We start from the raw sequence: 67386 nt of genomic DNA on the forward strand, positions 1-67386 counted from the left end.
TGCTATCAACTTTAAATGAGTTCCCTCCTGTCAATTGTACCCAGAGACTCCTTTGGGGCCTTTTTCTTATACTAAGCATATTGATATTCAATGGAGGAGGCCCTTTCCACCCTTTTCTTTAGGTTTCCTTCAAGATCCTTTTGCAGAGGTTGCCTGCAAAACACAGGTTGGCCTTAGTTTCTGTTTTTTTTTTTCTTTTCTGAGGGATTGTCCCAGGAGCCGCCGAAGCTCCTTGAACTTCTGGGAATTCCATTCCGGCCTTCTCTCCCTAGACAGTACAGGTTGCTCCATCAGGGTCCATGTGAGAAAAAGGAAACAACTCAGGAAAATCGAGACGACTTTGGCCATTCGGTAAGTCCCCCAGTGTGCATACACCTGGTTTCTCTTGGTGGGAACATCTGGTCCCTCTTTCTGGGGACATCTGTGGCGCCACTGGTGTATCAGATACAAACGAAACAGACAAGCAGAGGGAATTCCCAGGTCCAAGGTCAACAAACAGATAAGAACCTAGAACAGATCAGAAGGGAGTACATATCCCTAGGTTCTCAAGTCCTGCTTAACTGTGACTCCTACACCAGTGGAGCCACGGGAGAGATGGCGGGAGTTCCCTGAAGCAAAAGGAGCTTTCCCAGCCAGCTGCTGGGATGGTCCCTCAGTCCCTCCCTTTACTCACAGGGACAGCTCCTCTGGTTCAACCCAAGGCAACTCACCCAGTCTCCTAACTCTTCTGCAGTTGGCTCTCAACAACTTCACCAGGACCATGAATCCTCAGCATGGAAGTGGGATTCCTTGGAGAACCAGGCCTGCCCAAGAAAACTGGAGCAAGGGCTGTTCTTGGGTCCCATCTGGTCATCAAATTTGTTGCCAAAAGCTTGGTTCTTGTTGATGCCAATCCAATAATGAGAAAAAGGAAAAAGGTTTATTGCTTTGCTAGCAAAGGAGAAACACAGGAGACTACTGTCCCAAAGGCAGTGATTCTGCTCTTCAGCAGGAACGGCGGTAGGGTGGGTTAAAGAGGTGACTCAGAAAATGAGATTAGGGAGGAGAGAACAGAAAGGAAAAGATCAGTGAAAAGAAGATCAGGGAGGAAAAGGTTAAGGAAAAGAAGTTTGGAAAAAAAGAAAAAAATGTAAGTTTCAAAGCAACAGGGGATATAGTTAAAGCATCAAGTGAGCCCCCTGTTAGAGGGAACACACTTAGAATGTTACATGCAGTGATCGAGGTATATCATGATGATGTGCAGGGGTATAAATGGAAAGACAAAGAGTTCAGATGCTTAGACACCTTTCACGAGAAACACCAAGAAGATGGCTTCCTGCTCTCTTCAAATCAGGGATCTGGGTGGAAATAAGAGCTGGCTACGGGTGACTTCAATGAGTCCTTCAAGACCAGGAAAGTGGAATGCCAACCATTGAGAGCTGTTGGGTTTGCCATGCAACCTGCTTGAGAATGGGAGATAACTACCTGCACTTGGGATATTATGTGCTTGAGGGGACAGAAGGAGGTCAGGCCAAGGAGCTCCTTTTAGCATTGTGCCAAGGACTGCTCTAAGGAAAATGTAAACCCCCTAAGTTTTAGCAGCAAAGAGTTCTGGAAAGAGGTTCTCCAGCTGGGGAAAAAGAAAAGCTCCAAGAGTTTTCCCATCCTGCATCCAGCTCAGTGTGGCTGCTCCTGAAAATTCAACCTCAAAAGAGATCACAGACCCTTCCTAGCCTCAGTTGAGGCCAATGTACACTCCTTTTCTTTAACATGCCCCCAAAGTAAAATATACCCACTGGCGGCGGGGGTGGGGGGTTTTATTTTTAAAGGAAACTTATTATTCATAAGGTTACTACCTATTTCATGTTCTTATTTTGGCATGTTTCTCCCTCCCTTCCTGAAGGGTGGGCAGAAGTGGGGACTGAACCCAGGGGCACTCTACCACTGAGCTACCCTCACCAGTCCTTTTTCATTTTTTAAATTTTTGTTTTGAGACAGGATCTGGCTAAATTGCCTCCAGTTTGCCATCCTCCTGCCTCAGCCTCCAAGTGGCTGAGCTTACAGACTGCAGACACCTAGCCAGTTGACTAGTCATTTTCAATACCTCCCGTTGGGAAGGAGTCCAGCTTCTGTCCTGCTGTTTTCCCTTAACATGTAAGTACATCTCTGTGTCTTGAAATACTACTCAAAGCGTAATTCAAAGACTTGCTAGATATTTCACCACTTATTTTTATATTGGCCCAATTTCAAAAAAGCTCGACACAAAGGAAATTTTAAAAGTCAGGAAGTCCAAAAGTAAAGGTCTATATTGCCCAATACTACCTTGACGACCTGCTGGGCTGGACACTGATGACCTTTTTATTTATTTGTTTGTTTTTTCACTGTTCTGGCCTCACGTTTGGTAGGTAAGCACCCTACCACCGAGCCACATCCCCAGGGCGACCTTCTTTAATTCTTGGTCTGCCTCCACCCATCTCCTCCTTTGACCCTCTGCCCTGGGCTTCCGCGCTGCGCTGGATTTAGGGTCGGTCTTGGGAGAAGGCAGTGGCTCAAAGCTTTTCCAGCAGGCATGGCACTGGCAACAGAGCAGGCTCAGACTCCAGCTTGGAGACAGGCCTGGCCCTGGCCAGCCCTAGGGGTTACTTCCTCACACACCACATTCTGACACAGGGCCAAACCACAGACTTAAGAAATGTGGGAAGTTCCCGTTGCTCTTTGCCTTTTATTCGCCAAGCCCCGCTCCTTCCGTTAAACAGGGCCCTAACTACTATATCCTAAGTCCCTAAAACCCTTTTCAACAAAAGCGTTAAAAGCTGAGATAACAAAGTTCAAACTAAAGGGGCGAATCCTCAAAATCGTGCCCCAGGCACTCGAGTAGCGGGAGACGAAAGGGAATGCGAGGCCCATCCCGGCGCTGGGTTTCGCGGGGTGTTCCCAAAAGGACCGCGACCCGCCGAAGGTGGGCGCCGGCGGGGCTCCCCTCTCCGCCCTGCTCTGCGCCAGGCCGCAGCGGCGGCTCCGCGTTGGGACGCGGCCTCGGTCCCGGCCGCTCGGCCGCAGAGACCACACTCTGGGCTGCGCGGGGCGCTGCCCGCGTGGACAGCGCCTGGCCAGCCGCCGCGACTTTCCCGGGAACGCGGGGGAAAGTCCCGCGCGGGGCGGGGCGCGGGCCGGGGCGGGGCGGGGCCGGGCTCCCCAGCTCGGGGACGCTCGGGAAGAGGCGGGCCGGTGCCCTGCGCCCTGCGCTCGCCATGGCCGCCGCGGCGGCGCCCTGAGCGGCTCGGCGGACCCCAACAGGGGCCGGGCCGCAGGGGCCGACTGCTGCTGCCCCAGCGCCCCGGGCCATGCGGCCGCAGCCCTGGCTGTGGCTGCCGCTGCCGCTGCCGCTGCTGCTGCTCTGCTGCCCGCGCGCCGCGGCGCCCCCGCCAGGTAAGCCCGGCTAGGGCCCTGGAGGCCTGAGCGGGCGCGGCTGCGGGTCGGGTGTGCGGGGCTCCTGGCCGGCGTGGAGGGCCGCCCGGTGCCCGCAGCTCCTGCGACCCGCAGCCTGCGGCGATCGGCTGGGCTCCGCCGACTGCCCGGATTGGGTGGGGTTCCACGGGCTTCCCGGAGCGCTGGGGTCCGCGGGCCGCCGCGATTGGGAGGGGTCCTCTTGGAGCCTCGATGGGGAGGGTGCCTGCAGCTAGCGGAGTGGCCCGGAGGGGCCCACCAGGAGCCCGCAGTGAGTGTGGGGTGGAGGCGGGGAACTCCAGGCAGTGACCGTGCAAGGATTTGGAGCACCTCGAGAGAGCCGCTGGACAGCTGTCACCCCTCCCGGACCCCGGGACATCCTTCCCAGTCACGGGGACATCCTTCACAGACAAGGGAAACTCCCCTTGCTTCTTCAGGAGGCTGAACGCCCTGCCCCTCCCTCTCCCCCACCCCAGAACAACCGAGCCTGGAACTGACTGCCACCCAAATCTCCAGATTTTCAAATGAACAAAGGGGAAATCAAATCAGGGATCTGGGAAAGGGCTGCCTCTGCTGACCGCAGATTCTTAACCCTGGCTACAGTGCGCTCACTCCCTTCCTGGAGGGCCCTCTCCAGTGGCCTGACTTGGAAGCTGCACTCAGACCTTCCTCGAAACAGCAAGGATTGGTGCTGTGGGGGGCAGTTGAGGGGCAGGGACTTAATTTATACCTATAAATTTAATTATAAGTCTTATAAATTTATAGGAGCAGAAATATCCAGTTCCCCTCATTTGCGGGGAGGTTGGGGATGTCAGCAGAACCAGGCTTCTAATCCCAGCCCTGCTCCGCCAGACAGTAAGGCATCTTTCTTACCTCTGACCCTAACTAATCATACCAATGAGCCAAACAGAAAAACCAAAGGAAGAGAAAAAGACCTCAGTGCCAAAGAACACTGTGTACATGTATTTTGCTGGGTTCTTTCCTATAGGGGTGATATGGAAGATTGAATGACACTTGATTAGTCTCAAGAATTTAGAGGTTTCCTCCCACTTGAAGGTGGTGTTCTGGATTTGGTTGTACCAGCATTTCTTGCAAAGGCCCTTAATTAAGTTTAGCTTCTCCTAAAAGTGGGAGGGGGAATGTAAAGGAAGATGTGCCCTGGTTAAATGCTTGACTTTTCCTGTGGGAGTCAGACCTTTCCATAGGAATTAGTTTGAATCTTAATTCTGCTGCTCCCCAGCTTCAAGTCTTGAGGAACCTGTTTGTCCCCTGCCTAGGTTTCCTCAGATTAGATTTGGTAATTGCCCAACTTGGTGATGGGCAAGTGGTGGTACTTTGTATCAGGGTCACTGAGGGTGTGGAACTGACTACTGGTGGTCTGTATTCCACAAAAGTTTTGGTCTGTAGCTCTCTGACAATAAACTGGACCCAGGGATCCTTTGGAAAGTACTAGCACTTTACCCAAATCTCTTCAGAATAAGCAATTTGAAAATTTTCATGCCGAATAATTTTTACAAAAATCTAACTGGGATATTTTTAAAAGAAATCCTCTTTTAGTCAAAACACAAAGTGCAAATATGAACAATGATTGTGTGGCAAGCAGGACTATTCCATACTTTACAAGTGCCCTTTAATAATGATAAGATTGCCTTTATGGCCAGTGCAGGCAGGGAAGAGTATTGGAATAATTTTTTGAAAGGAAAATTTATAAAATCTACCCCTTAGAGTTGTTATCAGGGTAGCATATGTAAAATATTGAACCCAACAATTTGTAACCAGGCTTTGTTAAGTGACCATTTGCTCCAGAGAAAAAAATGTAACCAACAGTGTGAAAATGTAGTAAGTCAATTTAATTACCTGAGTGTTGAAGAATTAAGGCTTCTATTTGTAATTGTAGGGGCTGCTTAATTTCCCAGTGGGTTGGATGTGGACCTGTGCTGCGATATTCTATTGCCATTATTTGCTAACTTGAACTTCTAAACCTTCTAATGTGCTTAGAGATCTTTGACAAAGACCATCTATCCCCAACAACACAAAACCACTGCAAATGGATGCTCCTTAGGTCTCCTGTTTGTCTACATTCTCGGTGATCAAAACTCTCACATAGCTGGGATGTTTTTGGCTGACATTATAAATGATAATCCTAGCTACCATTTATTGAACCACCTTTTAAGTCGAGGTGCCAAGCACATATATGTGTGTGTGTGTGTGTGTGTGTGTGTGTGTACACATATCTCTCTTAAATTTCTCAACCATTCTTTCAAAGTAGGTAATCTTCCCATTTTATTCCCAAGAAAGCAAAGCCATCCTTTAGACAAATAAGCCAGGTAAATAACTTGATGTCCAGTATTTACTGAAGTGAGGAATGGCTGAAGAGTGAGGAATGGTTTTTTACTTCTCATTTTTAAGGCGTTGAAGGCAAGATTATTGATATCATGTAATTCATGTTCATCATAATGCCCTCCACCATGCAGAAAGATCCGGAGGAGCTGATCCTAGGTTGTCAAGATCAAATGATAAGTTCAATGTTAATTGTATTTTATTATCTGTATGTGAAGTGTTACACTATACTGTACAGATCAGGATAGGCCATTTTTATATGTGTATAAAGTCCCAAATGCCTGGATCCGGGATAGATTGGGGTGATGGGTTGGGGAAGGGGGGCAGGAAGATAGGTTAGCCGGAGCTGCGGCTATAAGGACACAATTCATACAGGTTACACTTGGCTTATCTCCTCTTCCCATTAAAAGTTGATGAATCATCTCCTCCGAGACCATGGAGAAGGAAGGTATTGGAGAGCTCTGTAAATTTAAGGACTGTAAATATTTATCTGGTAGGAGCTGGGTGTCTATGACGCCCAGGTGGGACTTTCTAGTTTCCTGTTGTTGCTATAATAATCACCCACTTAGTGGCTCAGAACAACACAGACTGGGGGTCAGAAGTCTGATCTGAGTTTTTCAGGGCAAAAGTCAAGGTTCTGAGGCCCCAGATAGAGGAATCACCTCCTTGCTTTTGCCAGCTTCTAGAGAAACCCCTGTGATTACATTGGGCCCACAGATATTCCAGAATAATCTCTCTATTTGAAGGTCATCGGAATAGGAATCTAAGTTTTATTTGCAACCTTGTTTCCCCTTTGCCATGTAACCTGACGTATTCACAAGGCACAGACACTGTGCCTATGGTAGGGCAGAACCATGGAATACTTCGCCCAGGACTGGGCCTCTGCATAGGGTGGCCACTTTGTCTCAGGAACTGGTTGCGGTTCACCACCTGCAGAAGCAGCCATTCATTCATGAGGAATCAGGAAACCCTGAAATAGACACATCTTTAAAGTGACACTGACAGCAGTGTGTGGTTTGTCTTTCATTACTCTTGAGGAAATTGAGGCTCAGTAGCTGTAGACTTTGGGTCAGGACTCCACCTGAGACCCTGAATTCTTGTTCTTTTCCCACGGAGCCTCTGTCAGCATCATTGAAGGCCCTAAATATATGGTGGCCCTAAATATATTGACTCTTTAGAGCCATCCAGGTAAACCTATGGTCCACAGTTGTCCAGCCCCTGAGACCCAAGAGAAGGGGGGACTCTAGCATAACTCAAGGAAGGGAGAGAGAGCCTGGCTTTGCGTGGGTTGCACGGGTTTGAGTGCAAAGAACAGGCCATTCCTTCACTAAATCTTGAGTGCCTGCTGCTCCAGGCCCTGGGCATAAAAGACTCCAAGCCCAGCAACATCCTGCCTTTCTGGAACGCCCACTCCATAGGCTGTCAGAGAGCTGCCAGCAGCGAGAAGATGCGATGATCACAGAGCGCTGGCCTCGTGCCAGCACCATGTTTAAAATTAACTCCTCGTTTCCTCAGAACAGCCCTGGGGAGCACGCTGCTGCCAGTCCCAGCCTGAGGCACAGACATCTCGCCAGAGGCGAGGGAGGAGCCCAAGTGATCTACTTGTGGGATCTTGTTCTAGAATCAGTGTTCCTCAACACCCTGGTGAAAATGAAGAACTCAGGTGTGAACAGTGCCTTGGAGAAAGGTTACAGCAGGGGACAGAGTCCAGAGGGCGGTTTGTCATTTGACTCCAAGGCTCTGATCAGGCAGCACCTGAGCAGCCAGATAAGAGGGCTCTCAGGAAAGGGACTGTGAGGGCGGGGTCCCAAGGAGGAGTGTGCCTGGTGCTTCCCCAGGCCAGCAAGGGGCCACGGGACCTGGAAGGAAAGGGTGAGGTTCAAAGAGTGAGGGTCTTCGGAGACGTGAGGAGGGCATTTCTGTAAGGTGCTTTTCCATGACTGGGCAATCTTTGGCACTTTCCAGTGGAGTCCACAGTTCTGAGACTCAAAATGCCTTCCCCCGAAGACAGAGCTGTGTTATGTCCTCTTAGGCTCAGGGAAATGCAAGCCGAGGACAGTGGAAGCTGGTCTAGTTTGGACAGGGATGCCGTTTGGTGTTTTTCAGTGCTGGTGATGCAGGGACACGGAGCCTCCCAGTCGCCATTGCGCGCTGCCCCAGCCCTGCAGGGACACATTTGGCCACCCCACGTGGGTGAGAGAGGGAGCGCCTCCTGGTCAGCTCCTGGTGTGGGGCTTCCTCTCAGCTGAATGTTCAGACTGTGGAGATGGGGTGCCAGGAGATGGAGGACACGAGACATGGAATATTTCTGCTGTCTCCTCCCCAGGGATAGGGATGTGGAATGGGGCAGTACGGTAGGCAGAATAACGGTCTCCAAAGATGTCCACAGTGGAATCCCTGCAACTGTGAATATGTGACCACTCTGCAGGTGTGATTGCGTTTAAGATCCTGAGACGGGGAGATGGTCCAGGATTGTCAGACCATGTGGGCCCAGTGTCCTCACAAAGGACCCTGGAATATGGAAGAAGGAGGCAGAAGAGGTGCTAGCTCAACAAGGACTCAGCCCAGCACTGGAGGCCAAGAGCCAAAAATGCGAGCAGCCTTCAGAGGTGGGAAAGGCAAGGAGGTGGATTCTGCCCTGGAGCCCCCAGGTGCCCTGGTGCCCTGCTGACTCCTTGGCTTCAGCCTGTGGGTCCTATTTCAAACTTGATTTCCAGAACTGTAAGATTATATATTAATCTAGGCTGCTACAAGCCACTGGGTTTGTGATCAGCAGCAATAGGAGCCTAATACAGGCCGTACAAGGAGGTTTCTGAGATTCTTTGATGGGTGCCCAGCCTTAGCCAAGCTCTCACCCCAGGGGACACTGCACAGCCCTCCCTGGAAGCAGGTCCTCAGTCCTCAGCTCAGCTGAGCATCTGTGCCTTCATGGCTGCCTCAGCATTCTGCCTCACACCCAGTGTTGCTGCTCTGCCTTTGGCCCAGGAGCTTGTGAGGCCTTCTGAATCAGGAGAAGTGTTGCCTAGCTGTTGACAAGGAGCTAGAATGAAGGTCTGCCGGGCTTATCCACATGGAAGCGATGGACATTCTCTGAGTAAACAGGTGGCCACAGACTCTTGGCCATGTGTCATTCAGAAGAAGAGTGGCAGGCCAGGCTGTAGGCTGATTGGCACCTGTTCTTCAGGTTTAGATGTATTTACTGAAAATGTGTGGTTTGAATTTCCTGCTTTGAATTCAGGAACAGCATGTTTTTCAACTTTTCTTTTTACCTTCTGAGCATTTCTCATTAACCTTTCAATCACAGAAAGTGTTATCATGGTTTTTGTCTAGAGAAAAGGCTCACGTGCGGTCAACTAGACGGGTCCTGTGAAGCATCTGCTTGACAGGGCCTTGAGGTGGCTTCTTCCAGGCCACCCCAAAGAAGGGGCTTCTGATACATGTAGAGAGTATGGGATTTTGTTGTTCATGTCTCTCAAACTTTCCTGTACCTAAGAATGAGCTGGGAAGCTTAAGGAAAATGCAGATTTCCCTGATCTGCAGTGAGCCTAGGGAATCTGCAGTGTATCTGATATCTCAGAAGTGATCGTTATACTCAGGGTCCTTGAGAAACAGAGAATCTCTGATGAAGTCCGGCAGACAGCCCTTGCCCTCCCTTGCCCCTTTGGGCTTTGCCTACCTGATTTGGGGTATTTGTGTGCCAGCTCACAGACGTTTACCCAAAACTTCCTTGGTAACCAGTCAAGGGCTAATGCTCATCACGTGGTCACCAATGTAATCTCACCCTAAGGCTATGGGGTGTACTATTTGTGATCCCTTATTGCTGAAGCAGAAACTGAGGCTCAGACAGTCTAGATTCAAGTGCCCCTACAAACAGTAGGGCTGGGATTCAGGTCAACCCTGCAGTTCCCAGGGCTCTCCTAGCTACTGTGGAGAGGTAGCCCCAGGCACCTCCTTTGTTTCTTTGTTTTCCCACTTACCATGTCAGTAGTGCTGCCTTCTTAGTCACAGGTGGGAAGGGGACATGCCCAGGAGGACAGCAGTACCATTTCTGCACTTTGACAAAAATGGAGTTACATGAATGATACATTGAAAATGTGCCTTTAAGCATTTTGGGAATTGACTTTTCTCATTTGCCCTCCCCTTTTCTCTTCCCACCCCTCTTCTCTCATTCTCCATTCCTCTCAAGACTCTCTTTCACAGCTGGCTGCTCCTCTGCACCCGAAGATTCACCTGTACAATGAGAAACAGGTTCTGCGTTGGGAGGCACCGTCCCCAGGCAATGGCACCAGACCAGTGGTCTACAGGGTGCAGTTTAAATAGTAAGTGGCCATCTCTGTTGTGTCCTTGCCATGAGCTGTGGGGGAATCATAGGAGCCCTAGGACCAGCTACTGGTTACTGCCTCTTAGTGGGATTGTAATCAAATCTGTGGGAAGCGGATATTTCTCTTGTCCTTTTAAAATCTCCAAGGACAGAGATTTCACAACCTCCCACTCATCTGAAGGCCTCCGTGGCACAGCAGTCGAGAACTCTGCTCTCTGACCCCGCAGCATCTTGCTTTAAGGAAAGCTTATTCTTTCACTGATTTCAGGACAAGGGTTGATTTCCAGTCTCGGAAAGGCAAGAGGCAGATTTCAAGCCGTCAACTTCTTCAAAGTTAAAACATCTGAGTTACTTAACCACACAGGCCCAATTTAGCTACATCGGGAGTTTAGTCAGTTAGTTACAATGAATTCTGTTTCTCAATAGGTTCTCAGTTTGGAATAATGTATTATCCTGGCCCCTCAAACTATCTCTCATCTCCTTTCCAAGCTTTTTCATAGTTTGCCTTGAACTTGACTCTCAACATAAGCACATATAAAAAGAAGACCAGCAAAATCCAGGTCCTTAGTATTTGTTTACTTGTTAAGAAAGTTAATTGAAGATGAAGGTGAAGTTACTGACCAATTATACTACTAAACAAAATTTAAAGAAATGATAATGTTCGATGCTTGTGAGAAAGCAGTTGATAGACACCTGTTCACATGCTGCTGGTTGCAGGTTTAACTAGCCTAGCCCTTTGGAAATTATTTATTATTTACACATTTAAAAAGTCACAAGAGTGGACTGGGGTTATGGCTCAGTGGTAGAGCACTTGCCTAGCATGTGTGAGGCACTGGGTTCAATTCTCAGCACCACATATAAATAAAGATAAAGGTCCATCAACAACTAAAAAAATACTTTAAAAAAGTCACAAGAGTATCCATATTACTTTTACCCTGAGCAGATAATCCAATCCCACCCCAACCCCCCAAAAAGAACAAAACCATATTCACAAAGATACACTTCGAAGTGTATATTCATATCTGTCGGTAGAAAAATGGCAAATTGCAGCATGCTCACTTACACTTGAAATGGTAGGCGACCACTGAAAAAGATAATTATATGTTATCTGGCAAAAGTTGTGACTTTAAAGTTTGGAATGTATTTATGGTGAAGAACAGGAAGGAAACGTGGAAAAATAACAGGCAGTTGATTTCTTAGAGAAATGGATTCCCTAATAAATTTTAAAATTTATTTTGTAACTGATATATAAAAATGTGTACATATTAGTAGAGTACCATGGAATGTTTCCATACACATATATGTTGTGTCATGTTTATATCACGTTAAACATATCTGTCTTCTCATTTCTCATTTCTCATTTCATTATGGTGAAAACTTTCAAAATCCTTTCTTCCAGATTTTTAAGTATATAAAACAGAACTTGCTTCTAACTGCAGCTTAGTACCCACTGACTCCCCCTACCCCCTCCTTCCACTTGCCCATCTTCCCCATTCTCTGATAAACACCATTCTACTCTCAACTCTTATTAGAGCAACCTTCTTAGATTCAGCGTACGGGTGAGTTCCTGTAGTACTTGTCTTTCTGTGCATAGCTTATTCACTTAATGATTTCCATTTCCATCCGTGTAGTTACAAATGACAGGATCTTGTTCATTTTATGACTCAATAGCATTCCTTTGTGTATATGGACCACATTTTCTTTATCTGTTCATCAGTTAATGGACACTTAGGTTGTTTCCATTTTGGCTATTGTGAATAGTGTTACAATGAACTTGGGAGTGTAGATGTCTCTTTGACAGACCAATTTCATTTCCTGTGTATATATTATTCAGTATCAAATGCCTACTACAACAGTATTTGAATCTGAATCACTGCCTCCAGTTATTATAAGGCCCCTTGTTCAAAACATACTGAGAATTCAAGATGGTGACAGCAGAGCATCAAACCATGTACTTCTGAGAGGGGTACCTTGTGCAACTGCACGGGTCACATGCCCATGAAGATGGCCCTACTTTCAGCATTCAGTAATTGTAATCTCCAAGAAGTAAACAGGAACTTTTCAGGAAGGGAAAACCACAGTCAGTTTATTGCCTGGCCTTCCTTAGCCTTGAACAGGGAAGTACATTTGTAGATTGTCTAGAGACCTCAGTTTATTAAAAAAAAAAAAAAAAAAACTTTACTGAATTTTTTCAAAAAGTCTGATAGTTTCATATCATATACTAACTTGTTTTGCTTTGTTTCTTTTTGGAAAGCATTTTTTGTTTGTTTGTTGTTTGTTTTGGTTTTTTTCCCTCAGGGATAGAGGTTGGAACAGTCACTAAAAACTGGAAATGAGGCTTTTTTTTTTCCATTGTAGATTTGAAGATGGAAGAGGGCCTTTGTTTTTGTTTTGCTCTCAGATACGTTTATATATGTTTGGGACTTTTTATTAATTTTGAGGCTGGTGGGACTTAAACTTCCCACTCTTTTGGAAAAGTAGTATTACAATCATGAATGAAGGTGACTTTTTTTTGTTTAGTTTTTTTTTTTTTTTTACAGTCACAGTAGCAAAGCCAAAATGACTTGGAGCATTTTATGGGAGGATTTTAAGTTTAGATCATAGTTTCCAGATAATGGCCTGCAGGCCGTGTGGCCCCAGTATCTAATTATTTTTTCAATTAATTGCCAACATTAACAAATTTAAAGATTTCACTTTAAAAGTAAAAAATATATATATTTCAAAAGCTTCTGGATTTCTGGTTGTCTTGCAGATGCAGAAAGCAGGACGGCAGGGCCCTTCTAGATCACAGCCTTCCTGGACTGCAGCCAGGCTCAGTCTCAGACCTGACCTCTCAAAACATTGTTTCCTTTCTTATTTCAATAGCAGTACATGTTCTTTGTAGAAAATCTGAAAACCCAGAAAAGTAGAAAGAATCAAATTAAAATATGCTCCAAGAATAATCACTGTGCTCATTTTAGTGGTTTTTCTCTCTAGATTTTTTCTTTCTAAATGAATGCACTTGCAAATGTGTATACCTGTGTTTAAAAGAATGACACAGAGCTGAGACTGTTCTTTGGGTTCCTGTTTCCTTTTCTGTGTTTTTATTTAACATGATTAAGCATATAAGCACTTTTCTTCAGATAATTATTTTTGTGTAAACATTTTTATTGAATGTTTAATTATCGGAGGTGTTACATGTGATGTATTTATTTTTTCCCCCATTACAGGCAGAGATATTTGATAGCTGGTAACTTTCTTAAATCACATCTTCCTACATAAATTACCTCTGTTTTCTCACATTTCTGGAAGAGGGATTGATGGGCCAAAGGGGAGGAATTTTGTTAATGTTTTGTAAGTGGCCTAACAGAGGCCGGACAGGGCTTTTACAAAACTCCACTCCTGGGGACAGACTGTGAACCATGTTGGTGGCCAAGGGCGTCAGTGAGCAGGCCCTGCACGGCAGCTCACATTGATCTTGTGTGGGGACGCCAACTCCTTGTCCTAGACTGTGGTAGAAGGGTGGGTTACCTGGGTTCTCCTCAGAGGAGGGCTCAGAGTGTTGTTGAAAGGCCTCTTCAGTTTCTAGGCACATGGCCCGGGTGCCAAACAGGAGCCAGCAGAGCCTAAGCATGTGGGGCTGTGGGTCAGAAAGGAAACCCAGGCCTAGCTATGCGTTAGTCTGCACTGAGTCTCCTCAGAAGGGAGCTGTCCAGGGCACTTCCAGCCCTCAGTCCTGGAAGGCCAGAGCAGGGCCAGCAGCAGCTCTGACCACGTTGGTGTGGAAAAACAGGAGCAGGCTTAGTGGCAGAAGGCTCGAGCGTCCAGAGCCTGTCCTGCAAGGCAGGAGCAGCAGTCAGTTTGTTCAACAAATGTTTGTTAGATGCTTCCTGGACACTGGGCACTGGCTCGGTCCACTGATGTCCACTCGCTCAGTCTTCCCGACAACTCCAGGAGGCAGACACTACAATGGTCCCCTCTCTTGTGCGTGAGGAGACTGAGGAATGGAGATGTTAGGTGATCTGGCTCCAGGTCACAAGCATCCATGCACAATGTTATGCTTTTTCTCACAACGAGGGTTTCTTTCCAAATTACATCTTCTGGGAGTGGAGCTCAGGGGTGCAGCATGTGCTTAGTATGCCCAAGGCCCTCCCTGGGTTCAATCCCCAGTACAAAAAAAAAACAGATAAAAGTTTGGGGCAGAGGCCATCCAAACTGGCTCATTGCAGGGAGGAGGCAGGGTAACTTTCCAGGTAAATAAAGTATAGGCTGGCTGATTCAGCAGGGGCTGACGAGGGGCAATGTCATGCTCTTGAGGCTGTGTTTATTACTTTATGACATTTATTACTCACTTGGAAGGGGCCGACATCACCTGATTCTTACCTTCTCACACAAATGGGGAAGGAGCACTCCTTTCCGCTCTTCCTTACCCAAAACTGCCAACCTCCATGTGTCAGCTCTCATTTAAACTTGGATGTCTTGTTCCTCTTTAAGCCTCTTATCTGAGAGACTTTTTTATAAAGTAATTCTCACATAGGGGCAAAGTTGAGGAGAGGCGAGAAGGGAGAACATGGTCGATTCCCTGTTGAATCAGGGAATGTTGCGGGGGTCTTGCATCATCCAAGTTCAACAGCTGGCATTGGCAGAGGGAAGGTCAGAGTATCTTCCAGTATCTGTGTATCTTGAAAAGGAAATGATGTATCCCTTCTGGAAGACATCCTGCTTACCTGAGAGGAGGTGCCTATAGTTTGGGATCCCACTTTCCATTAGGGTCTGGAACCCTGAGGCTGGGTATTATGTGGACTTGGCAGGTTTCCTCCACAGAAGTCCTGGCCTCATGTCTTGAAATGACTTTCATCTTGTCACTTGCCACTTTGACAGAAGGTACATCTCAGACAGGGTGAGAGGTACACTAGAAGGATGTGTGGTTTGTGCAGGTTGGGAGGGATCAGGGGACAGGGAGGGATCTGGGGACAGGGAGGGATCTGTTGCTTTCTAAGTCAGAGTTGCAGTTCAGGGCACATCCTGTTCCTAGAAGGGACACTGCCCCTCACTCAGTTTTCTAACAGCCACCTCCAAGTCTCTTCTGAACTCTGTGTCTCATAAGACAGGACAGGAGTTAGAGCTAAGGACTAGGGTCTCACATGGGGACATGGCATTGGGACTCTGGGAAGTGTACTGTCGCTTACAAGCATTTCCAAATGGGTGAGGCAGACCCTCTTCAAATGGGCAGCTATGGGACAAAAACAAACTCCACTCTAGCAGGAAGCAGGACTAGAGCTTCTAGCAATCCAGTGTCATTTCTAAGATGCAGGCTACCAAAGCTGAGTTGGAGCACTGAAATCAGTTGTGGAATAGAATGGTAGAAAGTATTTGTAAACCATTTGCTGATAAGGGACTTGAGTCCAGAATATGTTAAAGAACTCTTAAGACTCAGCAAAAAGACACATAACCCAATTAGGAAGTAGATAAAGGATTTTGTTAGATAGTTCCTCAAAGAAGACTTACAGATGTCCAATAAGCACACAAAAAGATGTTGAACTTCGTTGTTCATCAGGGAAATGCAAATCAAACCACAGAGATACACCAGGTATAAACTAGGATGGCTCTAATCAGAGCAGAGACAGCAAGTATGGGTGAGGATACAGAGAAACTGGAACTCTCAAACATTATTGGTGGGCCTATAAAATGTAGCCACTCTAGAAAAAGTCTGGCAAGTCCCCTGTGTTAGCCAGTTTTGCATCACTGTGACCTAAATACCTGTCAAGAACAACTTAGAGGAGGAGAAGTTAATTTGGGGCTCACAGTTTCAGAAGTCTCAGTCGGTAGATGGTGACACCATTGCTCTGGGCCTGAGGTGAGGCGGAACATCGTGACTGAAGAGTGAGGCAGAGGTCAGCTGCTCACCGCAGTGTGGCCAGAAAGCAGAGAGGGAAGAGGGGAGGGCTGTAGGGAAGAACAGCCCTTCCAGGGCATGTCTCCAGTGACCCACCTCCTCCAGCCACACCCCACCTGCCTACGGTTACCACCCATTTAAACTAAGATGGACCCATTAGGTTACAGATCTCACAATCCAGCCATTTCTCCTCTGAACATTCCTGCATGAACATAGGAGCTTTTGGGGGGACACCATATCCAAACCATAACATCCTGAAAAAGTTAGACATAGAGTTAACATATGACCTCGCAATTTCACTCCTAGGGACATACTCCAAAGTATTAAAATCTACGTCCACACCAAAACTTGTATATTCATAATAGGTAAAAGTTAGAAACAATGCACATGTCTACCAAATGGTGATTGCATTAGCCAAATGTGTTCTATCCTTGCAATGGAGTGTTATTTGGCTAAAAAAAAAAAGTGAAGTACTAATACATGCTACAACATGAATGGACCTTGACACAAGGAACCAGTGAAAGGCACCAATCGGAAAAACCCAACCACATCATATAGTTCCATTCCTATTGTATGATCCCATTCAGAAGAGGGAAAGCTCTTGAGACAGAAAGTAGATTAGTGGTTGCTTGGGGCCGAGGGTTAGGGGAAACGCGGAGTTCCTGCTAAGGGCTACCAGGTTTCTCTTCAGGGTGAGGAAATTACTCTAGAACAGTATGGTCCTGCTGACGACTGCATAACCCTGTGCATACACTCAAAACTGCTGAAATCTATGTTTTAAAATAAGCAAGTCGTATGGGATGTGAATGAGTTCTCAATCGATTGTTTTTATTCTTGATCTGTGCCGAAAGACTGAGAAGCTGTATGAAGGCCCTTGTTTTAAGAACAGTTTCTGGGGACCCTTACCCAGGAAGAGGAGGGATTCTGTGAACTGAAACCCTGTTTTCCTTCCCAGCACCACTGGTGAGTGGCAGGATGTCCAGTCCACAGGGGTGAACTGTACGCAGATCACAGCGACAGAGTGCGACTTCACTGCGACCAGCCTCGCCGATGGCTTCCTGCCGCACTTCAACGTCTACTTACGTGTTCGGGCGGAGCTGGGAGAACTCGCTTCTGCCTGGGTGACCTTGCCTGGGTTCCAACACTATCAAAACGGTAAGAGGACTTGACTGGCCTCTTCAGTCGGCGGTACTCCTCCCACGAGCCTCAGCCCTGCCCCTCACCCTAAATATTGCCCCCATCAGTGGACAGGATGTTCAGACCTGTGCACCGACCTGGGGGCTGATGCCCAGCAAGTGTGAGTGACCCGGCCAGGAGCCACAGTTGCCCCCCTCCTGCTTTCATAAATCAAGAGTCATTGAAACACAGGTTTATTTTCTCCTTCTCGTTCTTTGCCTTCCTCCCTCCCATCTCTTCTTGCTCCTCCATGCTAGGCCGCTGCTCTGCCACTGAGCTGCATCCCAGCCCATGCCAATCTCACCTGGCCCTTTACTGGAAGCCTACCAACCTCTGTGCCAGATGGGACGTTGGCTTGTTCCTTCCCTCTTCACCCTCCTGCTCTGACCAGCCGATTCTGTGTTGAGGAAAGTTCTCATCCAACCTTGAACAGCACCGCCACATAACATTTGTTGAATGAACCAGTGTGTTCCCAGCTACTGGATGGGGCAGAAGAACCCTCAGATGCTAGGAGTCCATTTGTGGCCTGTTCAGCCATGCCAGAAGCTTCCTCAGAGTCTCTGATTTAGGCACACAGAAAGTATGATGCTTACTTGGATCCTGATTCAACAAACTAAAGAAAAGCATAAGACAATTGAGGACATCTGACCATCATCCAGATATTTGATGATACATAGAGCAGTTATTATTCATTTATTTTAGATATTATGATGATATTTTGTGTTTTTTTAAAAGAGGGAGTGGTCTTGGTTAGGATGATAGATTTTATGTGTATTTTACTACAACAAAAATAGTGGGGAAAGAAGGGTCTTGTATTTTAGAGGCACATACTGAAGTATTTGCAGATGAAATGATGTGATGTCTGAGATTTATAGGGGGACAAGGACAACTTACAGAAGAAACAAAGCTGCCTAAAAATTGCTGGTTAGGTTGCACGATGAGTCCATGAGCTTTTGTTATGATCTTCTCTCCACTTCCTATGTGTTTGAAATTTTCCTTAATAAAAAAGTTATTATTTTTTTTAAACAATAGTTTGTTCTAGATGACATGGGGATCAGAACAGCAAACACAGGGAGGTCCCTACCAGCTGGTCATCTGCGAGGGACAGTCATTTGTCCTTGAGTTGAAAACCAGCAACATTTGAGTGTGAAGTATTATTTACTACCTAAGTGGGAATTAGAAATTTAAAAAGTCAGGATCGGTACCGCCACTACCCAGGGACAAGAGTACCTGGCATGAAATTGTTGGTCTGGTGTCACCAGCGGCCACCCCGTCTCCCAGCCTGAGCTGAGCAGCAATGTTCTTGGTTAGTTCCTGGCCGCCTTCTCATTGGCTGCCTCCTGGCTTACAGAGTTTGAGGCAGAGACAGTCTCGAGTCCCATCAGTTGCCTTCGCCACTTTTGGGAGAGTTGGACTCAGTGGAGGTTTGAGATGGGGTGGAGGCAGCAGGCTTTGGTGTCCTACAGACCTGGGTTCATATCCCATCTCAGCCACTTACTGTCCGTGCCACCCTGGCATGGGGAGAACCTTACATGTGTGTTGCCTGGATCCATGTAAACACGCAGGCAAAGCTCCTGGTGCCTGAGGCTGCTCATTGGCTACCCCTTACCTCATCAAGCCACTCTTCCCAGGGCCCTTGAGAAAGCAGGTCATGTTCCCCTCAAGGAATGAGGCCTATCAGATGGATGTCAGACTCCAGACCAGGGCTGGCTTCAGAAGGGAGGTCTGTGAGCATCGTCCTTTCAGCCGGGAAGTGATTAGTGCAGGCTGGCACCCGTGTGCTGGGCCACTCTGTGCGCACATGGACGCACGTAGAGAATGCAGAGGGGAGAGAGGCCTGCAGCTGGTGGCCAGGTCCTGCAGTCAGCGTGCTTGTCATGCTCTGTCCACTTAGTTGTGAAAAGGGAAGCTGGAGAATGTGCATGCCAGTGTCTGTGAGCAGCTTCCAAGAAAGAGCTCTCTGTCACTGGCAGCCAGTCCTAGAATCTTGCTACAGCTGGCAGCCGGCCAGGCCAGCCCTGACTCTGCCACCTGGCACCATCCGGATGTGGCTCCCCCACCAGAACTTAGGGGATGAAAAGGCACAGATGCAGACCCTGAAGGGACCAGTTTTTCAAAGAGAAACTCAACCAAACTATGTGCCTAACCCTTGCCAACCTGGAGCACACGGGCAAGCATGGACGTAGAAGGGAAATCCAGCCCCACCATTGTGAGCACGTGATAAGGTTGTCTCCTGTGTAAAATGTGCCAAGATGGCTCTCTTAGAACTTGAAGGATGCAACCTGTACTTTGGCCTGAGTTCCTCCAGTTAACAATACCGTGTACATGGCTGCTCACTAAACACTGTAAACTTTCATCGATAGCACATCGTGAGTCACAGTCCTTGGTTGTCCTATGACTTTATATAAAGAGCCATAATAAATAGACTTACACCACAACAGCATTTCTCAGTTATTAGGTTCAAACTTACTATTACAAGAAGCTAGGAGAAAAATGTTTTTAAAAGTTAGCAAATAGGCAGGGCATGGTAGTGCACATCTGTAATCCCAGCAAATTGGGAGTTAAGACAGGAGGATCGCCAGTTCAAAGCCACTTAGTGAGGCCCGAAGCAACTCAGTGAGACCCTGTCTCTAAATAAAATATAAAAAGGGCTGGAGATGTGGCTTAGTGGTTAGGCACCCCTAGGTTCAATCCCTGATACCAAAAAATAAAATTAAAAAAAAAAAAAGTTAGCAAGTAGAAGCCAGAAAAGGTGGTGCACACCTAGAGTCCTAGCTACTAGGGAGTCTGAGGCAGGAGGATCACTTGAGCTCAGGAGTTCAAGACTAGTCTGGGAAACATAGTGAGACCCTGTCTCAAACATAAATAGTAAATGCCACTTTTGCTTATTTAAATTGAAATTTTAGGTATATATTATATACCTAGCTGTATAATATAAGCCTCACTGAGGAGACTGGCATATCTTAAGAGAACCAACAAAAGAATTTAAACAAGAGAAAAAATGAAATTGGATTCAATTACTAAAACTTTAGAATAGTTTGGTTAACCAAAGGTCAGAAGTTCTGTTTCTGTAGGAATCTGAAAAAGGTGTCATGTCAACCACAATACTGGAAGCCATTTCTTTTGGTCAAATGATCCCTGACTGGAAAACAGCATCTCACCTGGGACCATCTTAAATACCTGGTGGCAAGAGTCGTAGTCTTGAGACCAGTGAGCATAATGATTCTTGCAAATGGGTATGTCCCTGGTTGGGACCAGGTAACAGCTCCACTGGAGATAGTGGCTCTGGTGGCCTTTCAGCCAGGGAGGATCCTGCACTTGCCAGATGTGATCTCACCTCCTCATACGGACCTCTCCCCCAAGGGACCAGAGAGGCTTGCTCTGGGCTGAGATATGTGCTCCTACCAGGACCCCTTCTTCCAGTTAAGAGTTGTATCCCAAATAAATCTCAAACCCAGAGCAGTCTCTCAGGGTTTTGTGCATCTGAATGCAACCTCATTGCACATACAAATATAAATGTGTGGGTATACACACACTGTATATTTACTGTATTTATAGTACATGTTATACACTATATACGTATATATAGTGTATATTTTGGTATGAGTGTGTATACATGAGTGTGTCTGTATGCACATATACATGGTTTTTTTGTTTGTTTGTAATTCTATTTCAGTTACTATCGGGCCTCCAAAACACATTGTGGTGACTCCAAGAAAAGGCACCCTTGTCGTTAGACTCTCGCCTCCCTTTCATGTTGATTCCTCCTTGGCCACGTTTTGGTATTATGTCCATTATGAGGAGACACCAGGAATCCAACAGGCAAGAGCATTTTTATTCTTTGTTTTGATTTTCTTTCCTTTGGGGTTTCCAACATCGGACAAGATAGGAAACTTTAACATGGACCGATGGACCCCAGGCTCCCAGTATCTCCCGGAGTCTGAGCCCTGAGCCAGTTCTAATTCTCTTCTTTGTTTGTCCACACACTGTGCAGACACTTCAGCCTGCCAGGTGATCTGAAGCGCCCCTCTTTGGTATCACTCATTCCCACTTGGTAGTGTATCGTCCATAATGCCTGTGCCATCTCTGAGCTGCGGGGGAGGTTCGAATGGACCTGTTTCTATTCAAACCATTTGTGTGATTAATCCTTGAAGACTGCAGTGGTCTTGGGATTCCATTTGAGTTACCTTGGGGCCTCCAAAAACCACCTCGAGACATCAGAAGAAGGCTCCCTTCTCACCAGGCTCCCCCTCCCCTGATGGTGATACCCCGTGGGCACTTTGCATATCCAGGAAGACACAGAACCCACGCCTGCAGTCGACAGGCCTATGTTAAATGGTCTGAACAGTCGTACAAAGATGCATGTGAGTCGGTCTAAACCTACCAGAAAGCCAAAGAGCTTCCAGGGAGCAGTGCCAGCAGGTCTCAAAAGCTCGGTACATGTGGAGACCTGCAGGTGCTTAGCCAACCCAAGCCCAAGCCACCTGAGGGACCAGGACGGGCAGCGGGTTGGCAGAGGGACCTCAGATCACAGGGGCCCGGTCAGCCCGTTCAGTCACGGTCCAGCCTTCTCCCGGTGACATAAAGCCTTGTGGTCATTTTGACTCGAACAGCGTGGGGATCAACACATGTCACTTCAAGCCTGAAGCAGCTTGGGAACCAAAGGACAGTATTTCCTAGAATATTTTTTTTTTCTGTTGACCGACATAAAGTATGCAGATTAGCTTAACCATAAGACACAAGATGTCAACTTTAAAGGAGAAAATCTAGAAATTGAGATTTGTTGAATTCTAGTCACTGCAGTGAATCCTCCAAGACCTCACAGCCCAAAGGCTACCAATGCTTTTCATCATTGTGCTCACTGATTTTCTCTTTTTTCATTCTTTCTTACTTTCTTTTTTTTTTTTTTTGGTACCAGGGATTGAACCCAAGGGTGCTTAACCCAGGAGCACTTAACCATTGAGTCACCAGTCCTTTTTTATATTTTATTTAGAGACAGCCTCTCACTGAGTTGCTTAGGGCCTTGCTAAATTATTGAGGCTGGCTTTGAACTCGCAATCCTCCTGCCTCAGCCTCGCCTCCAGGGCTGCTGGGATGACAGACACTCACCACCGTGCCTGACTGGTCTCCAATTTTCACTGACAAAACGTGTCCCCTGCAAGACAGTGAGTCTTAAAAAAAAAAAAAGAAAAAAAAAATCTTACTACTCTTTGTTGTGTTCTCTGTGAATCTGGGGAAACTCTGGGAAAGCTAGAAATGGCTACGCCACGTGTCTGGGGCCTTGACATGCGTGTTGTGGTGTTTGAACAGGTCAGAGGCCCTTTCAAGAGCAACTTCTTTTTGCTGGATGGTCTGAAGCCCTTCAGACGATACTGTTTACAATTCGAAGCCCGGCTATCCTGGATGGCACAAAGCACCCCCAGACCCGGGCAGCTGAGCAACACATCTTGCTATGAAACAACAGCAGATGGTAAGCGCACCTTCCTTCTCGTGCCCTTCACGAGCTGGGAGAAGAATACTTCTCAGATAGGGAGTGCTTATGAGCCAACCGTGTTGGGAGTGAGGACACCCAGGGAGAAGGGCCAGTATAATGAGACTGCAGAGGGCCACAGCAGCTAGGGCAGCTGGCCAGCACGACTAGCCTCAGGTTGAGTAGCCCTTAGCCACAATGCTTGGAATCAGAAGTATTTTGGATTCCAAACTTTTTCAGATGTTTTAGAATATTTGCATATACATAATGAAATATCTTGGGAATAGGACCCACCTCTAAACACAAAATCCATTAATGTTTCATATATACCTTATACATATAGACTGAGGGTAACGTGTTTGTCTATTTGTCTGTCTGTCTGTCACTGGGGATTGAACCCAGCACTTCCCTGATGCTCAATAAGCCCTCTTCCATGGAGCTACATCTCCGGCCCAGGAATTTTATAGTGTCTTGAGTACACCTGCATTTTGACCGTGACCTACACGTAAGGTCAGGTGTGGCATTGTCCACTGGTGACATCATGTGAGTGTTCAGAATGTTTTGGGTTTTGCAACATTTTGTATTTTGGATTTGGGGTTTAGGGATCCATTTAAGCACACAGGTGGAGGCAGAAGGAAGGGGAACTGTCCGTTTCCCTGGGATGTGAATACCGTTAAGCCTTGGCAGGTGAAAAGGTAACTCACGTTCGTATGGCCTGGGGTGGTCATCTTGTTCACTTTGATATCATCTCCGCAGCCTCCACCAAGTTGAAGCAAGTCATCCTGATCTCAGTGGGAGTCTTTACATTGCTGTTGGCCCTGGCAGGGGCCTGTTTCTTCCTGGTCCTGAAGTACAGAGAATTGGTTAAATACTGTTTCCACACCCCACCAAGCATCCCAGCACAGATAGAAGAGGTATGTGTACTGGTCCCTGGTCCTCCCCCAAAGGTTGCCATGGACAAAACTGTGAACACAAATTGCAGTTAAAAAGGGTCCAGGGCTATTTGCATACTCATGTTCATGGTATTCACCAAAATCTCATGGTGGAAGCAAATGCAAGGGTCCATTGAGATGATTGGATAAGAGAAATGCAGAGCAGTCATACAATGGAGTATTATTCAGCCTTGAAGAAGAAAAATTCTGACACGTCACAAAATATGAATCTTGGAGACATTGGGCCAAATTTCAAAAGACAGTCACAAAAAGACAGATATCATATGATTCCATTTATCTGAGGTTCCTAGAATAGTCAGTTCATGGAGACAGAAGGTGGAAAGGTGGTTATTAGGGCTGGGGAGGAGCGGGGTGCTGCTGAGTTCCTCTTCTGGAGATGGAGTTCTGGGGATGGGTGGTGGCCATGACTGCACAGCACTGGGAATGTCCGTGATGCCCCTGAACCTTACACCTACAAATGGTGAGGGTGGTCAATTTTATATGTATGGTTGACCACAAATTAGATCTTTTTTCTAAAAATGGCGCAGGGTTCCTGGGCAGGGTGGTGCACACTTGTCATGCCAGCTGCAAGTTGGCAGTCTGGGCAACTTAGTGAGACCCTATCTCAAAAGAAAAGAAAAGAAAAAGGACTTGGGGTGTAGCTCAGTAGTAGCACACTCGCCTCATGTGCACAAGGCCCTGGTTCAGTCCCCATTATTGAAAAAAAACAAAAGGCACAGGATTCACCAAAAAGGTGTCCTAGCTGGCCAGGAGATTGGTCCTGTGGCAGGCCCCTCCCTGAGGCAAGGGGTCTGTCCTTCGCTTTCTGGAGAAAACCTGACCGGAGGATAGAAGCCAGACCTTCACCTGCAGGAAGCGGTATCCTGATCACAGCCTGGGCAGGCCGAGGGGAAATTCACACCCAGAGCCCGAGCACAGGCCTCGGGCCCCAGGCGCTCCGGAGGGGACCAGTATGTTAAAGGACTTGAGAAAGAAGAGTGGCCTGGGCCTTGTGTACCGTCTTGTTTCCCTTGAGGCTCTGGGAGGTGACTGGGACTTCTGAGGATACAGTCGGGACACTTTAAGAACTAGAAGCTAATTGAGAGAAAAACCCTGAAGGGTGTTTGCTTCCAGGGCTGTGGTGGAGCTCAGTGCAGAGGCTTGTCTAGCACAGGCAGGGCCCTGGGCCCCGTCCCCGGCACTGCAAAATAAGATAGAAGCATTTGCTTCCAGAGATTTTCCGTTATTCTCTGGTCAACTTGGAGTAAAGTCATTAAAAACAGGTTCTTATTTTGCTACGTGTGGAATGAATAGATGTTAGATGAGTCCAAGTCGTGAAAACACGGTGGCGCTCGCAGAGAGAGCTGCGGTCGCTTGTTCCTTCACCCCGATGATGTATTTAAAGTGCCAAAGCTTAGAGGAAGGTCCCTACCAGCACCTCCCTGTTAATGTGGTCACGAAATGACAGCCGAACTGGACCTCGGAATTTCACTGGCAGTACTGATCTCTGTCTCCAGCAGAGCCATCAGCTGGGCCCCGGTGAGGTGACTGCCGGTCGCCCCTGCAGGGCACGCCTCCGAAACAGAGTCTCAGCTCACTTTCTTGGGAAAGTGTGAAAAATATCTACCAAAGGTCGCTGAAGTCACACAAGAATGATGAATCATATTTCATTTCTATTTCTGAGGTTTCACAAGTGCACATGATTCGATTTTGTTCCTCTTTTAATCAGTCAGCTATGGAACAAAAGAGCGAGCTCGGTGCCGTGAAAGACCCCTCCACAGCGGGCCTCGGCTCTCAGGGCCCCAGGCTTCACACCAGGACGCCACCTGGACAGAGTGGCTGAGGACCTGCTGGGAACTCTCCTTCTTTCACCCTGTCACGGCTGAACAGACGGTCCCTGTCCTATTTTTTTTTTTTTTTTTAAGTTATAGCTGGACACAATACCTTTATTTTATCTATTTACTTTTATGTGGTGCTGAGGCTCGAACCCAGTACCTGGTGCATGCTAGGCAAGTGTTCCCCCACAAGCCCAGCCCCGTCCCTGTCCTTTGACTGAAAAGTTACATTTTAAGAGACGTTCTAGGATTCACGATCCACCGGCCTGCCCCGAGAGCAGCTTGCTGTCTTGCTTTCCGGAGTTAGACCTTCACGGCTTTGAAGGGTCCACGCGGCTGGGACTTAGGTTAGCATCGCTCCTGGTGCAGGACAAGGGCAGGGCAGTCACACACTGGGAGTGTCGCTTGGCAGTAGGGCGTGTGCGCATAGCCTTCGCCAAGCTCGAGGCTGGATCCCCAGCGCCACACACACACACACACACACACACACACACACACACACACACGTGCACAGGATGCTTACGCCCGAATGAAATATGAATCTGCCCGCTAAAAGTCAGGTGAAGGTCTGGTACAAGGAAATGATAAACTAATCACAGTTTTGCTTTCAACCTTTTCTAGTACTTAAAGGACCCAGTTCAACCCATCTTAGAGGCCTTGGACAAGGACAGTTCACCCAAGGATGACACTTGGGACTCGGTGTCCATCATTTCGTTCCCAGAAAAGGAGCGAGAAGATGTTCTCCAAATGCTTTGAATCAAAGCTCTAGGCCAGCCCGCCGACCTCCGGCACAAGGACATCGAGCAGGGAAACTGCTGACCTCCTGCCTGGACCTCACAGAGAACAGCGCCCCAGCGCCCTCCTCAGAGGCCTGCAGCACCCAGGGGATGATGGGTCTCCTGGGGAGTATTTTTCTTTAGGAATTTTCTGAGTCGTACAGGTTTCTAGAATGATTCTACAGAAATAGCTCAGAAAAATTAAGGCTTCTCTTAAACACTATAAAAGCAGGTCATTGTTTGAAACCTGACCCTGACGTGCCTGCGATGACCTTTCCATTGCTGGCTGGGCCAGGCGCCAGGCCTCTCCTTCACTCTGGTTTGGCAAATGAGTTGTCCCAGTGAGAGACTTTCATATCTGGTCTGCTGGCTTAAAATGTGATCAATCCTGTAAATATATTCCGAATAATTTAAGTGGTTTTCTTTTTTAAGCTGGAAATAAAATATTGTATAGCAAACTTGTAAAAAGCCTGTGTAAAGTCTTTCCTCTCCTTTTATCCTTTTTTATTTTGGCTTATTTTCTGCAAAGTTTTGATACTTTTAAATTATCCTATCTAAACTTCTGTTTACTTAAGTACTACCTGGGTAGAGCTGATGAGGCCTCAGGGAAACTCAGCAAGAACTTTCTATGGGTGTCACTTGATTCCTCAAAAAGTCATGAGGGGATTTTCCAGAGTGACATTAGCGCCTGGTTTCTGTGTTGAGCCACGCTGTGTGGACCAGGGCAGGGCTGTGGCCGTGAATTAGCTAAGAGTGGTGTTATCTGCTGAGCACACAGTGATCTATAGAGCCAGGGCCAGTGGGCTCTTTTGCTCAAAGGATATGTATTTAAAACCCTTTGTGTGACTCAACATTTAGGAAAGGGGTGTGCGGATTCACCCCATCTCCCCGACAAAGGGACACATAGCCGTAAGGTCTGCCTTGGGCAGAAGCCCTGCAGAAAGCCTTGTCTTGACTGTGGGAAGAGGAAACACCATCAGTAGGTTGCTGACAGGTCTAGTGCTGGTTGGTAGAACCAGCTTCTCTCCCCTGTTGGGCTCTATTCTGCGGGTAAGAAATTGGCTATCTTTCCAGCTGGGCGTTGTGTATCCAGCCGTCCAGGGTGGCAAGAGTTAAAAGGCCAGGCCTGGGGTTGCAACTCAGTGGTAGAGAGTTTGCCAATCCCCGTTCCTGCAGAAAGGAAAAGAAGGACAACCCCTAAGCCAAACACATGAGTCTGCTTGGGAGGCCTCTGTCTTATCTGTTAGGTGCACCTTGAGTTGACAGTGTGGAGGAAGAGTTAGGAGGTGGATATGGTAAAACGTTTCTTGGGATTGTTTAGAAGATCTAAAACAGAAAAGCTTCCTCTGGTGGGCCACAGATGAGGCCCAGTGAGAAGTAGAGGGTAAACAATCATCCCTCAGCAACCTCAGGAGGCGGGCTCTAGGACCACCAGACACCCAATCCACACATGCTCAGTCTGTAGACAAATGGCCTGGATTGGCATATAACCTGTGCACATCCTCCCATGTATTTTAAATCATCTCTAGATTATTTATCATCCCTAAGACAATGTAATTGCTGTGTAAATAGTTGCTATGCTATATTGTTTAGGGAATAATGACAAGAAAAACAGTCTGTGCATGTTCAGTACAGATGTGATTTTTTACAAAATATTTTCAGTCAGTGGACGGTTGAATCTTTGGATATGGAAGCCATGGATGTGGAGGGAGAATTGTGTAGCAGAAAGAACAGGAAAGAGTTTGAGCTTGAAGGGGACAGTCCAGTTCTGTGAGAAAGGAAGCTCATGCACACAACTCTGCTTTCAGAGGACTTTGGCCTGCCCAGGCCAGCAGGTAGGGGCAGAGTCTGAGGACGCTGACTGGATTCAGGATGGTTCAGTCTAGTGTCCTGGGGCAAGAGGTGGCTGTGGTTTGGGCCTTGAAAGGTGTCCCTCGTGGTTGAAAGCATCAGCTATGTCGATGACAGACTCAGAGTCCAGGCCCAGAGGTTTGGGGAGCAGGGGCAGGCTGTCCAAGGTTATTCCCTGGGGAAGGGGCTGACTCTAACACCGAACTTCACTGACCAAGAGTCTACCCTTGCTGTGCCTCTGCAGAAGCCTCTTGAGGTCCAGTTGTACAAATCCTTCACCACTCCAACTTAGCAGGCATGGGCCTGGCCTGTTATTCAGGGGAAAAGGACAGGAATTATTTGAATAAGTAAGATACTCCCTTTTTTCTAGTATTTTTTTTTAAAAAGCCTCATTCTGCTTTATAAATGACTAATAACCGAATTAATATTTGTACTAACTCGGGATTTAATTTCTAGGCAAGCTAAGTACACAATCATAACATTTTTGAAATGGGAGGAATCTTATACATCCCCTATAATAGGGCATAATCCACTAGCCGAACCCACCACTCCCTGTTTTCATATAGTCCGTGAGCCAAGAATAGTTTTTACATCTTTAAATAGTTGTGGGAGGACTGGGGAGATAGCTCAGTCAGTAGAGTGCTTGCCGTGCAAACACAAGGCCTTGGGTTCGATCCCCAGCACCTCAAAAAAAAACAAAATACAAATAGTTGTGGGAAAAAAAAGAAATTTCATCACACGTGGAACTTACATGAAATTCAAATTTCAGTGTCCACACAACCTGTACTGGAATCCAGCAAGGCTCATTCATTTATGTGTCACTTAGATCGCTTCCACACTACATGGAAGTTGAATAGCTGCGACAGAGACTGTGAGACCCTTAAAGCCTTAAGTATTTACTACCTGGCCCTTTACAGAAAGTTTGCTGACCCCTGATCCATTCAACGAAAGGTCATTGTATAGGAACAAACACACCCACTGAGAGTTATGCAGTCACAGAAGTCCACCCATTTGACAAAGAGGTTAGTCATAAACGACAGGAGAGGACGTTTAATTCTTAGGTGTACTCTGTAAAGCACACTATGGACTCTGCACTAGGGAAGGCATGTCATCCTTAAAGAAAAGCAGTACCTTGAGGGAGGAGGTGCTATCGGTTCAGACTGTCACCACCGGATCTTCCCCAGAAGTGTTTCTCAATAAATCCTGAGCCGTGTACACCTTCTTAGTCTCTCAAGCAACCTGGTCACTGCCCTGGCACAACTCGGCTGTGAACACGACAGAAGGCTAGATACAGAGTTTAGGAGGATGCAATAAATGGGGGAGAGAGCACTCAGTACCAAGAATTTGTCATGAAGAGAGCATGCAGATTCGCTGGGCTGAGGCCACTACTAGCCTATTAGATACACCTATCTTCAGGACTTCCAGGCTGGGGAGATAGCTCAGTTGGTAAAGTGCTTGCCTTACAAGCACAGGGCCCTGGGTTCAATCCCCAGCACTACAAAACAAGAAGTAAATAAGACTTCCTTTCACACTGCCACAAGCTTTCTTTTGAAGTTAGCAGGCACGCTGCTTGCCTGGTCTATGAGTGGAGCCCCCTGGGGTGAGCTCACCGTAACACAGGATGGGGCAGAGATCCAAGATGAAGGACAGAGGAGCTTTCGGAGGAGTCGGTGGACATGGGGGTGGAGAGGTAAGGCCCTGGGGCAGGAGGTAGAGGCATGGTAGGGACAGAGAAGGGAGACTGCTATTAAGGGGGCGTTGACTGATTTCGTACCCTGGAGAAATGAGTACTGCCCTCTCAGCCAGAAACTGCCTGCATGTGGAACAGCTCCGTTTCTAGCTGGTGACTGGGTCATCCACCTCTGTGACTCATTTCATTTGACATTGTTTTTCTGTCCATAGTGTTCAACTTAAGTCTGCAGAGTCACTATGCAGTCACATCTCACTCTAAGGTGTCCCTGGGCTCTCCAAAGTGTATTATTTACTATCTGGCAAACAGCCTGCATTTGATGTGAGAACCGAGGCTGCACCCCAGCCTTCTCCAGGTTGAGTCCGGCTCCCTGCCCTTCGCTGCTGAGGGAGCATCCCTGGAGAGGGAGGTACCAAAGTGGGGGTTTGTGGTGAGGGAAGACAGCAAGCTGCACCTGGGAGGGTGTGGGAGCTGACCCGTGGGTGCCAGCGACCCAGGACTTTGGAGCAGCCTGTTCCTCTGGAGAATGGTGTTTGGGGTGCCTTGCCAGCACTAGGGAAGCTAGTGTGGAAATGCTGTGTGGAAATGCTGCAGCACTGACTCCTCTGGGTTCCTAGACTATGAAAAAATGTGGGGGCTGGGGGAGCAGCAGACCCCCAGGGTTACTTTACATATATACGCCTAGCTATAACATTAAATCACTTTCAAAAGACATTAACTATTTTTCTTTTAATTACAAAGTGGTATGAATAACAAGTACCATAAAAACAAATATTAATTCATTTCATATGCGCATTCAGGGTAAATATAAACGTGTGATATATTCTCTGAGGTAAGTTTATTTATGTACTTGAAAAGCATAAGAAGACAGGATGGTAATACACATCTGTAATCCTAGCTACTTGGGAGGCAAAGGCAGGAGGATTATAAGTTCTAAGCCAACCTGAGCAACTTAGTGAGACCCTGCCTCAAAAAATACAAAGGTCCGGGATGTAGTTCAGTGGCAGAAAGCTCCTGGGTTCAATCCCCAGTACCAAACACACACACACACACACACACACACACAACCACACTACTGTATCGATGTTTGTTTCCTGATTTTGGTACTGCACTGCAGTTATACAGTTATATTTTGGGGGAAACACACACAGAAGCATTCAAGCATAAAGAGGCGTCCGTCTGCAACATATTGTCGAACACTTCAGAAAAAAATAAACTAAAGCAAATGTGAAAAAGTGTTAACATTTGGGAAATCTGAAAGTTATGCAGAAATTTTTTGTAACTTTCCTGTAACTCTTATGTTATTTCAAAATAAAAAGTTAATCAATCTCTAAATTCACAACTTTCATGGCAGAAAATAAACACAGTGCACTTAATGTCATACTAAATCACTTTTGGCACCTGGAGTAAAAAACAGCTGGAAATAAACCCCTTTTTGGAGTGCTCTCTGGTTTTCAGTGCAGATCTCTAGGGTGGGAAAGAGGCCAAGATGCTCTCCAATTCAAAAACCCATAGTCTCTACATTGGCACAAGGGTCTAGACCACCTGCCCTGCAGTAGTTACCTGTAAAAATTTTAAATATCCTATTTGTCGCAGATAAATATTTGGGAAGGCATGTATTTTCATCTAAAAATCCTACAAAAAGTGATTTAAGTGGTGACAAACCTCTACAAAACAATGAGCTTCTGCAGGCTCAAAACAAAACCAGTAAACTCGAGACTCATCTTTCTTAACGTGGCACGCCACCTTGTGACAAAAAGCTGAAAAGGCATCAGAGGAGGAAGGAAACCTCTCTCAGAGCCAAAGCCACTGGGAGGGTAAGAGGGGCTTATGTTTATCTCTCACCACTTCTGGGAACTGTGCAAAGTATTTCCTCAGGTTAACGCACCAATAGGGAAACAGTCTCAGGGTCACATAGCTGATAAGTGGCAGAGGTAGAATGAAGGAGAAGTAAACCGACCTACCTGTTCTGAGTGGCCTGCTTTGTTTTGCTTTGGTTACGTGGAACTTTACTACTTTACCTTGCTTTATATATTTTACTATGTGGAACTTTACTACATGGAATATTATACGAAAATTGCAGTGTAATGTGTGACTGTGCAAAAGCCCAGTGATGTAAAACTAAAAAGGAAGCACCTGTAATAATTTTTTTTTCTCACATGGCACTGGTAAATTAGACGAAATTTCCAGACGTGATGATACGGTGGATACAATCTCTAAAATTGCAACTTGAAGATTGGTCAATCCAAACCCTTGCAACATATCAGCCCGATCAGATACAAAATTTACTCTCTGCAGGAATCCTATTTAGAAGGTAATGGCCTCAAATACTGTCTCTATTTCTATAGAGGAACTTAGGAATATACACAAGGCCCTAGGACATAGGTGCCCATGGGCTATATGACTGGTGCATAAGATGCAATCTTCCAGTATCATGGCAAATGTGTAATCGAATTGTTAAATCTTGTACTGATTGTCCAAACTTACTCCAATGTTTCTGACGCAACCCTCCCTCCCGTCTTTCATCACCACGTCGCTTTAACTATCAAGTCCAGATTGACTTTATTGGACCATGTCAAATTTCCATAACCAGTATGCTTGCACCATGGTCGATGTCCATTCTGGTTTGGGATTAGCTTATGCAGCCACAAAACCAAATCAAGTAGCCACAATTATGACATTATGGTCTTGGTGCTCCACGTTTGGCACACCAATAATTATTTCATCAGACCAGGGATCACATTTTACAGGATCCTCAGTACAAAAGGTAGCTGCATCTTTAGATATCCATTGGGATTTTCATCTAGTATACAACCCTTCAGCAGCTGGATACATCAAGTGTTTCACCGCTAAAAATTAAAATTAGACCTTCCCCATTGGATACTGTGTTGCCACCATCCTTCTTCCCCACGCCAGAGTTCCGAGATGAATCCATACCATTATTAACTGATAAATGTATCACATGTTCCAGGAATGACAAGTCATTCAGGACGGGCAACATTGTAGGGTGAGGACCAGGCACCTCGGTCTGGACAGGTGCTCAGAAAGGTGACCGCAGCCTCACCAAACTGAAGGTGATAACTATTGTCATCTGCCATCACACGCGAATACCTGATTTCATTTTTCATTGCAATCAAATCACTTACATGGGCCAGGAGACCAAAACACGTTAAGGACTTTGAAGCTTAAAGGTATGTGTTGCATCCGCATTCTTGTCACTGTCCTGTCCGTTATCTTCATCATCTACATCACTGGCATTCTAATTGGGCATTTTTCCCTATGTAACCAGTCCACTGACAACCAGATCGCCACTTGGAGACAACACCTCATCACAAATTATTCCATCTGTCTGGTGGAAACTGTACACAGGATCATCCTGAGATGAACACCAGAGTTCCAAAACACCTGTGGAGTACATGCCTGGATCTCCTAGTGATTGGGAGCCGATTACAACCAGAGGACTCGAAATTTCTTTTTCATATGATCCTAAGAATTTTCGAGGCTTTTGATGGAGTGCCTCCTGCCACTGACACCCGAGGTACGTTTAGCTTCATAATATGGGGCATAATCTGTTATGGATTTGGGTCATTGTTGGGCTGGTGGGCCCACGGGTTGTATTTGCATCCACAAACGAGGACAGTGATGGAGTTGAAGACCCTACCACCACTCTTGAATATGGACCTGGAGGAAAAGGCGCCACATTCCAACGCATCAGACGCACTCAATCATCTGTCAAATAACCACATCCTATAAACTTATCTCATGTACCCAAATACTGGGACCACCTGCTTGGGGGACGTAACACTTCTAACACCACAAAGTTGTTCTGGGCAAAATATGCATTCTGCACGCAGGCAGCAAAGACTATTTATTACTCATATTGCAAGGAGTATTACAAAGTGACGAAACAATTGTCACCGCTTTTCCGTAAGGAAGCTACAGCAATTATTCTGAAAACCCTCTTCATTGCCATTCTGTAAAACTCATCAGAAATATACGAGCAGCATCTGCAATTTACTCAATTTACTTTCAAAAATTAGCACCAGCTCACCAAGTACTGGCAATGTCATATCAAGGACCTAATGTCCCTATCACACGAGTATGGGAACCTGAGGACTTGGACCAGATGTTCACCTGCAAACATGCAGCATCCTTTAAGTTTCTGTCAACATACTTCAGCCTGTACTCGCAACAAAGGCTGAAACACAAGTATGGTGCTTCCAATTACATCTTTTATGACTGTAGTACTGAGGAGGAGAACCAGGATGACACAGCTATCCTGACACAGCCACAGCCAAGACCACCACCTCATTGAGAACTTCCTACGCGTGGGACTGGAGGAAAGACCAGGATGATCGATACCAACTTTCTACCGCACTCCCACCACACCTGAACTGTTTGGTGGGGAATGTAAGGACACACACCTTTTTAAATTATATCCAGAATTGGACAGGTCAACTGTATTAGCACTGTGCATAGCTGATTTTCCCAATTTACCAGTTTGTGGTAAATCTGAACTGTACAACATCAATAGATTGGATCTCCTTCCCACCACTGGATGTATGGGCCAAAATTACAGTTCTGGGAACCCAAGCTGATAGATATCCTCTCATCATCACAGATCCAGTGCCTCAATCATTCCCACCCTTGCAACACAAACCACAGGAGACTTTCAGATGCAACACTGAGAATCCAGACTACTTCTTCAGGCAAGCATCATGTCTCAGGTCATTGATCATATCTGACTCAACCATTCGGAATGAGTCCTCCATCAATGCTGCCCACGTTACGTTGGCATCATTTGCTTCGACTTCCAGCCTAAGGCACTCTTCTCCAAATCTGAACATGGAATACATTCTATAATACATTTGAGAGAGATCCAAGATGGCAGACTAGAGGGAGGCTGCGTTCCTTGTCACTCCGTAACTTGGGTTTCAAGCAGAGGATATCTGTTTCTCAGTGAGGCAGTATCGGTCCCCTGCTCTTTACCCCATTTGTCTACGGCGATTACCTGCAGTCTGCCAGATATTGACTACTTTTAGAGTGCAGATTGCTCACTGCCGCCTATCATTCATCATTTGCCTGCCTCTCGCCTGTCCATCACCTGCCTTTCACCTACCCATCACCCTCCGCCCGAGGTTCACCTGCTGATCGTCCGACAGCAGCCAGCAGACGGACCTCAGGCCACTAGTGGAGCGTCAGCTGCCTACTGTTGCCTGGAAGTCCACTGTCACAGTATCTGCAGGTTTGGTTACACATGGCTGCCACCATTTTGAGACAACAACCAGGACCTGTAGGACCCCTGGCTGGACTGACTGAGCCCCATCTCCAGGATCCCTCAGCCCAACCGATCACTCCCTGCCTCTGGGGTCCTCAGACTGACTGCTCTCCGCCACCAGGATCCCACAACCAGACCAGCCACACCCTGCCTCCAGCACCCCTGCCCAACCAACCACACCCTGTCTCCAGGACCTCCGGCAGACCACTGCCCATACCCCAACCTGCAGTTCCCCATTTGTCAACACATTTGGAAGCCAGAGTGGCCATCTTGGGTTATCCTGGAAGCTGTAGCTCTGATCTTTAGGTGGGGCAAATCCCATTCTGAGGCACCTGCTGGAGACTGGAAGCTCATTGTCAGGTACCTCTCATGCATCAGGCTACTGAAGCCTGGGAGGTTTGAATACTATATGACTGTTATAGTGTAGTTTTTTTTCTTTTTTCTTTTTTTCTTTCCTCTTTTTTGAAAATTTTTAAGTTTTTATTTCTTTACTTTTCTCACTCTATTTTCCTTTTGTTTACCTATTTTCTCAGTCTCTTTCTCTTTTCTGATGCTAACAACCAACTTCTTTTGAATACACTTTCACTCTTTCTATGATCTAGAACTTCTATATACTCTTTTCTTATCCCATTAACAGCTACATCCTACACCCTTCCCCATCTTCTTTGTCCTCCATTAGGAACTGCAGACCTTACTGCAAATCTATTTGTTATACTGTAGATAATAATTGAACTCATTCTGTTTATTATGACAATATTGCTAACATCTTCATAGGGGTTATTTGGTTTAGGGTTGCATATTGTCTGTACGGGGCACTGCTAATATTGATCTCCCCCTTAAAGAAAAGGTTTTGGAAACCTATAGGGTCACTATAAGCCTATACAGGGAAAACTACAATACCCCAGATCTGCACTACTAGAGGGGAAGATACATGAACAACATGAAAAAAACAAGGGAAGAAAATGATCCAAACAAACATAGATTCTATATTAATAGAATACAGTGACAGCATGGTAGAAGAAATGTCAGAAAGGGAGTTCAGAATATGCATAATTAAAATGACTCATGAAGCAAAGGATGAGATAAGAGAGCAAATGCAGGCAATGAATGATCATACCAATAAGCAGTTGAAAGAGCAACTGCAGGAAGCAAAAGATCATTTCAACAAAGAGATAGAGATTCTCAAAAAAAGTGGAAATCCTTGAAATGAAGGAAACAATAAACCAAATAAAAAACTCAATGGAAAGCATCACCAACAGACTAGATCACTTGGAAGACAGAACCTCAGACAATGAAGACAAAATATTTAATCTTGGAAATAACACTGCCCAAACCAAGAAGATGATAAGAAATCATGAATGGAAACTCCAAGAACTAAGGGACATCGTGGAAAGACCAAATTTAAGAATTATCAAGATTAAGGAAGGCACAGAGATACAAACCAAAGGAATGAACAACCTATTCAATAAAATAATATCATAAAATTTCCCAAACCTGAAGAATGAAATGGAAAATCAAATACAAGAGGCTTACAGAATACCAAATGCACAAAATCACAACAGATCCACACCAATGCACATTATAATGAAAATGACTAACATACAAAATCAATATAGAATTTTGAAGGCTGTGAGAGAGAAGCATCAGATTAGATATAGGGAGAAATCAGTACGGATATCAGTAGATTTCTCAGCCCAGACTCTAAAAGCTAGGAGGGCCTGGAACAACTTATTTCAAGTTCTGAAAGAACAAGGTTGCCAACCAAGAATCCTAATCTCAGCAAAACTAACCTTCAGATTTGAAGATGAAATAAAATCCTTCCATGATAAACAAAAGTTAAAAGAATTTACAAATAGAAAGACTGTACTACAGAATGTTCTCAACAAAATATTCCATGAGGAGGAAATGAAAAACAACAATGTAGGTCAGCAAAGGGAGGAACTACCTTAAAGGAAAAATCAATCAAAGGAGAAACCAAGTCAAGTTAAAAATGAAAAATAAGCCAAAATGACTGGGAATACAAATCATATCTCAATAATAACCCTGAACATTAATGGCCTAAACGCATCAATCAAAAGACATAGACTGGAATATTGGATTAAAAAGAAAGACCCAACAATATGTTGCCTGCAAGAGACTCATCTCATAGAAAAGAACATCCACAGACTAAAGGTGAAAGGATGGGAAAAAACCTACCATCCACATGGACTCAGCAAAAAAGCAGGGGTTTCCATCCTTATTTCAGATAAAGTGGATTTCGAGCCAAAGTTAATCAGAAGGGATAAAGAAGGACATTTCATACTGCTTAAGGGAAACATAAATCAGGAAGACATAATGATTGTAAATATTTATGGCCCAAACAACAGTGCACCCATGTACATCAAACAAATCCTTCTCAATTCCAGGAATCAAATATACCACAACACAATAATTCTGGGTGACTTTAACACACCACTGTCACCACTGGATTGATCTTTCAAACAAAAACTAAAAAAAAAAAAAAAAAAAAAAAAACCCATAGAACTCAATAACACAATCAATAACTTAGACTTAACAGACATATATAGAACATTCCATCCATCAACAGCACATGGAAACTTCTCAAAAATAGACCATATGTTATGCCACAAAGTAGCCCTCAGTAAATGCAAAAAAATAGAGATACTACCTCGTGTTCTATCAGATCATAATGGAATGAAATTAGAAATCAATGACAAAATTAAAAAACAGAAATATAATACATTTGATTATTCAGGTACAAAGGACACCATTTTCAAAGTCCAAGGCATTTATTGGCCCAGCAATTTTACTGAAAACAGCACCTTTGACTACCATTGCCATACCTCGGGTATATCCAATCCTTCAGAGTTCAAGTCGAAGTTACAAAAAATAAAACTAGATTAAAAAACTAACAGAGGAAGATATGCATTATACAACATCAATACCTTAGAATCACTCCAGAAGAATGTATCTTAGAATGGTTCACACACCTTCAAATGCAATGATAGCTGTTGGGGCACAATGTTGACTAATTTCCCTTATATTTTCTTGGATTTAAGGACAAAGGAATCAACATATCTCTTCTTCATCTTCCCAAAGTCGTACAAGGACCTAGATTTCAGTTTGATTTATCAAATTTCAACCACTAAATGGTCATCTCAGACTTAACTAACAACACACTCCTCACTACCCAGAACATTTCTTTCCAGGAAAAATGCTCATGGAACCACCCTATATTCAGAGTTTGCCATATGTTGGACTTGTACACTGGTGCCACCGTACACAATTACCCTATACCCTATGATGTATATGTGAAGACTAACATCACTCGCTACGAGTTCAGTAAAGGCGACCCTGAAACAAAACTAAACCCAATTGTTCCAATGATAGACTATACACCACCTACCCTACATGAAGACATACTACATGCTGTGAGATGTATGTATACAGAATTTACCAGAGTACAATACAATATCTCAGAAGCTGATCACAGAACTTGAACATGGTGGTACATTGCAGGAATGAAGCCAAGCCAACACTCACATGCTATGGGGCTTACCACCATGGACAGCTACCACATTATTTTTACATGCTTCTACCTCTGTTGCACGTCAAGCCAAGGGGAATTGTTGACCTTATTGCACATCAACCTATCTTCAACACCTCTAAATTGGCTGACTCTTTCTACAACTGCAACAAAATATTCCAGATATCATTGACATTTAAGAATTGTTATATCAAGACAATGAAACCACTCTCCGGGTGATAGAGTGTGGCGGCTATAACAAGACCCACAAATTCTACACAGCACACTTTAAATATGCTTTATTATTTCCTCCAACTCATCTGCCAATTACAACGGATGCACCACCATTTGTTCCATGAATGGGTATACTAAGGAGACTTCTCATCAAACCACATATTCAACCAATGAAAATTACACTCAATCTTCTTGGCATCTCAGAGAAATTCCAGACTTGCAGCCCAAAGTTCCCCCACTATTTACCATTGCTACAATTTACTTCTAAAGGCCATGCCTGTGGCAGAAAACCACTATGGCTGTCGGCAAACTCATAGCAGGAAGCGCAATCGGTGCACTGATTGCAGGAACCATGACAGAAGAACTCGTGTACAAATTAATTCATTGGAAGCTGCCTCTGAAAAACAAGTTACAGGCATACATGCTACATCTACCATCTTCCCTGCACACCGCCACAAGGTCCACAGACAAACAACATACTGAGCAGGTATTACTACAACAGCAATTAAAAGGCATGTACACAGATCAACAATTAATCAATGACCATGTTTTCCGACTTTATCATCCTTGCAAAAGGATGGTGAACGCTTATACCTTGAAAGATTATTTGACCATACTATCCAGGACCTATAAAAGCTGTTTATAACCATGCCGGGACATGAAACTGCTGACTTTATTTCCAATCTCAACCCAGCCGAAGACTCGTCCTGTGACTATGGCACAATACCCTTGCAATCAGCCATAACCGTCTATCATACTCAACCTGTGCCACAACGTCTAGGAAGCACGTGGGTAACACCACTCAGCCAATTCCTCTGGGCTAACCAAGGAGAACTTGCTTGGTCCATAGACTCAAAACAAGTGGATCAGATCAGTCCTAATATCTTTATCACAGCTGCAGACCTAGTTACAGACCTATACTCTGCAGACATAACAGAAATCTCCTTTCCAGACAGACTAGTTAACTTGGGCAACTATGCATTCCTAACATGCTCCATGAGTAACTGTACTTTTTTTTTCTTTTTTTTTTTCAGTTTTTTTTTTATTTATTTTTGTTGTACACAAATGGGATACATACTGTTTCTCTGTTTGTACATGAAGTAAAGGCATACCATTTGTGTAGTCATACTTTTACATAGGATAATAGTGTTTGATTCATTCCATTATTTTTTCTCCCCCCCCCCACCCCTCCTACCTCTCCCACCCCTCTTTTCCCTCTACACAGTTCCCCTTTCCTGCATTCTTACCTCCTTCCCACTCCCCACTGTGTGTCATCATCCACTGATGAGGGAGATCATTCGTCCTTTGGATTTTTGAGATTGGCTTATCTCACTTAGCATGATATTCTCCAATTTCATCCATTTGCCTGCAAATGCCATAATTTTATCATTCTTTATGGCTGAGTAATATTCCATTGTATATATATACCACAGTGTCTTTATTCATTCATCAATTGAAGGGCATCTAGGTTGGTTCCACAGTCTGGCTATTGTGAATTGAGCAGCTATGAACATTGATGTGGCTCTATCTCTGTAGTATGCTGATTTTAAGTTCTTTGGGTATAGGCCAAGGAGTGGGATAGCTGGGTCAAATGGTGGTTCCATTCCAAGTTTTCTAAGGAGTCTCCACACTGCTTTCCAGAGTGGCTTCACTAATTTGCAGTCCCACCAGCAATGTATGAGTGTACCTTTTTCCCCACATCCTCACCAACACCCGTTGTTGCTTGTATGAGTAACTATACTTTTGTGAGACATCACAACATCCCTTTCAATGACTCCCTCAACCTGCCAGCCAGATGCCATTTATCTACTAATGGGATGGAAGTGGATGCCTACTTCCATTCAAAGTTTTGCTCTGACATCTCTACAATCTCCTTCCAAATCAATTGCACATTTGGAGATGCCTTATCTGTTGACCACAGGATTTCACCCAACAACGCCTACTGAACAACATACAATGCTCAGTACAACACGTAGCCTCTACCCTACATCATAATGAGAAGGCAGTTGAAGCAGCTAACAAGGACATTAAGGCACATGTTAAACGCGTGGACACGTCCATTCACGACCTGGATAAAATAGTGACCTTGGTGGACAAAGCTGCCTTTGTCATGAAACATAACTTAGCAGAAATGGGCCAAGATAATTCTCTATATAGGGCTGTCCTTAACCTTTTTAAATTTAACTATTTCTACCTACACAGATAGAACACGTGGTACTGCTAATTGAACCACATAACCTCTTTATCGGTCTAATCCTCATTATTATTGCCATCCGCATTACAGCATCCAATGTGTCCAACACAGCCATTTACCCGGAGGCCTGCCAATCACAGACGCAGCCGTCGGTGCTGTCATTGGTGTCCCGCCTCCCACCAAACTAGATTTTTCCAATAAAATTGGAACAAACTTCCTCACAATGGACAATGATCATTACTAGACTGTTACCCTGCTTTAAGCCTCAAAAATGCCCACTTTGCACCTCTATACCTATGTTGAATTGTGAGTAGATCTTGATAAAATACCCTTGTGTGATTGACTTTCCGCATTTTGCATCACAATCTATTTGTACATTGTTTCTGCAATGGCAAGGAGGATGCGGATCACATTTTACTGCCATTAAGTTTTATTTCTGCTTCATGTTATTCACCAATACACAATATTTTGCTTAAACACTTTGTACCCACCATACACCTATTATGTGATGACCCATATCTGAATTATTCCAGCTCCTACACTGTAGATGGAGGGTATCACCTGTGCTGAGGAACCATTTTGTTCCCATGACTTTCCATCATTGTGCACCCTCTCCTTACGCTCTTTGATTATCCCATACTTGACTCGCTGTTGTACAGCTCTAATTAGACATTGCCGGGGTAGGGCTATGCCTCCCTTCACCACATGTCAATCTTATCCGTTGTGTTTTATCCATTGTGCTGACCCACTCGCCCTCTCAGGAGCCTGAGTGGCTCAGGGGGTGGAAGGTTATGAGCAGTGTGCTTTGTTTTGCTTTGGCTATGTGGAACTTTTCAACTTTAACTTGCTTTGTTATATTTACATGGAACATATTTACATATTTGTTGTATTTACATGTTATATTTATATGGAACTTTATTATATGGAATATTATATGAAAATTGCAGTGTTATGTGTGACTGTGCAAAAACCCAATGATGTAACCTGAAAAAGGGTGTAACCAATGACAGACCCCCCAAAAGGGGTGTAGTCAATCAGAAGCAGCTTAGAGCAACCACACTCGATACCCCCAAGTGCCATCCACCTTATCTAGCCAGGACAGACACAAGAAGCTCTATAAGAAGACCCATCAGGGGATGGGCCGGTGGAGAGTCAAGACAAGGCCTGACTGAACGTCAGAGAGCTGAGACACCAGAGGACACCAGAGCTCACCAGAGAGCTGAGATCCTGGGTAAGCTGAGCGAAGGACCAGACTCACCAGCCTCTGCTTCCCCCCTGCGGTGAACTCTCCACACGCACCCTCCAGGTCAGATAGAATCCCAGCAAAGCAGGCCTTGCTGGGGCTCACGGCCTGTCCCGTGAGCACTGGAATGTTGGGTGAGAGACCAGAGTTAGGCTAAGACTAGAGTTAGATCAAGTACAGTGTATGACTTTGAGCAGTGAATAAACCAACACTGAGAAACTACCCAACTCCCACGTCTCACACTTTAACTGCTCATGACAGTACCTGTCGCCGCCCGCAGCAACAATCCTGAGGATATTTGTTACCGCCTGCAGCAACAATCGTGCAGGTATTTATTGGAGGTGGACTGGAAATAAACTACTTCTATTCCTGAACTGCTTCCTTGCTTGCTTGCTTATTCTCTAGCTTATAGAGGAAAAGAGGCTTGCTTGATTTTAGAGGAAGAAAGGCTTTGAGAGGGAGAAAGACTTTGCTTAGAGGAAAAGAGACTTGCTACGCTTTCAGAGATCTACTTCTTCTTAGAGTTCTGCTGCTTCTTCTTAGAGGTGCGTCCTGCATCCTGCGAACTAAAGGTGCGTGCTAGAGGTACGTGCTAAAGGTGCTGTCTATCAGTGGTGCTTCTTAGTGGTGTGTCCCACGTACTGCGATCTGTGATCTGCGACCTAGAGGTGTGTTCTTAGTCCTCCACTCTGCAATCTACCATCTGCCTGCTGCTTTCTGCCTACTGCTGCTGCTGCTTTTTGCCTTCTGCCTACTGCCCGCTTATATTCCCTCAAAGAAGCAGAGGGTAGGGCCATGCCAGTTAAGCGAAGATTAGGCGAGGTGCCAGCTGCCCAATCACGGCAAAGGTCAAAACGAGCAGGCACAAGCAGGAGCACTCGGGAACACACGTGCACGTGTTGTGTGTGTGGACTCACTTGAATATGGCCAATGAGAAAGCACCTGAGTGTGTTTATGTTAACCGACTTCCTCACCACCGATGTGATCAAAACAACTTCTGGCTGGCTGCCAGGCGCCATCTTGGCATAGTCTGCATGGCATAGCCCCCAACAAGTACCCATAAATCCAGAGTCCCCAAGAATCCCAACTTCATACCAGAATTCTCTAGGAACCAACACTGGAGTTTTTAGCTCTCCAATTGTTCCCCTTATCACCAACTTTACTCCCTAAAATCTGGCTGGGCTTTTCCCAAAGCCAGCGACATCCACACTTACACACACACCAGTCCTGGGGTTTATTAGGTTCCACCTATTCTCCTAAAGCCACCATAGTAGCAGTTTCCCCAAATTATATTTCTTAAGTATCCCAGGAGATAATTTCTGGGTCTCAAGCATGAAGATAACATATGACTGACTCTTCCCTTCTAAAAACATACAATGCACATTTTATGAAGAACTCTAAGGGGGAAAATGTACACAGGGGTGAGAGGAGGATGTTTCGACCTAGTGTGACCTAGTTCAGCCCCGGACTTCCCACACCTCTTTGACATACATTTTCCAAGGTCCTGAAGAGATACAAGTGTTCTGTAAGCAGCTTAGGAAATGCTGGTGGCATGAAGAGTGGGGTTTGGGGACCAAGAAGGGCTGAGTCAGGATTCCAACCAGCAAGCTACTTGAGCTCTCTGAAACAAAGCTTTTGCCTCAGAATTGTGAGGATGGTAGGAGACAGTAGGTGGGACACTGAGTTCTCAGTGCTAGGCAGTAGAATGAAGCTAAAACAAGGCCTCACATGGAATGATTAAGCTAGGAGTATTGAGGGAAAAAATGATGGAACATGGAAAAATAACTGTATTAAAGGAAATAAGTCACTGAAGCTCCTTAGCTACAGTACAACTTCGTTATTCAGGCTCTGTAATTGCAAGTTCATCTACTTGCTAAAATGTATTTAAGGTACTCTGTGCTTAATGAAGCTTCATCTGTTGATTGATGGGATTTCTGGATTACTCGAGGATATGTGCAGAGACTGATGTGCTGAGGTGAGCAAGGCGGAGTTCTCCCTTGCCGCTTCCAGAAATGCTGTCACACTGTGAACAAGCGTCCTGCTCAGCCTGCCCAGCACTAGTTGTGTCTTCCACACTTGGGTTCTTTCCGTTTCCAGGTTTAAAATGGTCCTCAAGTGCAGTGCCGAAGTGCTGTTCAGAGTTTCCAGCACAAGGAGGCTGCGATGTGTCTCAGGGAGAAGATCCATTAGGGGTTTCACTGAGCGCTTGTTATGGCGCCACAAGTCCAAAGGTGGTGAGTCAACAGCATATATCAAATAAGGTGTCTTCAGGCAGAAACCCTAACACAGGTTTTTGTCATCAGCCCAACACAACGTTGAGACCAGCAGCTCTCAGGAACCTACCCATGTCTCGCCCTAGGGACGATGAATGCTTCAGCACGCTCCAATTTGGAGTCTACTACGACTTTATAGAACCTACCTACTAAAAACATCAAGAACTGACTATATTTGGAAATTTTTCAAATTTAAGGTCTGGGGAAAGAGAAAGAGGTAGAGGACAAAATATTTTGAGCTTGGTAATAATGAAATTCAGGGGATGAGTTGAGGCGACATGTTAATTAGTTTAATCACTCCACATTGTGTTCAAGCATCCTAGTCCCACTTTGTATCTCAGAAATTCATAAACTATAATTTATCAATACATAATAAAAATACATACGTTTTTTAAAAAGAAATTCAGGGCATGAGAGAATAAGTGAAGATTCTGGATATTAAACAACCAGACTCGACATACAAACTAGTTCACTTATAACAAAATGGAAATATTATTTCTAAGAAAATAGGGATGGGCTATGAAAACAAAAATTGTGTCACAATACCCTCAAGGTTAAAAAAATGACTCTAGGATTACATAAGCATGCCCTGATTTTCTTCAGTAATTCTTCAGAAAAGCATTGAAACTATCAATCACAGCGGGCTGTCCTTTCATTTTCGGTCAGAGAAATAAGGAAAAATAATCAATAGTACTCAGTTGCTAGACTGGAGCTGTAGGCAGAGCACGCACAAGGCCCTGGGTTTATTCCCCAGCATCAAAAAATAATAATTTCTACTTCAAGTAGCTTATACTTCAATTTCTAATTTTTCCTATCTTAACAAATGATACAGTGAAGAAATTGGTATGAATAGCACAAGCTTAATTGGAGTATCTTCTAACAAAATGTAAGATGGGCACAATAGTACACGCCTGTAATCCCAGCAGCTCAGGAGGCTGAGGCAGGAGGATCACAAGTTCAAAGCCAGCCTGGACAACTTAGCAAGATCTTGTTTCAAAATAAAAACATTTTGAAGGCTGTGGGGCGCTGGGGATGTGGCTCAGTGGTAGAGCACTTCCTCAGCATGGCAAGGCGCTGGGTTCAATCCTCAGTACAGAAAATGAAATGAATAAAATGTTTAGAGAATAAAATTAGCCTTAGATGTTTCTCCTCCAGGGCTTAAATGAGTTGTCACTTGACCTTAAAATATGTAAAAGTAGCCCCAAACTTCCACAAACTTTAATCAAAATCAACATGAGTGGTGACAGGATAGTGGCATGGAAGAACTGGGATAAACTCATACAACTGGCAGAAATTCATATGAAGGAATTCAACCTATAAAAGAGCAACGAAAACAAATACTCTTGAGTTCATACGGCCGGACACCTTCTTCTATCAGTGAAAAATATAGAGAACACGAGTTCAATGCATCTATGCTGAACACTGGGGTTCTTGCTCAAGTGGCCAAGGTATGTGGTTTGATATTGACCTTTCAGTTTTCAAAACTCATTAAAGTAATGCATGTCAATGTCTTAGAGAAAAAAATTATGTAATGGTGAAATCCAGCCTGTTTTTTTTTTTCCCCCATCAGTGAAAACACAAAAGACATTCAGACTCAATAGCCACTGAACCTGTGTAACAGTGACACTTTTATTAAGGGAATCACATGAGTTTTTAAATGATTACCAAGGATTCTATGAACTCACAGTCTCTGTGAGGTGGATACTAACATTATCTCTCTTCTTCTTCAATGAGAAAATAAACACAGGAAATTAAATGACTTGCTCACAATTAAAATCAAATTCATGTCAGAGTCAGGAGCAGAAAGACCACCACCACCATTTTGAGTCGGTCTTCAGGGATGCCCTTCATAAACCTTCACACCAGCATCTTACAGTCTGGGCATTGTTTCTCCTTATTTTATAAGGATGGACTCCTTTGTTGATCAGTATACTTGAACAACCGAAAAGCGAACAGCAAACCAAATTTTATGATCCATTTTCTCCAACACACAATATTACAGTGTGTGAGCAGTCATGTGCACTGCAACAGGAGGAAAGGCTGGGAACAAGTCGTCAGTCTTATGATTCCCTGGAAGCAAGACAAAGCTCACTGCCATTTTAGGAAACAAGAAAGAAGTAAGATGGCGTCCAGAAAAAAGGCACAGCATTCCGCAACTGCTTCATTCGCTGCCCACAGCAAGTCCTTTCAGAGAGGAGTGGAGTTATGCAAAATAAGGCTTGCATTAGAAGTTGCATATACCACATTGTACCATTCTGTTTACAGCAAAAGGCTCCATAAAACCCCTCTGGGGAAAAGTGCAACATAAAATCTTTATAACAAAGGAAAGCAACAGTGGCAAAAAAAAAGGTCCATAGGAACACAGTGCAAATACAGCATTTCAAACTCAGTAAAAGAAGTATAGGATCAGAGTGTGAACTTTCAGTTGAAAATGAATTTCGCAGCAACTGTTCACCCAAAGTTTGAGAGAGAGTCAGAACAAAAAGAGACTTGCAGTCTGTCACTAAATGGATGAAATGCCTAAGTTTTCACTAGGTCATAATAATCCCCTTTGGGAAGAAGTGCTTTATATTTAAACTAGTTATTGTATTTTTAAAAAAATATATGGTTCATGCTTCTAAGCTGCAGCTGTCTCAAGCTTGCTTGCTATGAAACCACGTTCATGTCAGATAAGGATGGGCTGTCAAAAGATAACCCAGTAGATCACTTAAGCTGCTTTTATGGGAAGAGCACTGCTGAGCTGCCTTACAGCCTTTACATTAATCATACAAACTGAGTTTATATGATTATATCTTTCCCAGATAAAATCATATTGGAGGAATTCTTTTTAAAAGAAAAGTCCTTCAAACTAGTCCTTGGGCATTTAAAAAATCTTCATATAAAAGTCCACTTCTTTAATATATAGGAACAAACATTTTCCCTTAAAAAATTTCATTTGTAAGCCAAAATAAATTACAACTTGCAGAAATACCTTTTTTAATGGCTCAATGCTTACTCCAACGTATACAGAGCTGTATTTTTTGCACATCTTTAGAAATTGGAGACACTGAGACAGAGTATTTACCTCTAAACATGATGACACAACCCTGGCTCAGGGAACAGATCAAGCTTTAAATCTCAGGAATAAAAAACTGATACTCATCATCCAATCTATACAGTCTTACATTATGTACATATTAACAGTCTAGTCAATGAAAAAAAAAAAGGACAGGAATTTCAGAAAACTATTTCAAAACTCAGGCGTAAAAATGTAAAGAAACTAAACATTTAATGTACAATCTATTCCTTTTGGCAATGTGTAAATTATACCAAGAGATAAAAACCTATCTACAAATAGAATATAACAAAAGGAAAATGTGATTTAAGAAGTGATCTCAGGTCCAGAGCTCTTCAGTTCTTCCAAATTTGTAGATCAGAGTACTAGAAAAATACAAATATAAATCATGAGAAAGAAACAAATGAACAAGTAACACAGAATTTGTTTTCTAAACATTGATCTTCACTGATTCCTTTGTATCCATTTTAAAAACTCAATGAAAGCTCATGGTAGTGGTATCTGAATTCACTTATTTTGTAAGGCAGTTTAACAATGATGGCTGAGTTTAAGTACTCCTTCTTAAAGCTTATCCTGGCTTTAAACTAAATTGCCCAGGCTGGCCCAGAATTTGTAATCCTCCTGTCTCCACCTCCTGAGTTGCTGGGATTACAGGCATGCACCATCACACCTGGCAAGAAATACTTGTAATGTTATTTTTACACCTGCTTTAATTTGTCTTAAGAACTCAATCAGAAAGTTCAAGTCCCACCAGGTTTTGGATATAACATGCATAAAACATATAACATGTATTAAATCTAATTTCTTTTTCTTGTTTTTAATAAAGGTAAACAATACATGGTTGTTGTTGTTTTAATAAAAACAATTGTCTGGGTTCAAATCCCTGCTTGCATTTACTAGCTGGGTATCCTTAAGTAAGCTTTGAGCCTTATTCCCTCATCTATAAAATGGTACTAACACCTGATATACATATATTGAAACATTAAATGAGAATTAAAAAGGTAACTTACATATAAAGTATCCGGTTGAAGTCTTGGCACATGGCAGAACTCCTAATTAAAAGGCCTATGTGGGTTCTTATGTAATAGAGGGATTTTTATTGTTTAAAGAAGTCCTATCCTTTTAAACTAATCCAAGGGATTCATGTATGTTCCATGTACATGCTGCTTTCATAGAAGAAATGGCATTTCTGTGTTACAGAAGTAGTTAAGAGGGCTGGGGTTGTGACTCAGTATTAGAGAGCTTGCCTAGCATGTGTGAGTCACTGGGTTCGATTCTCAGCACCACATAAAAATAAATTAATAAAATAAAGGTATTGTGTCCATCTATAACTAAAAGATTTTTAAAAAAAATAAAGTAGTAGTTAATAAATTAAGCAACTTACCTAAAAAATATAAGAGCATTTTGAAAAAACACAGCTAGTCCTGGATAAACATCAGTATCTGCACATGCAAAGTAAAATGGATTAGAAGATTACAAAGACAAATGGCAGTAAGAAAGTCAGTGCCATTCATAACGATGCGCTCTGCATATTAGAACATACTATTATTCATCCACTCTGAGACATCTATAATGAAATTGAAATAAGAAAACACCCATTTCATTCTCCCAAAGGCAGCTCTTAGCAGATTTTCTTTTTGTCTAAAGTAACTGCTATGGTTCTAACTATATCAAAAGTGTTTAGAGCTGGTGCCTTTAGTCCCAGCTACTTGAGAGGTTGAGACCGGAGGATGGCTTCAGCCCAGAAGTTTGAGACCAGCATGGGCAACATAGCAAGACCCTGTCTCAAAAACAAAACAAACACACACATAAACCAGTGCTAAGGAAGCAGGATTTTTTGTTTTTTTGGTAGGATTAGAGGGTACGGAAGTTAAAACTAGGAGCATTTTACCACTGAGCTATATCATTAGTCCTTTGTATTTTTTATTTTGATACAGGGTCTTGCCAAGTTGCTAAAGCTGGCCTCCAATTTGCCATCTCTTCAGCCTCCTGAATGGCTAGGGTATAAGTATGTGCCACCACACCTGGCCAGCTTGTCCTTCTGCTTCCTTTGACCAATACAGAAATATAAAATGGGGTTAGGAATGTAGCTCAGTGGTACAGCACTTGCCTAGAAATATAAAATGTTAGAAAGATACAAATTAATCTCTGATTATTTTATAGTCTGCTAATATATTTTCTTTCATTAATTCAGGAGTTATATTACAAATATGACCTATATCATATTTTTTCACTGACTATCCTGGAGGAAATGGTTACTATTTTCATAGGAAGAGAAAAAAATTAGAAATTACTTAAATGTTTCTGGATAATTAACTTTTGTTAAACTATACAAGGTTGATTTAAAAATACTGGATATATTATAAACCCAGGATATATAGGATTTTTATAATATCCTATATGAAATAGGCAGGAATGTACTTCTTGTAATGGAAGATATCTTTACTTTGCTCCTGTGTTCAACCTACAATGCTTGCTCCTCCTGCTGCTAGAAGAAGCTCTCTGAACCTGTATGGTTCTGGGTGCTGCCCAATTCATGATTCATTCTTTGCTCAAATAAACTGTAATTTATATAATCTATAATTCATCCATTTAAAGTGTACAATTCAGTATTTTTCGTATATTCACAGAGTTGTTGATAAAAATATTTTAGAATATTTTTATCACTTCAGTAAGAAGCCCCATGCCCAGTAAAAATACTGGATATATTATAAACCCAGGATGAAGAAACTGATTTAAGTTTTGAGCATCAAGCAAAAAAAAAAAAAAAAAAAAAAGGCAATTAGTTGAGAGTTCCAAGTTTGAGCCCAATTCTTGGGATTGCATCCTAATTCTATTGTGGACTAATACTCATATGACCTTAGGCAAATTACTTAATCTCAATATATCTTGGTTTATGCATACATAAAATGGGCATTATGGGTATCTACCTCATAAAATCAAAATTAAAAGAGTAGCTATGTATATACTGCTTAGGTACATAGTTCCTTAAATGGTACAGGATGAATATACCTTATCCCAAATACTCAGGAACAGATGCATTTCACATTTCATATTTTTTCAGATTTTGGAATATTTGCATATACATAATGAAGTAAGATGGGAGTACTACCAAAGTCTAAACAGAAATTCAGTTATGTTTCATTTACACCTTATACAATAGCCTGAAGGTGATTTTACACAATATTTTCAGTGCACCTATGTTTTGACCATAACTCATCACATGTGGTCCTCTGAAATTTTCTACTTGTGACATCATATCAGCAATTAAAGTTTGGATTTTGGAGCATTTTGGATATCAGATTTTCCTATTTGTGATGCTCAGCCTCTATATAAATTATAGCTACTATCATGAATATTAACAGTTCAAGAAAATTTGTACAGTAAAAGATTGGAAACATGTTAGAATGTCTTCTGAAATAAAAGTATATTTACTTTTATAAATAGAAGATTATATATATTAAGCACAAATGGTATGCTGTTACTCCATGTACAAACAGAAACAACATGTATCCCATTTATTCACAATAAAAATAAAAAATAAAAATAAATAAATATATTGAGCAATGCTGTTGAAATAAGACAACATCCAAAATTAAGAAATTTCTCAAAATGCACTAGTTCTTAAAGATTAAGATAGAACCAATGAGTATACAACCTTTATAAATAACACTTCCCTACATACCTTACAGAAATGACAACTTATTTCCATTTTCACTATAGAAACTGGAAATTTTCATGTTCTGCTTGAAGTAACTGTTAAAATAAGCAGGTCATCAAACTACAAAAAGGTACCAAAAAACCTACCTCAGTATATAAACAAATGAAACCTAATTTAGGAATGTATTTCTTGTAATGGAAGATATCTTTACTTTGCTCCTGTGTTCAGCCTACAATGCTTGCTCCTCCTGCTGCTAGATGAAGCTCTCTGAACCTGTATGGTTCTGGGTGCTGCCCAATTCATGATTCATTCTTTGCTCAAATAAACTAGACAACGGTCTAAAGTTTCGTCTTTTTTTTTTTTTTTTTTTGGTGGAGGGAGGGTACCAGGGATTGAATTCAGGGGCACTGAACCCCACTCCCAGGCCTACTTTGTATTTTATTTAGAGGCAGGGTCTCACTGAGTTGCTTAGCACCTGGCCATTGCTGAAGCTGGTTTTGAACTTTCCATACTCCTGTCTCAGTCTCAGGAGCTGCTGGGATTATAGATGCATGCCAGCTCACCCAGTTAGTTTTTCTTTTAACCTAACTATACAAACCTTTCAAGGAAATCAGTGATAGCAGCTCACCCTTTTTGAGTCAGAGATAAATAGGCTTAAAGTATATTTTCCTATATGAAATAGGCAGGTACACTTGTGGTTACTAGGGCTGGGAGGGCGGGTAATGGGGAATAACAGCAGTGGGCATGGGGCTTCTTACTGAAGTGATAAAAATGTTCTAAAATGGGAGGACAACTCTGTGAATATACGAAAAACACTGAATTGTACACTTTAAATGGATGAATTATAGATTATATAAGTTACATTTCAATGAAGCTCTTTTTGAAAAGTACTTTCCTTCTGATGGTCTTTATCCTAAAACCATGTGGCTCTCTTAGTGCACGCTTTTTAGATGCTAGGGATTGAACCCAGGGCATCCACCCATAAGCTATACCCCCAGCACTCTATCAATAATTTTTCTGGGGGGATACTGGGGGGTTAAACCCAGGAGCACTTAAGCACTGAAACACATACCCAGCTCTTTTTATTTATTTATTTTTTTAATATTTCTTTTTAGAAGTTGATGGGTCTTTATTTTATTCATTTATTTATATGTGGTGCTAAGAATTAAACCCAGTGCCTCACACATGCTAGGAAAGCACTCCACCACTGAGCCACAACCCCAGCCCCTTCATTTTTTATTTTGAGACAGGATCGCACTAAATTGCCAAGGCTGGCTTTGAACTTACAATCCTCTGACCTCAGCTTTCCAAGTCACTGGGATTATAGGTATGCACCACCATGCTCAGCTCTATTAATATTTTTAATTAACTAAAATAACACATTTTAGATATATTTGGTGAGTAACGTTACTTAAACATTAGTAAACCATAGTCCTCTTGACCTCTCACTTAAAACTTATATCAAATGAAAGACAAAGATCTTAGACTGATCAATCAATGAGACTTAAGAAATACTATCAAAAGTATTTAAAGATCAGCTGTGGATCAGTATAAAGAGAGATGACCGTTAAGGGAAGCACAAAGAGATTCCAGAGGAGAGAGGTCAGAATAATGTTCTCTGAAACCAACTCCTATCTTTGGGAAGAAAACCAGTGAAACAGCCTCTTCCAATGCTTCTAGAGACTGCTGAGACCAGGTTTTGCTTTTTACCTCCAACCTGGATAAAAAGCTATGGCACCTGGCATAGCCAGAAAATTCAGAATGGTGATATAAAGGCACATTCCCTGCATTAACTGTTTCTGCAGGAAGGGTATACATGTCTTTGGTCCTGCCCTTATTAAACTTCTCTTTATAGTAATAATTTTAAAAGTACAGGTTGAAGTTGGAAAGTGTCAGTAGAAAATATTGGGGTCCATAGACCTTATCTGAAATCCTGAGGGCAAGATAGGCATTAGAATTCAGAATTTTTCGGATTTAAGAACAAAAACATAAAACATATATGTTACATAGCACTTCAAGCTGGGTCCAGACCAACATCTAAAAATCACATATATTTGAATTTATTTATTTTTGTAGTGGAGATTAAAACCAGGGTGCTTTACCACTGAGCTACATCCCCAGTTCTTATTTTTTATTTTGAAAAAGGATCTTGCTAAATTGCTAAGGTTGGCCTCAAACTTGTGATCTTCCCACCTTGTCTCCAGTGTTGTTGGGATTACAGGTGTGTGTCACCATACCCAGCTTCAAACTCATTCTTGCAATAAAACATTTAAATACTTGAATTCAATGGGCTAAAGACCATAATGTGCTGCCTGTCAGTTTAGGTCAGGTTTTGCTGTCAAACTGTTTATGAAAAACTTAATTTTGAACATTTTGAGGATTTCAGAATTGTGTAGATGGGGACCCACTACAGATCTACACTGGTTTCTCACTTTTATCAAGTCAACCCCCAATAAATGGCCTCTAGTGGAAGAGACTGGCTGTCCAAGGTAAGGAAGGGAAACAAAACTCTAGAGATGGCTGGGAGGTCAGGCTTCATTAATGGCTGGAATTTCCTAACTGAAATCATCCTGTTGCACAGTGAAGGTTTTATTCATGGCTAACAACTCTTCATGCAGAGGAACAGTTTCCAGCTAACTCAATAGTTACACTAAAGTTTACTCCGGGTGAACTTCACGAACTAAGTCAAATATGGAAGATATCTAAATTTGTCCTACAAAATAAAGAAGGAGTACATACTTACTTTGGGTAACATATGCACCAAAAAGAATCCACATGGAAGCAATAAGTGACCCAAACATCAACATGAAACCAATGAAGAGCCAAACTCGAGCACCTGTATAAATAAGAGGCTTTATGATTTTGTTCATTTTTGCAGTTCTATAATGTCTTAGGAATACAGAACACTAGAAACACTATCTAATGTATATTATGCACATATTTATATAAATCTGCTATAGTAGTTAACTGAAGATTAAAAATACACACACACCAAAAAAACAAAATGAAACAAAACAAAAAAACCTAAAAGGGATTAAGCCATACCTGGAAAGGAAAAAAGAAAGAAGAGTTACCTTTTTACTGGTTAGAGAAACTAGTATCTGAGAAAAGTAGGCAAACTGCCTTGGTAATTATTCAATTAAATCCTAACTGGAAAAGTATCCTGTATATTTATCAAAGTAATTGCTTTATAAGAAGCAGCATGTGTATACTGCAGACAGCCATCACCAGGCAGGACTGAGACTGCAAATGAACAAGGACCAACATGCTTCCTTTTAATCAATGATGAGCTTCTAAAAGTACACCATCCCTCAATACGGTATAAACAGCTGCTGGTCTTCAGGAGCATATTCAAGTTTTTTACAGTTGAGGCAGCCAACCTGTACCACATACTCTTGGAAAGTTCAAAGTCAGAAGTATCTATTAAACCCTGGATTGTGTGGAATTCTAGAATCTCAATAACAAAACCATCCGGACACTCAAGTGGACTCAGCACATTTTTAAGAAAGCAGGTCAATATTTGTGTCAGACTCTGTTTCACATGTATATTGACTGCCCATCACCCTGTAGAAAAGGAACAAAGTTCTATTGACATAAAAATAAACTCCTAGCCAATTTTCATAATTGAAAACTAAATTTGCCTCAATTGCAGATATTCTGTTACTAAGTAAATATAGATTCCATATGTTTTAGACACCACCTAGGCAAGAAACGCTGATCAAAACTCAGCATGATTAGAATGGCTGATATTTGAAAGAATAGGTCTTCAATTGATTTAAATTTTAAAATGCAAAGCGGATCTCCAGAAATACCTAATTCCTTCCTCTAAACTATATATAATCCCAGCTTTTATCTAACATGAATAAAAGGAACTATTTTTTTTAAATCTTGTAATTATTTTCCATCATGTCCTTTACATATGGCCATACATGTTAAACTTTCTAATACAATTAAACAAGAAAAAAATTCTCTTGAAAAATGAGTATGCTCTTCTCACTGACTTGGTTTTTAACTGGGCGGCACTGATGCTGCCAGCTCTGGAATGCTTTGGCTGTGAGCTCTGACCAGTGATTCTTCACTGTCCTTTGGGCCGTGAAGCTATCACAGGTGACATACACGGCACAAGTCAAGGCCAGGCTTTGCTAGCCTGTACCCTTCAGGTGGGCTGGCATTACAAGTGATAAATAAAAGTAATAAAATAATTCTCTTTGTACATGCTGAAGTCATAACTAATATCTTTGGTATATGACTTACAATGCTTGAAACGAAAACCAGGTAAGACTCTACCTTGTTAAATTTACTTGAAAACAGAGGAAGTTAAAGTCACATAATTTACAACAGATATTAAATAAACTATAGTAAGAATTAGGAAGATTTACAGACATTTAATCAAGTGGATGATTTTAATTAATTCAGACCCTTCTATGTCCCTGAACTATGTCCCACTAACTTAAAGACAAGCTACAGTAAACACATGTATTTGGTTTCTTCAGTCTTGGTTATATCTTATACAAAGATGAAACCAAGGAATAATAAATTAGCATCGTAATTGTCTACAGTTGAAACTATGATATACAATATAAATAAACTATTCAAAAGCCAAGAGAAAAAAAAAATAAAAATGAGTATGTGACCAAAAGTAATATACAGAAAGCAATCCCCATTAAAATACTAAAGACATCCTTCAGAACTAGAAAAAACAGTCCAAAAATTCATTTGGAAGAATAAAAGACCCAGAATAGCCAAAGAAATTTGAAGTCAAAAAAGCAATGCTAGAGGTATCACAAAACCTGACTTCAAACTATAATATACAACTATAGTAACAAAAACTGCATGATACTGGCATAAAAACAGACACACAGACCAATGGTACAGATAGAAGATGCAGACAAACCCACACATCTACAGTCATTTATCTGATCCTTGACAAAGGTGGCAAAAACATACATTGGATAAAAGATAGCCTTTTCAACACATGGTACTGGGAAAACTGGTTATCCATATGTAGAAGATTAAAACCAGATCCTTATCTCTCACCCTGCACAAAAATCAACTCAAAATGGATCAAAGACCTTGGAATGAGACCAGAAACTATTCAACTCCTCCTAGAAGAAAACATAGGGTCAACATTCCAGCTTTTAAGTACAATGATTTTTTTTAATAGAACCCCTAAAGCCCAGAAAATAATACCAAGAGTTAATAAATGGGATGGCATCAAACTAAAAAGCTTCTGTACAGAAAAGGAAACAATAATGTGAAGAGAGAACCCACAGAATGGGAGAAAATCTCGGAACTACTCTTCTGACAGAGGATTAATATCTAGAATATATAAGGAGCTCAAAGAACTTTACACCAAATTAAAAAATCAAATAACCCAATTAATAAAGGGACAAATTAAACAGATACTTTGCAAAAGAAATACAAATGGCTAAAAAAAATGAAAAAATGTTCAACATCATCAGTAATTAGGGAAATGCAAATCAAAACTACACTGAGATTTCATCTCACACCTGTCAGAATGGCACTCATCAAGAATACAAATAATAGGCGATACAAGATGGCGGCCTAGAGGGAGACTGCACCCCCAGTCGCTCCAGAACCCAGGAGGTAAAAAGGAGAGGCATTGAGAGACTCGGACTGAAATAGAGCCACGGGTGAGTCTGCCCACTGGGTAAAGCTCGGCCCGGGTGGCAGGCCCAGATAGAGGTGGCTTATTGGAGCCGGGCAGGGCAGCTAGAGTCTTCCCAAGGTAGCCTTCCACACTCCGGCAGTGGGCTCCTCCCACACGGCCAGCTGCACGGCGCAGGCCCACAGTGAGAGCATTTCTGCACAGAGCCAGTTCCAAACCGTGGAAGCAGTAGGGGGCTAGGGGCAGTTTTCTTCGGATGAGCTGCTTTATCAGATTCCTCCAAGACATCAGGCTACTGAAGGCTGGGAGGTGATACACTGGAAATCTACCGGGACACTATAAGGCAATAGCGGAAAACTGCAATATCTCAGGGTCCCACTGACAACTGACCAATATGAGAAAACAAGGGAAGAAAATGTCCCAAACAAACATAGATACTACATCAATAAAACCCTATGACAGCACAGCAGAAGAAATGTCAGAAAGGGAGTTCAGAATGTACGTAATTAAAACGATCAGGGAAGCTAATGAGGAGATGAAAGAGCAAATGCAGGCATTGAAGGAGGAGATGAAAGAGCAAATGCAGGCATTAAATGATCGCACCAATCAACAGTTAAAGACCAAATACGGGAAGCAAGAGATCATTTCAATAAAGAGTTAAAGATACTGAAAAAAAACCAAACTGAAATCCTTGAAATGAAGGAAACAATAAACCAAGTTAAAAACTCCATAGAAAGCATAACCAATAGGATAGAACACCTGGAAGACAGAACCTCAGACATTGAAGACAAATTATTTAATCTTGAAAGCAAAGTTGGCCAAACAGAAAAGATGGTAAGAAATCATGAACAGAATCTACAAGAATTATGGGATATCATGAAAAGGCCAAATTTAAGAATTATTGGGATTGAGGAAGGCTTAGAGAAACAAACCAAAGGAATGAACAATCTATTCAATGAAATAATAACAGAAAATTTCCCAAATCTGAAGAATGAAATGGAAAACCAAGTACAAGAGGCTTATAGAACTCCAAACATACAAAATTACAACAGACCCACACCAAGGCACATTATTATGAAAATACCTAACATACAAAATAAAGACAGAATTTTAAAGGCCGCGAGAGAAAAGAATCAAATTACATTCAGAGGGAAACCAATAAGAATATCAGCAGATTTTTCAATCCAGACCCTAAAAGCTAGAAGGGCCTGGAACAACATTACCAAGCCCTGAAAGAAAACGGATGCCAACCAAGAATCTTATACCCAGCAAAACTTACCTTCAAATTTGACGATGAAATAAGATCCTTCCATGATAAACAAAAGCTAAAGGAATTTACAAAAAGAAAGCCAGCATTACAGAACATTCTCAGCAAAATATTCCATGAGGAAGAGATGAAAAACAACGATGCAAATCAGCAACAGGAGGCGCTAGCCTAAAGGAATAGCCAAATAAAGGAGAAACCAAATCATGTCAAAAACAAATATGAGTCAATTGACTGGGAATACAAATCATATCACAATTATAACCCTGAATGTTAATGGCCTGAATTCATCAATCAAAAGACACAGACTGGCAGATTGGATTAAAAAGAAAAATCCAACAATATGCTGCCTGCAAGAGACTCATCTCATAGAAAGAGACACCCATAGACTAAAGGTGAAAGGATGGGGAAAAACATACCATGCACACGGACACAGCAAAAAAGCTGGAGTATCCATCCTCATCTCAGATAATGTGGACTTCAAGCCAAAACTAGTCAGAAGGGATAAAGAAGGACATTACATGCTGCTTAAGGGAAGCATAAATCAGCAAGACATAACAATCATAAATATCTATGCCCCGAACATTGGCTCATCCACGTACGTCAAACAAATCCTTCTCAATTCCAGAAATCAAATAGACCACAACACAATAATACTAGGCGATTTTAACACACCTCTCTCACCACTGGATAGATCGTCCAAACAAAAATTGAATAAAGAAACTATAGATCTCAACAACACAATCAGCAATTTAGACTTAACGGACATATAGAATATACCATCCAACAAAGAACAAATACACTTTCTTCTCAGCAGCACATGGATCCTTCTCTAAAATAGACCATATTTTATGCCACAAAGCTACTGTTAGCAAATACAAAAAGATAGAGATACTACCTTGTACTCTATCAGATCATAATGAATTGAAATTAGAAATAAATGACAGAATAAAAAACAGAAACTTCTCCAATACCTGGAGACTAAATAATACACTATTATATGATGAATGGATAACAGAAGACATCAGGAGGGAAATAAAAAAATTCTTAGAAGTAAACGAGAACAAAGACACATCATATCAAAATCTCTGGGACACTATGAAAGCAGTACTTAGAGGAAGATTTATTTCATGGGGTGCATTCAAAAAAAGAAGTAGAAATCAACAAATAAACGACTTAACACTACAGCTCAAAGCACTAGAAAAAGAAGAGCAGACCAATACCAAAAGTAGTAGAAGACAGGAAATAGTTAAAATCAGAGCCGAAATCAACGAAATCGAAACAAAAGAAACAATCGGAAAAATTAACAAAATAAATAGTTGGTTCTTTGAAAAAATAAATAAAATTGATAAACCCTTAGCCACACTAACAAAGAGAAAGAGGGAGAAAACTCAAATTACTAAAATTCGGAATGAACGAGGAAACATCACAACAGACACGAGTGAAATACAAAACATAATTAGAAGCTATTTCGAAAATCTATACTCCAACAAAACAGAAAACCTCGAAGACATCAACAAATTTCTAGAAACATATGAACTACCTAAACTGAATGAGGAGGACATACACAACTTAAATAAACCAATTTCAAGCAATGAAATAGAAGAGGTCATCAAAAGCCTACCAACAAAGAAAAGTCCAGGACCAGATGGGTTCTCAGCCGAGTTCTACAAAACCTTTAAAGAAGAGCTCATTACAATACTCCTCAAACCATTCCATGAAATAGAAGAGGAGGGAACCCTACCAAACTCGTTCTATGAAGCCAATATCACCCTGATACCTAAACCAGACAGAGACACATCGAGGAAAGAAAATTTCAGACCAATATCCTTAATGAACATCGATGCAAAAATTCTCAACAAAATTTTCGCAAATCGCATACAAATATATATTAAAAAGATAGTGCACCACGATCAAGTGGGTTTTATCCCAGGGATGCAAGGTTGGTTCAACATTCGGAAATCAATAAATGTCATTCACCATATCAACAGACTTAAAGTTAAGAATCACATGATTATTTCAATAGATGCAGAAAAAGCATTTGATAAAATACAGCATCCCTTCATGCTCAAAACACTAGAAAAAATTGGGGTAGTGGGAACATTCCTAAACATTATAAAGGCAATCTACGCTAAGCCCATGGCTAATATCATTCTAAATGGTGAAAAACTGAAAGCGTTCCCCCTAAAAACTGGAACAAGGCAGGGATGCCCTCTTTCACCGCTTCTATTCAACATCGTCCTTGAGACTCTAGCCAGAGCAATCAGACAAACCAAAGAAATTAAAGGGATACGAATAGGAAAAGAAGAACTCAAACTATCCCTGTTCGCTGATGACATGATTATATATATAGAGGAACCTGGAAATTCCACCAGAAAACTTTTAGAACTCATAAGTGAATTCAGTAAAGTAGCAGGTTACAAGACCAATGCTCATAAATCCAATGCATTTTTATACATAAGTGATGAATCTTCAGAAAGAGAAATTAGGAAAACTACCCCATTCACAATAGCATCGAAAAAAATAAAATACTTGGGAATCAATCTCACAAAAGAGGTGAAAGACCTCTACAATGAGAACTACAGAACACTAAAGAAAGAAATTAAAGAAAACCTTAGAAGATGGAAAGATCTCCCATGTTCCTGGATAGGCAGAATTAATATCGTCAAAATGGCTATACTACCTAAAGTGCTATACAGATTCAATGCAATTCCAATTAAAATCCCAATGATGTACCTTGCAGAAATAGAGCAAGCAATTATGAAATTCATCTGGAAGAATAAAAAAACCTAGAATAGCTAAAGCAATCCTCAGTAGCAAGAGCGAAGCAGGGGGTATTGCAATACCAGATCTTCAACTCTACTACAAAGCAATAGTAACAAAAACGGCATGGTATTGGTACCAAAATAGACAGGTAGATCAATGGTACAGAATAGAGGACATGGACACAAACCCAAATAAATACAATTTTCTCATACTAGACAAAGGTTCCAACAATATGCAATGGAGAAAAGATAGCCTCTTCAACAAATGGTGCTGGGAAAACTGGAAAACCATATGCAATAGAATGAAATTAAACCCCTATCTCTCACCCTACACAAAACTCAACTCAAAATGGATCAAGGACCTCGGAATCAGACCAGAGACCCTGCATCTTATAGAAGAAAAAGTAGGTCCAAATCTTCAACTTGTTGGCTTAGGATCAGACTTCCTTAACAGGACTCCCATAGCACAAGAAATAAAAGCAAGAATCAACAACTGGGATAGATTCAAACTTAAAAGCTTTCTCTCAGCAAAGGAAACTATCAACAATGTGAAGAGAGAGCCTACAGAGTGGGAGAATATCTTTGCCAACCATACCTCAGATAGAGCGCTAATTTCCAGAATCTATAAAGAACTCAAAAAACTCTACACGAAGAATACAAATAATCCAATCAACAAATGGGCTAAGGAAATGAACAGACACTTCACAGAAGAAGATGTACAAGTAATCAACAGATATATGAAAAAATGTTCAACATCCCTAGTAATAAGGGAAATGCAAATCAAAACTACCCTAAGATTTCATCTCACCCCAATTAGAATGGCGATTATCAAGAATACAAGCAACAATAGGTGTTGGCGAGGATGTGGTGAAAAAGGAACACTCATACATTGCTGGTGGGGTTGCAAATTAGTGCAGCCACTCTGGAAAGCCGTGTGGAGATTCCTCAGAAAGCTTGGAATGGAAACACCATTTGACCCAGCTATCCCACTCCTTGGCCTATACCCAAAGGACTTAAAATCAGCATACTACAGAGATACAGCCACATCAATGTTCATTGCTGCTCAATTCACCATAGCCAGATTGTGGAACCAACCTAGATGCCCTTCAGTTGATGAATGGATAAAGAAACTGTGGCATATTTATACAATGGAATATTACTCCGCAATGAAGAATGATAAAATTATGGCATTTGTAGGCAAATGGTCGAAATTGGAGAATATCATGCTAAGTGAGATAAGCCCATCTCAAAAAACTAAAGGACGAATGATCTCGCTGATAAGCGGATGAGGACATATAATGGGGGGTGGGAGGGGCTAGCATTAGGTTTAGGGTTAGGTTTAGAGTTAGGCTAAGGAGAGCGGTAAGAATGAAGGAAAGAAGGACTGTGTAGAGGGAAAAGAGGGGTGGGAGGGGTGGGGGGAGGGGAAAAATAAAATAAACATCATTACCCTATGTAAACGTAAAAAAAAATAAAAATAAATAAATAAATAAAAATAAAATACATGTAATTGGCAAAAAAAAAAAAAAAGAATACAAATAATAATAAATGCTGGAGAGGTTGTGGAGAAAAAGGAACACTTCTGGTGCAACTATAAAGCAGTTCAACCACTACGGAAATCAGTATGAAGGATCCTCAAAAAACTAAGCACAGAACCTCCATATGACCCAGCTACACCACTCCTCAGTATTTATCCTGAAGAATTAAAGTCATCTTACTATGGTGGTATGTGCATACCCATGTTTATAGCAGCACAATTCACAATAGCCAAAGTATGGAACCAGCCTAGGTGTCCATCAACGGGTGAGTGGATGAAGAAAATGTGGTATATATACACAATGGAATTCTATTCAGTCATAATGAAAAATGAAATTATATCACTTGCAAGAAAATGGAAAACTCAGAAGGTCAAGGGTCATATATTTTCTCATATGCAGAAACTAGAGAAAAAAGGAAAAGAAAGTGGTGGATAGACCACCTAAAAATTAAAAAGAGATTAGTAGAAGAAAGGGACCAAGGGGTAGGAAGCAAGGAGGGAGCAGGGAAGTGCTAAGGAGTAACACTGGACAAACTGTATTGTTATATTGTGTTCACATATGCATATATAACAACAAATCCCATCATTATATACAACTATAATGCACCAACAAAAAAAAAGTGAAAAAAATAAGTATGCTTTTGTTTAGCAAAAAATAAAACTATACGATTTTCCCTCTAATCTTTGGCTACCAGGAAGCTCAGAGTTAAGGTTAACAAACAATTAAGAGCATCTATCTTGACCCATATTTTAGGTACAAAAATGTTTCCACCTAGTTCCTATTCCTATTTATAGCTTTATTACTTAACATTTGTAATATATTTAGTATAATCCATTTATAGTATATTTATTTATTTTTATTTTTTTTTGCAGTGCTGGGGATTGAACCCAGGCCCCTGTGCTTGCAAGGCAAGCACTCTATCAACTGAGCTATATATCCCCAGCCTCTACAGTATATTTATTATTTTGATACTGTCCTACAAATTCTTCCAGGAATTAAATAGATTACAAATAAATGTAAGTACATGAAAGCTTGGTGTGGCAAAGCCTGATCTGAACTATAAGACCATTTACCCTTAATTTTTGAAGCATTAGACAAAATTTGTACTATAGGCACCATACATAAACATACATGTGAATTTTAACTCATAGAACAAAACATAACAATCACTGAGTGAGGGTAAAAAATATGGACTTGGGAACCAGGATAGACCCAAGGGCAAATACAAACTCCATATTTATTTTTCTATAGAAAAGAGATAATATTAACCATCCACGGCAACGTCTGTAATACATTCTTTAATAAAAAAAACAATCAAATAACTGGGTGCAATAGCACACACCTATAATCCCAGCAGCCTGAGAGGTTCAGGTTGGAGAACCAAAAGTTCAAGGCCAGACTGGGCAATTTAACGAGACCCTATCTCAAAATTGAAAAAGTTGGGGATATGGCTCAGTGAAAGAGGGCCCCTAGGTCTCAGTATCAAATACAAAAAAAAAACAAAAATGATCAAATAAATTATTGTATGCTCTTCACACATTTTCACTTGCTGATTAATACCTGCTACTTTCTTCATGGTCTCTTTTTTCTTTTCTTAGCACTACTAGGGAATGAACCCAGGATCTCACACATGCTAGGCTAGTGCTCTACCACTGGGCTAACCCCAGTCCTTTTATTTTATTTTGAGAAAGGGTCTCACCAGGTTGCCCAGGCTGGCCTCAAACTTGCAATCCTCTGCCTCAATCTCCCAATCTGGGATTATAGGCATGTACCACCACACCCAGCTTCTCTCCCTCATTCTTTTTTTTTTTTTCCCCCCCTGTGGTAACAATCTTTTTATTTAATGCACTCTTTTTTTTTTTATTGTAAACAAATGGGATACATGTTGTTTCTCTGTTTGTACATGGCGTAAAGGCATACCATTTGTGTAATCATAAATTTACATAGGGTAATGTTGTTTGATTCATTCTGTTATTTTTTTCCCTTCCCCCCCACCCCTCCCTCTCCCTCATTCTTGACATTACTGCTGAGGTTAGAGCACAGTAAAAAAGTGAGCATACGTGCACACACACATATATCTAAAAAGTGGGTACAGAAACACACAGACACAAACGTTAGTATTGTGAACTTTTACCCTTAGGCTTATCTGTCATTTGTTACTACATGCTCCCTTTCCCATTTTGGCTTAGATCTCATAGAAATAAGATTATAAAATCTGTATCACTTAAAGCATCATGTAGAAAGAAAGCTAAGATCTTCACAGCTCCTTTATTTGGTTTAAAACATCATGATGCTAACTAACTATATATTATATGAAATTATAGAAAAAGCAAAACTACAGTAATAGAAAGCAGATTAGTAGTGGCCAAGAAGTGGGGGTGGAGAGATTAACTACAAAGGAGCATGAGGACATTTATTGTATTGATTGTAGCATTATTATACAATCTGGAAACATTTGTTAAAATTCAGCAAAGTAATTCACTTTAAATTGGTGAATTTTATGGTTCATAAATTATATTCAATCAAGCTGACAAAAAGAAATAAAAGATACTATATGACACTCAGCCAAAGAGACCAAATGGCTTTATCCTGGATATAAGCACAACTCGGTGGTTGAAAGCAAGAGACAGAGAGGAGACAGAGTCAATGTTCAATCCTAGCTCCACCGCATCCATGCTCTGTGATTTTGGACAAGTTATTTATTAAGTTCTCTGTGCCTTAGTTCCTTCATCTAAAAATGAGGACAATAAGAGAACTTAATTCATAGGACTATTGTGACAATTAGTGAGTTAATGCTGTGAAGCACTCAGGAAGTCCCTGGTGCACACTGAGCCTCCTACAAGCATTTGTTATTATTCTTAATCATTCTTCAAAACTGCCTTTCCCACCTACTCAAAATTTCCAACTGTGACCAAAATCACCCTCCCTGCTCCTTGTAGGTTAGAAATCATTTCTCACCTGTGCCTTTTACACAGGGTACTGAAACTCCAATGAAAACAAACCCCTGGATACTAACACAACATGTTGTAACCTAAAAAAAGGAAAAATACTATTGGATGACAATTCAAAAGAATTCAAACTACCAAAAAATAATACTTTATTTATACACAAATAGCATGTTTCTTCTAAACAATTTTGTTGCAGTTCACAGCATGACTACTCACGTAATCAGAATTGGACATGAAAGCACTGTAGCCCTAACATGTTCATTACTATGCTGTTAGTGACCATGGCGAGCTATCTCCTAAGTAGGATCATTGGGCAACATTATGGAAAATATTAAACCTATCACTAGAGAACTGTAAGAGTAACCTGGAGTTCATGATCTTTTGATTTATAATAGTAACTTTTTATATATCACAGGCAATTTAGCAGGAAAAAACAGTAACTTTCTTTAGGATTTGAAGAACACTAAAACTATTTTAAAAGTTAATAAAAAATGTTCTATATCATCATTACCAGTTTTGAATAAGGACTCATAAACAGTTGGTTTTTTTCTACTGATAAGTTCCTGTTTTGCCAGCATCCATTAAATAGTCAAAGTGTTTTTACCTGTTCTTCCTAAACAGCCGCTTTCATAGCTGTCACCTCTCACCTGAGCATTGGACACAGCATTTATCCTAGAACACAAAATTATCTGGTTAGCTTTCATGCTATTAAAATTCTCCTAGGTGTTATATATCACTTAGAAGGAAAAAGATTCTTTCCTTACTTGAGTTAGTATTTAAATAACTAAACACAACTTTTAAAAAAATTTTTTCTATTTGTTCTAATTAGTTGTACATGACAGTAGAATACATTTATACATTTTGATAAATCATACATGGAGTGTAATTTCTCATTTTTCTGATTGTACATATTGTACATCTTTTAACAAAAATCCAAGTTGATAGAAATATCAGTCTTATTTTCTTCCCAAGGATACCCAAAAAACAAACTTTTTATAAGAGATTCTATCACTTGTCTCCAGAGATTATGGAAGAGCAATCAATTTTCTCATTTCTTTTTTACAGTTACATTCTATTTTACAGTACATAGGAATGCCTCAGTGTTAGTTATCCCATTTTAGGGTTCTCATTATAATCAAGAGTTAAGCGGGGTTGTGAGTATAGCTCAGTTGTACAGCGTATGCTTAGCACACACAGGGGCGGGGGTTCAATCCCTAACACCAAAAAAGAAAAAAAAAAAAGAAAAGAAATAGAGTTAAACAGTTTCACCTTGTGTTAAAAATTAAGTGATTTTCTGCAATCCATTTCTTAAACTCAGAAACTTAGGGCACACATAACAACAGGCCTACTTGATCTAGTTTCACTTTCTCTGTAAGAGTAAGGTGCATTAATAGTAACAGGAATAGTAGCCTTTTCTTAGCAGTTTGAATGAATATTAAACAGTTTTGTTTTCCATAATATAATCTCTTTCATTAAAACTTCTGAAAGAATAAGGAAAGTATATAATCTTACTTTATGTTTAATATATTTTTAAAAATTGTTAGAAGACATCATGAAACTCTTTTAAGAAGTGAAATAATCGATAAACCTGAAAGTGATTTAACAAAAAAGAAAAGCCACAGACCAATCTCATTTGAGGTCAATCCTGCCCTCAACCCAAATATGAGTATACACAGTCAAGGAGCACATTTTAGAAATGACCCTCCAAGGTAAAAGTTGAGTGGATAGATATTTAATATATTTCATTAAATACAAGATGTCATCGATTTTAATATGCACCTTTTAATACTGCCAAGAAAAATATTATCATTACTATTAAGATACTGAAAGATGAAAAAATATACCTTGGGAACTGACAAAATAGGATAATTCACCAGTTTAACAAATACAAGGAGAAAAATCACATGACAATCTTCATAGATGATGAAAAGATATCTGACTCAATTCAACACTCATTCTTGGTTAAAAAAAAAACTTAATAAAAGGGGAATATAAACTTATCATGTTAAAAAACACTGCTTCAATAAAATTTAAGTTATTCAAGAAAGTAGTAAACATTAAGGGGAAACTTTTTAAAAAAATCTTG

General features: G+C 42.2%; 2 protein-coding genes across 3 annotated transcripts in view; one reads left to right on the forward strand and one right to left on the reverse strand.

Moving 5' to 3' along the window:
* Nucleotides 1-3171: 3171 nt before the first annotated feature.
* Ifngr2 (interferon gamma receptor 2) lies at nt 3172-26607 on the forward strand. Of its 2 annotated transcripts, XM_047564272.1 has the most exons (8): nt 3172-3408; nt 4192-4281; nt 9953-10085; nt 16918-17117; nt 20815-20960; nt 22449-22608; nt 23365-23522; nt 25997-26607. In XM_047564272.1, exons 1-8 carry the CDS (start codon nt 3324-3326, stop codon nt 26129-26131), a joined length of 1107 nt encoding a protein of 368 aa, XP_047420228.1. In that variant the 5' UTR covers nt 3172-3323; the 3' UTR covers nt 26132-26607. The 2 variants fall into 2 exon arrangements, with proteins under 2 accessions (XP_047420228.1, XP_047420229.1); XM_047564273.1 differs by lacking the exon at nt 4192-4281 and having other exon boundaries at nt 3174-3408.
* Nucleotides 26608-46027: 19420 nt separating this feature from the next.
* The window catches only part of Tmem50b (transmembrane protein 50B), a 22295-nt gene continuing 936 nt past the window's right edge, over nt 46028-67386 (reverse strand). Inside the window, exons 2-5 of the mRNA XM_047565536.1 lie at nt 65905-65972; nt 53900-53992; nt 48880-48937; nt 46028-47860 (exon numbers count right to left, since the gene is read on the reverse strand). Of these exons, the coding sequence (XP_047421492.1) occupies nt 47815-47860; nt 48880-48937; nt 53900-53992; nt 65905-65972 (265 nt within the window). The 3' untranslated portion in view covers nt 46028-47814. The remainder of the gene's footprint in view (nt 47861-48879; nt 48938-53899; nt 53993-65904; nt 65973-67386) is intronic.

This window comes from Sciurus carolinensis, chromosome 9, assembly GCF_902686445.1.
Source record: "Sciurus carolinensis chromosome 9, mSciCar1.2, whole genome shotgun sequence".
Taxonomy (NCBI): domain Eukaryota; kingdom Metazoa; phylum Chordata; class Mammalia; order Rodentia; family Sciuridae; genus Sciurus; species Sciurus carolinensis.

Coding starts and splice junctions, on each gene's coding strand:
- Ifngr2 (XM_047564272.1), top strand. CDS start 3,324: ATGCGGCCGCAGCCCTGGCTGTGGCTGCCGCTGCCGCTGCCGCTGCTG. Junction 20,961..22,448: donor AGACACCAGGAATCCAACAG/GCAAGAGCATTT, acceptor GTGTTTGAACAG/GTCAGAGGCCCTTTCAAGAG. Junction 22,609..23,364: donor CTATGAAACAACAGCAGATG/GTAAGCGCACCT, acceptor TCATCTCCGCAG/CCTCCACCAAGTTGAAGCAA.